Below are 72,089 nucleotides of genomic sequence, written 5' to 3'. Positions count from 1 at the left end.
ATTTTCGAATCGGACGAAAAACTGATAGTAAATTGGAACGTTCAGGGCCTCCTAATGACAATGGAACACTCAAATTGCGTCCCGATTCAATACATCGTCCTCCAGCGGACTTGTCTCCATTGGTCTATTGCTGTCTCGGGCACCTCATGGCCGTTCTGCTGTGAGTCTAGATTATCGAATGGGACGAAAAACTGATGGTGAATTGTAACGTTCAGGGCCACCTAATGACGATGGATCACTCAAATTGCGTCCCGATTCAATACATCGTCCTCCAGCAGACTTGTCTCCATGGGTCTATTGCTGCCTCGGGCACCTTATGGCCGTTCTGCTGTGAGTCAAAGATTTGCGAATCGGGCGAAAAACTGATAGTGAATTGTAACTTTCAGGGCCACCTAATGACGATGGATCACTCAAATTGCGTCCCGATTCAATACATCGTCCACCAGCCGACTTGTCTCCATGGGTCTATTGCTGCCTCGGGCACCTTATGGCCGTTCTGCTGTGAGTCAAAGATTTTCGAATCGGACGAAAAACTGATAGTGAATTGTAACGTTCAGGGCCTCCTAACGACGATGGAACACTCAAATTGCGTCCCGATTCAATCCATCGTCCTCCAGCAGACTTGTCTCCATGCGTCTATTGCTGCCTCGGGCACCTTATGGCCGTTCTGCTGTGAGTCAAAGATTTTCGAATCGGACGAAAAACTGATAGTGAATTGTAACATTCAGGGCCTCCTAATGACGATGGAAGCCTCAAATGGCGTCCCGATTCAATACATCGTCCTCCAGCAGACTTGTCTCCATGGGTCTCTTGCTGCCTCGGGCACCTGATGGCCGTTCTGCTGTGAGTCAAAGATTTTCGAATCGGACGAAAAACTGATAGTGAATTGTAACGTTCAGGGCCACCTAATGACGATGGATCACTCAAATTGCGTCCCGATTCAATACATTGTCCTCCAGCAGACTGTCCCCATGGGTCTATTGCAGCGTCGGGCACCTTATGGCCGTTCAGCTGTGACTCAAAGATTTTCGAATCGGACGAAAAACTGATAGTGAATTGTAACGTTCAGGGCCACCTAATGACGATGGTTCACTCAAATTGCGTCCCGATTAAATACATCGTCCTCCAGCCGACTTGTCTCCATGGGTCTATTGCTGCCTCGGGCACCTTATGGCCGTTCTGCTGTCAGTCAAAGATTTTCGAATCGGACGTAAAACTGATAGTGAATTGTAACGTTCAGGGCCACCTAATGACGATGGATCACTCAAATTGCGTCCCGATTCAATACATCGTCCTCCAGCCGACTTGACTCCATGGGTCTATGGCTGCCTCGGGCACCTTATGGCCGTTCTGCTGTGAGTCTAGATTATCGAATGGGACGAAAAATGATAGTGAATTGTAACGTTCAGGGCCTCCTAATGACGATGGATCACTCAAATTGCGTCCCGATTCAATACATCGTCCTCCAGCAGACTTGTCTCCATGGGTCGATTGCTGCCTCGGGCACCTAATGGCCGTTCTGCTGTGAGTCAAAGATTTTCGAATCGGACGAAAAACTGAAACATTCAGGGCCACCTAATGACTACGGACCACGCAAATTGCGTCCCGATTCAATACATCGTCCTCCAGCCGAGTTGACTCCATGGGTCTATTGCTGCCTCGGGCACCTTATGGCCGTTCTGCTGTGAATCTACATTATCGAATGGGACGAAAAACTGATAGTGAATTGTAACGTTCAGGGCCACCTAATGACGATGGATCACTCAAATTGCGTCCCGATTCAATACATCGTCCCCAGCCGACTTGTCTCCATGGGTCTATTGCTGCCTCGGGCACCTTATGGCCGTTCTGCTGTGAGTCTAGATTATCGAATGGGACGAAAAACTGATAGTGAATTGTAACGTTCAGGGCCACCTAATGACGATGGATCACTCAAATTGCGTCCTGATTCAATACATCGTCCTCCAGCCGATTTGACTTCATGGGTCTATTGCTGCCTCGGGCACCTTATGGCCGTTCTGCTGTGAGTCTAGATTATAGAATGGGATGAAAAACTGATAGTGAATTGTAACGTTCAGGGCCACCTAATGACGATGGATCACTCAAATTGCGTCCCGATTCAATACATCGTCCTCCAGCAGACTTGTCTCCATGGGTCTATTGCTGCCTCGGGCACCTTATGGCAGGCCTGCTGTGACTCATAGATTTTCGAATCGGACGAAAAACTGATAGTGAATTGTAACGTTCTGGGCCTCCTAATGACGATGGAACACTCAAATTGCGTCCCGATTCAATACATCGTCCTCCAGCAGACTTGTCTCCATGCGGATATTGCTGCCTCGGGCATTTTATGGCCGTTCTGCTGTGAGTCAAAGATTTTCGAATCGGACGAAAAACTGATAGTGAATTGTAACGTTCAGGGCCACCTAATGACGATGGATCACTCAAATTGCGTCCCGATTCAATACATCGTCCTCCAGGCGACTTGACTCCATGGGTCTATTGTTGCCTCGGGCACCTTATGGCCGTTCTGCTGTGAGTCTACATTATCGAATGGGACGAAAAACTGATAGTGAATTGTAACGTTCAGGGCCTCCTAATGACGATGGATCACTCAAATTGCGTCCCGATTCAATACGTCGTCCTCCAGCAGATTTGTCTCCATGGGTCTATTGCTGCCTCGGGCACCTTATGGCCGTTCTGCTGTGAGTCTAGATTATCGAATGGGACGAAAAACTGATAGTGAATTGTAACGTTCAGAGCCACCTAATGACGATGGATCACTCAAATTGCGTCCCGATTCAATACATCGTCCTCCAGCCGACTTGACTCCATGGGTCTATTGCTGCCTCGGGCACCTTATGGCCGTTCTGCTGTGAGTCTAGATTATAGAATGGGACGAAAAACTGATAGTGAATTGTAACGTTCAGGGCCTCTTAATGACGATGGATCACTCAAATTGCGTCCCGATTCAATACATCGTCCTCCAGCAGACTTGTCTCCATGGGTCTATTGCTGCATCGGACACATTATGGCCGTTCTGCTGTGAGTCAACGATTTTCGAATCCGACGAAAAACTGATAGTGAATTGTAACGTTCAGAGCCTCCTAATGACGATGGATCACTCAAATTGCGTCCCGATTCAATACATCGTCCTCCAGCCGACTTGTCTCCATGGGTCTATTGCTGCCTCGGGCACCTTATGGCCGTTCTGCTGTGAGTCTAGATTATCGAATGGGACGAAAAACTGATAGTGAATTGTAACGTTCAGGGCCACCTAATGACGATGGATCACTCAAATTGCGTCCTGATTTAATACATCGTCCTCCAGCCGACTTGACTTCATGGGTCTATTGCTGCCTCGGGCACCTTATGGCCGTTCTGCTGTGAGTCAAAGATTTTCGAATCGGACGAAAAACTGATAGTGAATTGTAACTTTCAGGGCCACCTAATGCCGATGGATCACTCAAATTGCGTCCCGATTCAATACATCGTCCTCCAGCAGACTTATCTCCATGGGTCGATTGCTGCCTCGGGCACCTTATGGCCGTTCTGCTGTGAGTCAAAGATTTTCGAATCGGACGAAAAACTGATAGTGATTTGTAACATTTAGGGCCACCTAATGACGATGGACCACACAAATTGCGTCCCGATTCAGAACATCGTCCACTAGCCGACTTGTCTCCATGGGTCTATTGCTGCCTCGGGCACCTTATGGCAGGCCTGCTGTGAGTCAAAGATTTTCGAATCGGACGAAAAACTGATAGTGAATTGTAACGTTCAGGGCCTCCTAATGACGATGGAACACTCAAATTGCGTATCGATTCAATACATCGTCCTCCAGCAAACTTGTCTCCATGCGTCTATTGCTGCCTCGGGCACCTGATAGCCGTTCTGCTGTGAGTCAAAGATTTTCGAATCGGACGAAAAACTGATAGTGAATTGTAACATTCAGGGCCACCTAATGACGATGGACCACGCAAATTGCGTCCCGATTCAATACATCGTCCTCCAGCCGAGTAGACTCCATGGGTCTATTGCTGCCTCGGGCACCTTATGGCCGTTCTGCTGTGAGTCTAGATTATCGAATGGGACAAAAAACTGATAGTGAATTGTAACGTTCAGGGCCTCCTAATGACGATGGATCACTCAAATTGCGTCCCGATTTAATACATCGTCCTCCATCCGACTTGTCTCCATGGGTCTATTGCTGCGTCGGGCACCTTATGGCAGGCCTGCTGTAACTCAAAGATTTTCGAATCGGACGAAAAACTGATAGTGAATTGTAACGTTCAGGGCCTCCTAATGACGATGGATCACTCAAATTGAATCCCGATTCAATACATCGTCCTCCACCCGACTTGACTCAATGGGTCTATTGCTGCCTCGGGCACCTTATGGCCGTTCTGCTGTGAGTCTAGATTATCGAATGGGACGAAAAACTGATAGTGAATTGTAACGTTCAGGGCCTCCTAATGACGATGGATCACTCAAATTGCGTCCTGATTCAATACATCGTCCTGCAGCAGACTTGACTTCATGGGTCTATTGCTGCCTCGGGCACCTTATGGCCGTTCTGCTGTGAGTCAAAGATTTTCGAATCGGACGAAAACCTGATAGTGATTTGTAACATTCAGGGCCACCTAATGACGATGGACCACACAAATTGCGTCCCGATTCAGTACATCGTCCACTAGCCGACTTGACTCCATGGGACTATTGCTGCCTCGGGCACCTTATGGCCGTTCTGCTGTGAGTCAAGATTATAGAATGGGATGAAAAACTGATAGTGAATTGTAACGTTCAGGGCCACCTAATGACGATGGATCACTCAAATTGCGTCCCGATTCAATACATCGTCCTCCAGCAGACTTGTCTCCATGCGTCTATTGCTGCCTCGGGCACCTTATGGCCGTTCTGCTGTGAGTCAAAGATTTTCGAATCGGACGAAAAACTGATAGTGAATTGTAACGTTCAGGGCCACCTAATGACAATGGATCACTCAAACTGCGTCCCGATTCAATACATCGTCCTCCAGCCGACTTGACTCCATGGGTCTATTGCTGCCTCGGGCACCTTATGGCCGTTCTGCTGTGAGTCAACGATTTTCGAATCCGACGAAAAACTGATAGTGAATTGTAACGTTCAGAGCCTCCTAATGACGATGGATCACTCAAATTGCGTCCCGATTCAATACATCGTCCTCCAGCCGACTTGTCTCCATGGGTCTATTGCTGCCTCGGGCACCTTTTGGCCGTTCTGCTGTGAGTCTAGATTATCGAATGGGACGAAAAACTGATAGTGAATTGTAACGTTCAGGGCCACCTAATGACGATGGATCACTCAAATTGCGTCCTGATTTAATACATCGTCCTCCAGCCGACTTGACTTCATGGGTCTATTGCTGCCTCGGGCACCTTGTGGCCGTTCTGCTGTGAGTCAAAGATTTTCGAATCGGACGAAAAACTGATAGTGAATTGTAACTTTCAGGGCCACCTAATGCCGATGGATCACTCAAATTGCGTCCCGATTCAATACATCGTCCTCCAGCAGACTTATCTCCATGGGTCGATTGCTGCCTCGGGCACCTTATGGCCGTTCTGCTGTGAGTCTAGATTATCGAATGGGACGAAAAACTGATAGTGAATTGTAACGATCAAGGCCACCTAATGACGATGGATCTCTCAAATTGCGTCCCGATTCAATACATCGTCCTCCAGCCGACTTGACTCCATGGGTCTATTGCTGCCTCGGGCACCTTATGGCCGTTCTGCTGTGAGTCTAGATTATCGAATGGGACGAAAAACTGATAGTGAATTGTAACGTTCAGGGCCACGTAATGAGGATGGATCACTCAAATTGCGTCCCGATTCAATACATCGTCCTCCAGCAGACTTGTCTCCATGGTTCTATTGCTGCCTCGGGCACCTTTTGGCCGTTCTGCTGTGAGTCAACGATTTTCGAATCGGACGAAAAACTGATAGTGAATTGTAACGTTCAGGGCCACCTAATGACGATGGATCACTCAAATTGCGTCCCGATTCAATACATCGTCCTCCAGCCGACTTGACTCCATGAGTCTATTGCTGCCTCGGGCACCTTATGGCCGTTCTGCTGTGAGTCTAGATTATCGAATGGGACGAAAAACTGATAGTGAATTGTAACGTTCAGGGCCTCCTAATGACGATGGATCACTCAAATTGCGTCCTGATTCAATACATCGTCCTGCAGCAGACTTGACTTCATGGGTCTATTGCTGCCTCGGGCACCTTATGGCCGTTCTGCTGTGAGTCAAAGATTTTCGAATCGGACGAAAACCTGATAGTGATTTGTAACATTCAGGGCCACCTAATGACGATGGACCACACAAATTGCGTCCCGATTCAGTACATCGTCCACTAGCCGACTTGACTCCATGGGACTATTGCTGCCTCGGGCACCTTATGGCCGTTCTGCTGTGAGTCAAGATTATAGAATGGGATGAAAAACTGATAGTGAATTGTAACGTTCAGGGCCACCTAATGACGATGGATCACTCAAATTGCGTCCCGATTCAATACATCGTCCTCCAGCAGACTTGTCTCCATGGGTCGATTGCTGCCTCGGGCACCTAATGGCCGTTCTGCTGTGAGTCAAAGATTTTAGAATCGGACGAAAAACTGAAACATTCAGGGCCACCTAATGACTACGGACCACGCAAATTGCGTCCCGATTCAATACATCGTCCTCCAGCCGAGTTGACTCCATGGGTCTATTGCTGCCTCGGGCACCTTATGGCCGTTCTGCTGTGAATCTACATTATCGAATGGGACGAAAAACTGATAGTGAATTGTAACGTTCAGGGCCACCTAATGACGATGGATCACTCAAATTGCGTCCCGATTCAATACATCGTCCCCAGCCGACTTGTCTCCATGGGTCTATTGCTGCCTCGGGCACCTTATGGCCGTTCTGCTGTGAGTCTAGATTATCGAATGGGACGAAAAACTGATAGTGAATTGTAACGTTCAGGGCCACCTAATGACGATGGATCACTCAAATTGCGTCCTGATTCAATACATCGTCCTCCAGCCGATTTGACTTCATGGGTCTATTGCTGCCTCGGGCACCTTATGGCCGTTCTGCTGTGAGTCTAGATTATAGAATGGGATGAAAAACTGATAGTGAATTGTAACGTTCAGGGCCACCTAATGACGATGGATCACTCAAATTGCGTCCCGATTCAATACATCGTCCTCCAGCAGACTTGTCTCCATGGGTCTATTGCTGCCTCGGGCACCTTATGGCAGGCCTGCTGTGACTCATAGATTTTCGAATCGGACGAAAAACTGATAGTGAATTGTAACGTTCTGGGCCTCCTAATGACGATGGAACACTCAAATTGCGTCCCGATTCAATACATCGTCCTCCAGCAGACTTGTCCTCATGCGGATATTGCTGCCTCGGGCACTTTATGGCCGTTCTACTGTGAGTCAAAGATTTTCGAATCGGACGAAAAACTGATAATGAATTGTAACGTTCAGGGCCACCTAATGACGATGGATCACTCAAATTGCGTCCCGATTCAATACATCGTCCTCCAGGCGACTTGACTCCATGGGTCTATTGTTGCCTCGGGCACCTTATGGCCGTTCTGCTGTGAGTCTACATTATCGAATGGGACGAAAAACTGATAGTGAATTGTAACGTTCAGGGCCTCCTAATGACGATGGATCACTCAAATTGCGTCCCGATTCAATACGTCGTCCTCCAGCAGATTTGTCTCCATGGGTCTATTGCTGCCTCGGGCACCTTATGGCCGTTCTGCTGTGAGTCTAGATTATCGAATGGGACGAAAAACTGATAGTGAATTGTAACGTTCAGAGCCACCTAATGACGATGGATCACTCAAATTGCGTCCCGATTCAATACATCGTCCTCCAGCCGACTTGACTCCATGGGTCTATTGCTGCCTCGGGCACCTTATGGCCGTTCTGCTGTGAGTCTAGATTATAGAATGGGACGAAAAACTGATAGTGAATTGTAACGTTCAGGGCCTCCTAATGACGATGGATCACTCAAATTGCGTCCCGATTCAATACATCGTCCTCCAGCAGACTTGTCTCCATGGGTTTATTGCTGCATCGGACACCTTATGGCCGTTCTGCTGTGAGTCAACGATTTTCGAATCCGACGAAAAACTGATAGTGAATTGTAACGTTCAGAGCCTCCTAATGACGATGGATCACTCAAATTGCGTCCCGATTCAATACATCGTCCTCCAGCCGACTTGTCTCCATGGGTCTATTGCTGCCTCGGGCACCTTATGGCCGTTCTGCTGTGAGTCTAGATTATCGAATGGGACGAAAAACTGATAGTGAATTGTAACGTTCAGGGCCACCTAATGACGATGGATCACTCAAATTGCGTCCTGATTTAATACATCGTCCTCCAGCCGACTTGACTTCATGGGTCTATTGCTGCCTCGGGCACCTTATGGCCGTTCTGCTGTGAGTTAAAGATTTTCGAATCGGACGAAAAACTGATAGTGAATTGTAACTTTCAGGGCCACCTAATGCCGATGGATCACTCAAATTGCGTCCCGATTCAATACATCGTCCTCCAGCAGACTTATCTCCATGGGTCGATTGCTGCCTCGGGCACCTTATGGCCGTTCTGCTGTGAGTCAAAGATTTTCGAATCGGACGAAAAACTGATAGTGATTTGTAACATTTAGGGCCACCTAATGACGATGGACCACACAAATTGCGTCCCGATTCAGAACATCGTCCACTAGCCGACTTGTCTCCATGGGTCTATTGCTGCCTCGGGCACCTTATGGCAGGCCTGCTGTGAGTCAAAGATTTTCGAATCGGACGAAAAACTGATAGTGAATTGTAACGTTCAGGGCCTCCTAATGACGATGGAACACTCAAATTGCGTATCGATTCAATACATCGTCCTCCAGCAAACTTGTCTCCATGCGTCTATTGCTGCCTCGGGCACCTGATGGCCGTTCTGCTGTGAGTCAAAGATTTTCGAATCGGACGAAAAACTGATAGTGAATTGTAACATTCAGGGCCACCTAATGACGATGGACCACGCAAATTGCGTCCCGATTCAATACATCGTCCTCCAGCCGAGTAGACTCCATGGGTCTATTGCTGCCTCGGGCACCTTATGGCCGTTCTGCTGTGAGTCTAGATTATCGAATGGGACAAAAAACTGATAGTGAATTGTAACGTTCAGGGCCTCCTAATGACGATGGATCACTCAAATTGCGTCCCGATTTAATACATCGTCCTCCATCCGACTTGTCTCCATGGGTCTATTGCTGCGTCGGGCACCTTATGGCAGGCCTGCTGTAACTCAAAGATTTTCGAATCGGACGAAAAACTGATAGTGAATTGTAACGTTCATGGCCTCCTAATGACGATGGATCACTCAAATTGAATCCCGATTCAATACATCGTCCTCCAGCCGACTTGACTCCATGGGTCTATTGCTGCCTCGGGCACCTTATGGCCGTTCTGCTGTGAGTCTAGATTATCGAATGGGACGAAAAACTGATAGTGAATTGTAACGTTCAGAGCCTCCTAATGACGATGGATCACTCAAATTGCGTCCTGATTCAATACATCGTCCTGCAGCAGACTTGACTTCATGGGTCTATTGCTGCCTCGGGCACCTTATGGCCGTTCTGCTGTGAGTCAAAGATTTTCGAATCGGACGAAAACCTGATAGTGATTTGTAACATTCAGGGCCACCTAATGACGATGGACCACACAAATTGCGTCCCGATTCAGTACATCGTCCACTAGCCGACTTGACTCCATGGGACTATTGCTGCCTCGGGCACCTTATGGCCGTTCTGCTGTGAGTCAAGATTATAGAATGGGATGAAAAACTGATAGTGAATTGTAACGTTCAGGGCCACCTAATGACGATGGATCACTCAAATTGCGTCCCGATTCAATACATCGTCCTCCAGCAGACTTGTCTCCATGCGTCTATTGCTGCCTCGGGCACCTTATGGCCGTTCTGCTGTGAGTCAAAGATTTTCGAATCGGACGAAAAACTGATAGTGAATTGTAACGTTCAGGGCCACCTAATGACAATGGATCACTCAAACTGCGTCCCGATTCAATACATCGTCCTCCAGCCGACTTGACTCCATGGGTCTATTGCTGCCTCGGGCACCTTATGGCCGTTCTGCTGTGAGTCTAGATTATCGAATGGGACAAAAAACTGATAGTGAATTGTAACGTTAGGGCCTCCTAATGACGATGGAACACTCAAATTGCGTCCCGATTCAATACATCGTCCTCCAGCAGACTTGTCTCCATGCGTCTATTGCTGCCTCGGGCACCTTATGGCCGTTCTGCTGTGAGTCAAAGATTTTCGAATCGGACGAAAAACTGATAGTGAATTGTAACGTTCAGGGCCACCTAATGACGATGGATCACTCAAATTGCGTCCCGATTCAATACATCGTCCTCCAGCCGACTTTACTCCATGGGTCTTTTGATGCCTCGGGCACCTTATGGCCGTTCTGCTGTGAGTCTAGATTATCGAAAGGGACAAAAAACTGATAGTGAATTGTAACGTTCAGGGCCTCCTAATGACGATGGATCACTCAAATTGCGTCCCGATTCAATACATCGTCCTCCAGCAGACTTGTCTCCATGGGTCTATTGTTGCCTCGGGCACCTTACGGCCGTTCTGCTGTGAGTCTAGATTATCGAATGGGACGAAAAACTGATAGTGAATTGTAACGTTCAGGGCCACGTAATGAGGATGGATCACTCAAATTGCGTCCCGATTCAATACATCGTCCTCCAGCAGACTTGTCTCCATGGTTCTATTGCTGCCTCGGGCACCTTTTGGCCGTTCTGCTGTGAGTCAACGATTTTCGAATCGGACGAAAAACTGATAGTGAATTGTAACGTTCAGGGCCACCTAATGACGATGGATCACTCAAATTGCGTCCCGATTCAATACATCGTCCTCCAGCCGACTTGACTCCATGGGTCTATTGCTGCCTCGGGCACCTTATGGCCGTTCTGCTGTGAGTCTAGATTATCGAATGGGACGAAAAACTGATAGTGAATTGTAACGTTCAGGGCCTCCTAATGACGATGGATCACTCAAATTGCGTCCTGATTCAATACATCGTCCTGCAGCAGACTTGACTTCATGGGTCTATTGCTGCCTCGGGCACCTTATGGCCGTTCTGCTGTGAGTCAAAGATTTTCGAATCGGACGAAAACCTGATGGTGATTTGTAACATTCAGGGCCACCTAATGACGATGGACCACACAAATTGCGTCCTGATTCAGTACATCGTCCACTAGCCGACTTGACTCCATGGGACTATTGCTGCCTCGGGCACCTTATGGCCGTTCTGCTGTGAGTCAAAGATTTTCGAATCGGACGAAAAACTGATAGTGAATTGTAACGTTCAGGGCCACCTAATGACAATGGATCACTCAAACTGCGTCCCGATTCAATACATCGTCCTCCAGCCGACTTGACTCCATGGGTCTATTGCTGCCTCGGGCACCTTATGGCCGTTCTGCTGTGAGTCTAGATTATCGAATGGGACAAAAAACTGATAGTGAATTGTAACGTTCAGGGCCTCCTAATGACGATGGAACACTCAAATTGCGTCCCGATTCAATACATCGTCCTCCAGCAGACTTGTCTCCATGCGTCTATTGCTGCCTCGGGCACCTTATGGCCGTTCTGCTGTGAGTCAAAGATTTTCGAATCGGACGAAAAACTGATAGTGAATTGTAACGTTCAGGGCCACCTAATGACGATGGATCACTCAAATTGCGTCCCGATTCAATACATCGTCCTCCAGCCGACTTTACTCCATGGGTCTATTGATGCCTCGGGCACCTTATGGCCGTTCTGCTGTGAGTCTAGATTATCGAATGGGACCAAAAACTGATAGTGAATTGTAACGTTCAGGGCCTCCTAATGACGATGGATCACTCAAATTGCGTCCCGATTCAATACATCGTCCTCCAGCAGACTTGTCTCCATGGGTCTATTGTTGCCTCGGGCACCTTATGGCCGTTCTGCTGTGAGTCTAGATTATCGAATGGGACGAAAAACTGATAGTGAATTGTAACGATCAAGGCCACCTAATGACGATGGATCTCTCAAATTGCGTCCCGATTCAATACATCGTCCTAAAGCCGACTTGACTCCATGGGTCTATTGCTGCCTCGGGCACCTTATGGCCGTTCTGCTGTGAGTCTAGATTATCGAATGGGACGAAAAACTGATAGTGAATTGTAACGTTCAGGGCCTCCTAATGACGATGGATCACTCAAATTGCGTCCCGATTCAATACATCGTCCCCAGCCGACTTGTCTCCATAGGTCTATAGCTGCCTCGGGCACATTATGGCCGTTCTGCTGTGAGTCTAGATTATCGAATGGGACGAAAAACTGATAGTGAATTGTAACGTTCAGGGCCACCTAATGACGATGGATCTCTCAAATTGCGTCCTGATTCAATACATCGTCCTCCAGCGGACTTGTCTCCATTGGTCTATTGCTGCCTCGGGCACCTTATGGCCGTTCTGCTGCGAGTCAAAGATTTTCGAATCGGACGAAAAACTGATAGTGAATTGTAACATTCAGGGCCACCTAATGACGATGGACCACGCAAATTGCGTGCCGATTCAATACATCGTCCTCCAGCAGACTTGTCTCCATGGGTCGATTGCTGCCTCGGGCACCTTATGGCCGTTCTGCTGTGAGTCAAAGATTTTCGAATCGGACGAAAAACTGATAGTGATTTGTAACATTCAGGGCCACCTAATGACGATGGACCACACAAATTGCGTCCCGATTCAATATATCGTCCTCCAGCAGACTTGTTTCCATGGGTCTATTGTTGCCTCGGGCACCTTATGGCCGTTCTGCTGTGAGTCAAAGATTTTCGAATCGGACGAAAAACTGATAGTAAATTGGAACGTTCAGGGCCTCCTAATGACAATGGAACACTCAAGTTGCGTCCCGATTCAATACATCGTCCTCCAGCGGACTTGTCTCCATTGGTCTATTGCTGCCTCGGGCACCTTATGGCCGTTCTGCTGTGAGTCAAAGATTTTCGAATCGGACGAAAAACTGATAGTGAATTGTAACATTCAGGGCCACCTAATGACGATGGACCACACAAATTGCGTCCCGATTCAGTACATCGTCCTCTAGCCGACCTGACTCCATGGGTCTATTGCTGCCTCGGGCACCTTATGGCCGTTCTGCTGTGAGTCTAGATTTTCGAATGGGACGAAAAACTGATGGTGAATTGTAACGTTCAGGGCCACCTAATGACGATAGATCACTCAAATTGCGTCCCGATTCAATACATCGTCCTCCAGCAGACTTGACTTCATGGGTCTATTGCTGCCTCGGGCACCTTATGGCCGTTCTGCTGTGAGTCTAGATTATACGTAGAATGGGATGAAAAACTGATAGTGAATTGTAACGTTCAGGGCGACCTAATGACGATGGATCACTCAAATTGCGTCCCGATTCAATACATTGTCCTCCAGCAGACTTGTCTCCATGGGTCTATTGCTGCTTCGGGCACCATATGGCCGTTCTGCTGTGAGTCAAAGATTTTCGAATCGGACGAAAAAGTGATAGTGAATTGTAACGTTCAGGGCCACCTAATGACGATGGATCACTCAAATTGCGTCCCGATTCAATATATCGTCCTCCAGCAGACTTGTTTCATTGGGTCTATTGTTGCCTCGGGCACCTTATGGCCGTTCTGCTGTGAGTCAAAGATTTTCGAATCGGACGAAAAACTGATAGTAAATTGGAACGTTCAGGGCCTCCTAATGACAATGGAACACTCAAATTGCGTCCCGATTCAATACATCGTCCTCCAGCGGACTTGTCTCCATTGGTCTATTGCTGCCTCGGGCACCTTATGGCCGTTCTGCTGTGAGTGAAAGATTTTCGAATCGGACGAAAAACTGATAGTGAATTGTAACATTCAGGGCCACCTAATGACGATGGACCACACAAATTGCGTCCCGATTCAGTACATCGTCCTCTAGCCGACCTGACTCCATGGGTCTATTGCTGCCTCGGGCACCTTATGGCCGTTCTGCTGTGAGTCTAGATTATCGAATGGGACGAAAAACTGATGGTGAATTGTAACGTTCAGGGCCACCTAATGACGATGGATCACTCAAATTGCGTCCCGATTCAATACATCGTCCTCCAGCAGACTTGTCTCCATGGGTCTATTGCTGCCTCGGGCACCTTATGGCCGTTCTGCTGTGAGTCAAAGATTTGCGAATCGGGCGAAAAACTGATAGTGAATTGTAACTTTCAGGGCAACCTAATGACGATGGATCACTCAAATTGCGTCCCGATTCAATACATCGTCCACCAGCCGACTTGTCTCCATGGGTCTATTGCTGCCTCGGCACCTTATGGCCGTTCTGCTGTGAGTCAAAGATTTTCGAATCGGACGAAAAACTGATAGTGAATTGTAACGTTCAGGGCCTCCTAACGACGATGGAACACTCAAATTTCGTCCCGATTCAATCCATCGTCCTCCAGCAGACTTGTCTCCATGCGTCTATTGCTGCCTCGGGCACCTTATGGCCGTTCTGCTGTGAGTCAAAGATTTTCGAATCGGACGAAAAACTGATAGTGAATTGTAACATTCAGGGCCTCCTAATGACGATGGAAGCCTCAAATTGCGTCCCGATTCAATACATCGTCCTCCAGCAGACTTGTCTCCATGGGTCTCTTGCTGCCTCGGGCACCTTATGGCCGTTCTGCTGTGAGTCAAAGATTTTCGTATCGGACGAAAAACTGATAGTGAATTGTAACGTTCAGGGCCACCTAATGACGATGGATCACTCAAATTGCGTCCCGATTCAATACATCGTCCTCCAGCCGACATGTCTCCACGGGTCTATTGCAGCCTTGGCACCTTATGGCCGTTCTGCTGTGAGTCAAAGATTTTCGAATCGGACGAAAAACTGATAGTGAATTGTAACGTTCAGGGCCACCTAATGACGATGGATCACTCAAATTGCGTCCCGATTCAATACATTGTCCTCCAGCAGACTGTCCCCATGGGTCTATTGCAGCGTCGGGCACCTTATGGCCGTTCAGCTGTGACTCAAAGATTTTCGAATCGGACGAAAAACTGATAGTGAATTGTAACGTTCAGGGCCACCTAATGACGATGGTTCACTCAAATTGCGTCCCGATTAAATACATCGTCCTCCAGCCGACTTGTCTCCATGGGTCTATTGCTGCCTCGGGCACCTTATGGCCGTTCTGCTGTGAGTCAAAGATTTTCGAATCGGACGAAAAACTGATAGTGAATTGTAACGTTCAGGGCCACCTAATGACGATGGATCACTCAAATTGCGTCCCGATTCAATACATCGTCCTCCAGCCGCCTTGACTCCATGGGTCTATGGCTGCCTCGGGCACCTTATGGCCGTTCTGCTGTGAGTCTAGATTATCGAATGGGACGAAAAACTGATAGTGAATTGTAACGTTCAGGGCCTCCTAATGACGATGGATCACTCAAATTGCGTCCCGATTCAATACATCGTCCTCCAGCAGACTTGTCTCCATTGGTCTATTGCTGCCTCGGGCACCTTATGGCCGTTCTGCTGTGAGTCAAAGATTTTCGAATCGGACGAAAAACTGATAGTGAATTGTAACATTCAGGGCCACCTAATGACGATGGACCACACAAATTGCGTCCCGATTCAGTACATCGTCCTCTAGCCGACCTGACTCCATGGGTCTATTGCTGCCTCGGGCACCTTATGGCCGTTCTGCTGTGAGTCTAGATTATCGAATGGGACGAAAAACTGATAGTGAATTGTAACGTTCAGGGCCACCTAATGACGATGGACCACGCAAATTGCGTCCCGATTCAATACATCGTCCTCCAGCCGAGTTGACTCCATGGGTCTACTGCTGCCTCGGGCACCTTATGGCCGTTCGGCTGTGAATCTAGATTATCGAATGGGACGAAAAACTGGTAATGAATTGTAACGTTCAGGGCCACCTAATGACGATGGATCACTCAAATTGCGTCCCGATTCAATACATCGTCCCCAGCCGACTTGTCTCCATGGGTCTATTGCTGCCTCGGGCACCTTATGGCCGTTCTGCTGTGAGTCTAGATTATCGAATGGGACGAAAAACTGATAGTGAATTGTAACGTTCAGGGCCACCTAATGACGATGGATCACTCATATTGCGTCCTGATTCAATACATCGTCCTCCTGCAGAGTTGACTTCATGGGTCTATTGCTGCCTCGGGCACCTTATGGCCGTTCTGCTGTGAGTCGAGGATTTTCGAATCGGACGAAAAACTGATAGTGAATTGTAACTTTCAGGGCCACCTAATGACGATGGATCACTCAAATTGCGTCCCGATTCAATACATCGTCCTCCAGCAGACTTGTCTCCATGGGTCGATTGCTGCCTCGGGCACCTTATGGCCGTTCTGCTGTGAGTCAAAGATTTTCGAATCGGACGAAAAACTGATACTGATTTGTAACATTCAGGGCCACCTAATGACGATGGACCACACAAATTGCGTCCCGATTCAGTACATCGTCCACTAGCCGACTTGACTCCATGGGACCATTGCTGCCTCGGGCACCTTATGGCCGTTCTGCTGTGAGTCAAAGATTTTCGAATCGGACGAAAAACTGATAGTGAATTGTAACATTCAGGGCCACCTAATGACGATGGACCACACAAATTGCGTCCCGATTCAGTACATCGTCCTCTAGCCGACCTGACTCCATGGGTCTATTGCTGCCTCGGGCACCTTATGGCACTGTGAGTCTAGATTATAGAATGGGACAAAAAACTGATAGTGAATTGTAACGTTCAGGGCCACCTAATGACGATGGATCACTCAAATTGCGTCCCGATTCAATACATCGTCCTCCAGCAGACTTGTCTCCATGGGTCTAATGCTGCCTCGGGCACCTTATGGCAGGCCTGCTGTGACTCAAAGATTTTCGAATCGGACGAAAAACTGATAGTGAATTGTAACGTTCAGGGCCTCCTAATGACGATGGAACACTCAAATTGCGTCCCGATTCAATACATCGTCCTCCAGCAGACTTGTCTCCATGCGTCTATTGCTGCCTCGGGCACTTTATGGCCGTTCTGCTGTGAGTCAAAGATTTTCGAATCGGACGAAAAACTGATAGTGAATTGTAACGTTCAGGGCCTTCTAATGACGATGGATCACTCAAATTGCGTCCCGATTCAATACATCGTCCTCCAGCCGACTTGACTCCATGGGTCTATTGCTGCCTCGGGCGCCTTATGGCCGTTCTGCTGTGAGTCTAGATTATCGAATGGGACGAAAAACTGATAGTGAATTGTAACGTTCAGGGTCTCCTAATGACGATGGATCACTCAAATTGCGTCCCGATTCAATACTTCGTCCTCCAGCAGACTTGTCTCCATGGGTCGATTGCTGCCTCGGGCACCTTATGGCCGTTCTGCTGTGAGTCAAAGATTTTCGAATCGGACGAAAAACTGATAGTGATTTGTAACATTTATGGCCACCTAATGACGATGGAACACACAAATTGCGTCCCGATTCAGTACATCGTCCACTAGCCAACTTGTCTCCATGGGTCTATTGCTGCCTCGGGCACCTTATGGCAGGCCTGCTGTGACTCAAAGATTTTCGAATCGGACGAAAAACTGATAGTGAATTGTAACGTTCAGGGCCTCCTAATGACGATGGAACACTCAAATTGCGTCCCGATTCAATACATCGTCCTCCAGCAGACTTGTCTCCATGGTTCGATTGCTGCCTCGGGCACCTAATGGCCGTTCTGCTGTGAGTCTAGATTATCGAATGGGACGAAAAACTGATAGTGAATTGTAACGTTCAGGGCCTCCTAATGACGATGGATCACTCAAATTGCGTCCCGATGCAATACATCGTCCTCCAGCAGACTTGTCTCCATGGGTCGATTGCTGCCTCGGGCACCTAATGGCCGTTCTGCTGTGAGTCAAAGATTTTCGAATCGGACGAAAAACTGATAGTGAATTGTAACATTCAGGGCCACCTAATGACGATGGACCACGCAAATTGCGTCCCGATTCAATACATCGTCCTCCAGCCGAGTTGACTCCATGGGTCTATTGCTGCCTCGGGCACCTTATGGCCGTTCTGCTGTGAATCTAGATTATCGAATGGGACGAAAAACTGACAGTGAATTGTAACGTTCAGGGCCACCTAATGACGATGGATCACTCAAATTGCGTCCCGATTCAATACATCGTCCCCAGCCGACTTGTCTCCATGGGTCTATTGCTGCCTCGGGCACCTTATGGCCGTTCTGCTGTGAGTCTAGATTATCGAATGGGACGAAAAACTGATAGTGAATTGTAACGTTCAGGGCCACCTAATGACGATGGATCACTCAAATTGCGTCATGATTCAATACATCGTCCTCCAGCAGAGTTGACTTCATGGGTCTATTGCTGCCTCGGGCACCTTATGGCCGTTCTGCTGTGAGTCGAGGATTTTCGAATCGGACGAAAAACTGATAGTGAATTGTAACTTTCAGGGCCACCTAATGACGATGGATCACTCAAATTGCGTCCCGATTCAATACATCGTCCTCCAGCAGACTTGTCTCCATGGGTCGATTGCTGCCTCGGGCACCTTATGGCCGTTCTGCTGTGAGTCAAAGATTTTCGAATCGGACGAAAAACTGATACTGATTTGTAACATTCAGGGCCACCTAATGACGATGGACCACACAAATTGCGTCCCGATTCAGTACATCGTCCACTAGCCGACTTGACTCCATGGGACCATTGCTGCCTCGGGCACCTTATGGCCGTTCTGCTGTGAGTCTAGATTATAGAATGGGACAAAAAACTGATAGTGAATTGTAACGTTCAGGGCCACCTAATGACGATGGATCACTCAAATTGCGTCCCGATTCAATACATCGTCCTCCAGCAGACTTGTCTCCATGGGTCTAATGCTGCCTCGGGCACCTTATGGCAGGCCTGCTGTGACTCAAAGATTTTCGAATCGGACGAAAAACTGATAGTGAATTGTAACGTTCAGGGCCTCCTAATGACGATGGAACACTCAAATTGCGTCCCGATTCAATACATCGTCCTCCAGCAGACTTGTCTCCATGCGTCTATTGCTGCCTCGGGCACTTTATGGCCGTTCTGCTGTGAGTCAAAGATTTTCGAATCGGACGAAAAACTGATAGTGAATTGTAACGTTCAGGGCCTTCTAATGACGATGGATCACTCAAATTGCGTCCCGATTCAATACATCGTCCTCCAGCCGACTTGACTCCATGGGTCTATTGCTGCCTCGGGCGCCTTATGGCCGTTCTGCTGTGAGTCTAGATTATCGAATGGGACGAAAAACTGATAGTGAATTGTAACGTTCAGGGTCTCCTTATGACGATGGATCACTCAAATTGCGTCCCGATTCAATACTTCGTCCTCCAGCAGACTTGTCTCCATGGGTCGATTGCTGCCTCGGGCACCTTATGGCCGTTCTGCTGTGAGTCAAAGATTTTCGAATCGGACGAAAAACTGATAGTGATTTGTAACATTTAGGGCCACCTAATGACGATGGAACACACAAATTGCGTCCCGATTCAGTACATCGTCCACTAGCCGACTTGTCTCCATGGGTCTATTGCTGCCTCGGGCACCTTATGGCAGGCCTGCTGTGACTCAAAGATTTTCGAATCGGACGAAAAACTGATAGTGAATTGTAACGTTCAGGGCCTCCTAATGACGATGGAACACTCAAATTGCGTCCCGATTCAATACATCGTCCTCCAGCAGACTTGTCTCCATGGTTCGATTGCTGCCTCGGGCACCTAATGGCCATTCTGCTGTGAGTCTAGATTTTCGAATCGGACGAAAAACTGATAGTGAATTGTAACGTTCAGGGCCTCCTAATGACGATGGAACACTCAAATTGCGTCCCGATTCAATACATCGTCCTCCAGCAGACTTGTCTCCATGGTTCGATTGCTGCCTCGGGCACCTAATGGCCGTTCTGCTGTGAGTCTAGATTATCGAATGGGACGAAAAACTGATAGTGAATTGTAACGTTCAGAGCCTCCTAATGACGATGGATCACTCAAATTGCGTCCCGATTCAATACATCGTCCTCCAGACGACTTGTCTCCATGGGTCTATTGCTGCCTCGGGCACCTTATGGCCGTTCTGCTGTGAGTCTAGATTATCGAATGGGACGAAAAACTGATAGTGAATTGTAACGTTCAGGGCCACCTAATGACGATGGATCACTCAAATTGCGTCCTGATTCAATACATCGTCCTCCTGCAGAGTTGACTTCATGGGTCTATTGCTGCCTCGGGCACCTTATGGCCGTTCTGCTGTGAGTCGAGGATTTTCGAATCGGACGAAAAACTGATAGTGAATTGTAACTTTCAGGGCCACCTAATGACGATGGATCACTCAAATTGCGTCCCGATTCAATACATCGTCCTCCAGCAGACTTGTCTCCATGGGTCGATTGCTGCCTCGGGCACCTTATGGCCGTTCTGCTGTGAGTCAAAGATTTTCGAATCGGACGAAAAACTGATACTGATTTGTAACATTCAGGGCCACCTAATGACGATGGACCACACAAATTGCGTCCCGATTCAGTACATCGTCCACTAGCCGACTTGACTCCATGGGACCATTGCTGCCTCGGGCACCTTATGGCCGTTCTGCTGTGAGTCTAGATTATAGAATGGGACAAAAAACTGATAGTGAATTGTAACGTTCAGGGCCACCTAATGACGATGGATCACTTAAATTGCGTCCCGGTTCAATACATCGTCCTCCAGCAGACTTGTCTCCATGGGTCTAATGCTGCCTCGGGCACCTTATGGCAGGCCTGCTGTGACTCAAAGATTTTCGAATCGGACGAAAAACTGATAGTGAATTGTAACGTTCAGGGCCTCCTAATGACGATGGAACACTCAAATTGCGTCCCGATTCAATACATCGTCATCCAGCAGACTTGTCTCCATGCGTCTATTGCTGCCTCGGGCACTTTATGGCCGTTCTGCTGTGAGTCAAAGATTTTCGAATCGGACGAAAAACTGATAGTGAATTGTAACGTTCAGGGCCTTCTAATGACGATGGATCACTCAAATTGCGTCCCGATTCAATACATCGTCCTCCAGCCGACTTGACTCCATGGGTCTATTGCTGCCTCGGGCGCCTTATGGCCGTTCTGCTGTGAGTCTAGATTATCGAATGGGACGAAAAACTGATAGTGAATTGTATTGTTCAGGGTCTCCTAATGACGATGGATCACTCAAATTGCGTCCCGATTCAATACATCGTCCTCCAGCCGAGTTGACTCCATGGGTCTATTGCTGCCTCGGGCAGCTTATGGCCTTTCTGCTGTGAATCTAGATTATCGAATGGGACGAAAAACTGATAGTGAATTGTAACGTTCAGGGCCACCTAATGACGATGGATCACTCAAATTGCGTCCCGATTCAATACATCGTCCCCAGCCGACTTGTCTCCATGGGTCTATTGCTGCCTCGGGCACCTTATGGCCGTTCTGCTGTGAGTCTAGATTATCGAATGGGACGAAAAACTGATAGTGAATTGTAACGTTCAGGGCCACCTAATGACGATGGATCACTCAAATTGCGTCCTGATTCAATACATCGTCCTCCAGCAGAGTTGACTTCATGGGTCTATTGCTGCCTCGGGCACCTTATGGCCGTTCTGCTGTGATTCAAAGATTTTCGAATCGACGAAAAACTGATAGTGAATTGTAACTTTCAGGGGCACCTAATGACGATGGATCACTCAAATTGCGTCCCGATTCAATACATCGTCCTCCAGCAGACTTGTCTCCATGTGTCGATTGCTGCCTCGGGCACCTTATGGCCGTTCTGCTGTGAGCAAAGATTTTCGAATCGGACGAAAAACTGATAGTGATTTGTAACATTCAGGGCCACCTAATGACGATGGACCACACAAATTGCGTCCCGATTCAGTACATCGTCCACTAGCCGACTTGACTCCATGGTACTATTGCTGCCTCGGGCACCTTATGGCCGTTCTGCTGTGAGTCTAGATTATCGAATGGGACAAAAAACTGATAGTGAATTGTAACGTTCAGGGCCACCTAAAGACGATGGATCACTCAAATTGCGTCCCGATTCAATACATCGTCCCCTGCCGACTTGTCTCCATGGGTCTATTGCTGCCTCGGGCACCTTATGGCCGTTCTGCTGTGAGTCTAGATTATCGAATGGGACAAAAAACTGATAGTGAATTGTAACGTTCAGGGCCTCCTAATGACGATGGATCACTCAAATTGCGTCCCGATTCAATACATCGTCCTCCAGCAGACTTGTCTCCATGGGTCTATTGCTGCCTCGGGCACCTTATGGCCGTTCTGCTGTGAGTCTAGATTATCGAATGGGACGAAAAACTGATAGTGAATTGTAACGTTCAGGGCCACCTAATGACGATGGATCACTCATATTGCGTCCCGATTCAATACATCGTCCTCCAGCCGACTTGACTCCATGGGTCTATTGCTGCCTCGGGCACCTTATGGCCGTTCTGCTGTGAGTCTAGATTATAGATTGGGACGAAAAACTGATAGTGAATTGTAACGTTCAGGGCCTCCTAATGACGATGGATCACTCAAATTGCGTACCGATTCAATACATCGTCCTCCAGCCGACTTGACTCCATGGGTCTATTGCTGCCTCGGGCACCTTATGGCCGTTCTGCTGTGAGTCTGAATTATCGAATGGGACGAAAAACTGATAGTGAATTGTAACGTTCAGGGCCTCCTAATGACGATGGATCACTCATATTGCCTCCCAATTCAATACATCGTCCTCCAGCAGACTTGTCTCCATGGGTCGATTGCTGCCTCGGGCACCTAATGGCCGTTCTGATGTGAGTCAAAGATTTTCGAATCGGACGAAAAACGGATAGTGAATTGTAACATTCAGGGCCACCTAATGACGATGGACCACGCAAATTGCGTCCCGATTCAATACATCGTCCTCCAGCCGAGTTGACTCCATGGGTCTACTGCTGCCTCGGGCACCTTATGGCCGTTCGGCTGTGAATCTAGATTATCGAATGGGACGAAAAACTGGTAGTGAATTGTAACGTTCAGGGCCACCTAATGACGATGGATCACTCAAATTGCGTCCCGATTCAATACATCGTCCCCAGCCGACTTGTCTCCATGGGTCTATTGCTGCCTCGGGCACCTTATGGCCGTTCTGCTGTGAGTCTAGATTATCGAATGGGACGAAAAACTGATAGTGAATTGTAACGTTCAGGGCCACCTAATGACGATGGATCACTCAAATTGCGTCCTGATTCAATACATCGTCCTCCTGCAGAGTTGACTTCATGGGTCTATTGCTGCCTCAAGCACCTTATGGCCGTTCTGCTGTGAGTCGAGGATTTTCGAATCGGACGAAAAACTGATAGTGAATTGTAACTTTCAGGGCCACCTAATGACGATGGATCACTCAAATTGCGTCCCGATTCAATACATCGTCCTCCAGCAGACTTGTCTCCATGGGTCGATTGCTGCCTCGGGCACCTTATGGCCGTTCTGCTGTGAGTCAAAGATTTTCGAATCGGACGAAAAACTGATACTGATTTGTAACATTCAGGGCCACCTAAAGACGATGGACCACACAAATTGCGTCCCGATTCAGTACATCGTCCACTAGCCGACTTGACTCCATGGGACCATTGCTGCCTCGGGCACCTTATGGCCGTTCTGCTGTGAGTCTAGATTATAGAATGGGACAAAAAACTGATAGTGAATTGTAACGTTCAGGGCCACCTAATGACGATGGATCACTCAAATTGCGTCCCGATTCAATACATCGTCCTCCAGCAGACTTGTCTCCATGGGTCTAATGCTGCCTCGGGCACCTTATGGCAGGCCTGCTGTGACTCAAAGATTTTCGAATCGGACGAAAAACTGATAGTGAATTGTAACGTTCAGGGCCTCCTAATGACGATGGAACACTCAAATTGCGTCCCGATTCAATACATCGTCCTCCAGCAGACTTGTCTCCATGCGTCTATTGCTGCCTCGGGCACTTTATGGCCGTTCTGCTGTGAGTCAAAGATTTTCGAATCGGACGAAAAACTGATAGTGAATTGTAACGTTCAGGGCCTTCTAATGACGATGGATCACTCAAATTGCGTCCCGATTCAATACATCGTCCTCCAGCCGACTTGACTCCATGGGTCTATTGCTGCCTCGGGCGCCTTATGGCCGTTCTGCTGTGAGTCTAGATTATCGAATGGGACGAAAAACTGATAGTGAATTCTAACGTTCAGGGTCTCCTAATGACGATGGATCACTCAAATTGCGTCCCGATTCAATACTTCGTCCTCCAGCAGACTTGTCTCCATGGGTCGATTGCTGCCTCGGGCACCTTATGGCCGTTCTGCTGTGAGTCAAAGATTTTCGAATCGGACGAAAAACTGATAGTGATTTGCAACATTTATGGCCACCTAATGACGATCGAACACACAAATTGCGTCCCGATTCAGTACATCGTCCACTAGCCAACCTGTCTCCATGGGTCTATTGCTGCCTCGGGCACCTTATGGCAGGCCTGCTGTGACTCAAAGATTTTCGAATCGGACGAAAAACTGATAGTGAATTGTAACGTTCAGGGCCTCCTAATGACGATGGAACACTCAAATTGCGTCCCGATTCAATACATCGTCCTCCAGCAGACTTGTCTCCATGGTTCGATTGCTGCCTCGTGCACCTAATGGCCGTTCTGCTGTGAGTCTAGATTATCGAATGGGACGAAAAACTGATAGTGAATTGTAACGTTCAGGGCCTCCTAATGACGATGGATCACTCAAATTGCGTCCCGATTCAATACATCGTCCTCCAGCAGACTTGTCTCCATGGGTCGATTGCTGCCTCGGGCACCTAATGGCCGTTCTGCTGTGAGTCAAAGATTTTCGAATCGGACGAAAAACTGATAGTGAATTGTAACATTCAGGGCCACCTAATGACGATGGACCACGCAAATTGCGTCCCGATTCAATACATCGTCCTCCAGCCGAGTTGACTCCATGGGTCTATTGCTGCCTCGGGCACCTTATGGCCGTTCTGCTGTGAATCTAGATTATCGAATGGGACGAAAAACTGATAGTGAATTGTAACGTTCAGGGCCACCTAATGACGATGGATCACTCAAATTGCGTCATGATTCAATACATCGTCCTCCAGCAGAGTTGACTTCATGGGTCTATTGCTGCCTCGGGCACCTTATGGCCGTTCTGCTGTGATTCAAAGATTTTCGAATCGACGAAAAACTGATAGTGAATTGTAACTTTCAGGGGCACCTAATGACGATGGATCACTCAAATTGCGTCCCGATTCAATACATCGTCCTCCAGCAGACTTGTCTCCATGGGTCGATTGCTGCCTCGGGCACCTGATGGCCGTTCTGCTGTGAGCAAAGATTTTCGAATCGGACGAAAAACTGATAGTGATTTGTAACATTCAGGGCCACCTAATGACGATGGACCACACAAATTGCGTCCCGATTCAGTACATCGTCCACTAGCCGACTTGACTCCATGGGACTATTGCTGCCTCGGGCACCTTATGGCCGTTCTGCTGTGAGTCTAGATTATCGAATGGGACAATTAACTGATAGTGAATTGTAACGTTCAGGGCCACCTAAAGACGATGGATCACTCAAATTTCGTCCCGATTCAATACATCGTCCCCTGCCGACTTGTCTCCATGGGTCTATTGCTGCCTCGGGCACCTTATGGCCGTTCTGCTGTGAGTCTAGATTATCGAATGGGACAAAAAACTGATAGTGAATTGTAACGTTCAGGGCCTCCTAATGACGATGGATCACTCAAATTGCGTCCCGATTCTATACATCGTCCTCCAGCAGACTTGTCTCCATGGGTCTATTGCTGCCTCGGGCACCTTATGGCCGTTCTGCTGTGAGTCTAGATTATCGAATGGGACGAAAAACTGATAGTGAATTGTAACGTTCAGGGCCACCTAATGACGATGGATCACTCATATTGCGTCCCGATTCAATACATCGTCCTCCAGCCGACTTGACTCCATGGGTCTATTGCTGCCTCGGGCACCTTATGTCCGTTCTGCTGTGAGTCTAGATTATAGAATGGGACGAAAAACTGATAGTGAATTGTAACGTTCAGGGCCTCCTAATGACGATGGATCACTCAAATTGCGTACCGATTCAATACATCGTCCTCCAGCCGACTTGACTCCATGGGTCTATTGCTGCCTCGGGCACCTTATGGCCGTTCTGCTGTGAGTCTAGATTATCGAATGGGACGAAAAACTGATAGTGAATTGTAAAGTTCAGGGCCTCCTAATGACGATGGATCACTCAAATTGCCTCCCGATTCAATACATCGTCCTCCAGCAGACTTGTCTCCATGGGTCGATTGCTGCCTCGGGCACCTAATGGCCGTTCTGCTGTGAGTCAAAGATTATCGAATGGGACGAAAAACTGATAGTGAATTGTAACATTCAGGGCCACCTAATGACGATGGACCACGCAAATTGCGTCCCGATTCAATACATCGTCCTCCAGCCGAGTTGACTCCATGGATCTACTGCTGCCTCGGGCACCTTATGGCCGTTCGGCTGTGAATCTAGATTATCGAATGGGACGAAAAACTGGTAGTGAATTGTAACGTTCAGGGCCACCTAATGACGATGGATCACTCAAATTGCGTCCCGATTCAATACATCGTCCCCAGCCGACTTGTCTCCATGGGTCTATTGCTGCCTCGGGCACCTTATGGCCGTTCTGCTGTGAGTCTAGATTATCGAATGGGACGAAAAACTGATAGTGAATTGTAACGTTCAGGGCCACCTAATGACGATGGATCACTCAAATTGCGTCCTGATTCAATACATCGTCCTCCTGCAGAGTTGACTTCATGGGTCTATTGCTGCCTCGGGCACCTTATGGCCGTTCTGCTGTGAGTCGAGGATTTTCGAATCGGACGAAAAACTGATAGTGAATTGTAACTTTCAGGGCCACCTAATGACGATGGATCACTCAAATTGCGTCCCGATTCAATACATCGTCCTCCAGCAGACTTGTCTCCATGGGTCGATTGCTGCCTCGGGCACCTTATGGCCGTTCTGCTGTGAGTCAAAGATTTTCGAATCGGACGAAAAACTGATACTGATTTGTAACATTCAGGGCCACCTAATGACGATGGACCACACAAATTGCGTCCCGATTCAGTACATCGTCCCTTAGCCGACTTGACTCCATGGGACCATTGCTGCCTCGGGCACCTTATGGCCGTTCTGCTGTGAGTCTAAATTATAGAATGGGACAAAAAACTGATAGTGAATTGTAACGTTCAGGGCCACCTAATGACGATGGATCACTCAAATTGCGTCCCGATTCAATACATCGTCCTCCAGCAGACTTGTCTCCATGGGTCTAATGCTGCCTCGGGCACCTTATGGCAGGCCTGCTGTGACTCAAAGATTTTCGAATCGGACGAAAAACTGATAGTGAATTGTAACGTTCAGGGCCTCCTAATGACGATGGAACACTCAAATTGCGTCCCGATTCAATACATCGTCCTCCAGCAGACTTGTCTCCATGCGTCTATTGCTGCCTCGGGCACTTTATGGCCGTTCTGCTGTGAGTCAAAGATTTTCGAATCGGACGAAAAACTGATAGTGAATTGTAACGTTCAGGGCCTTCTAATGACGATGGATCACTCAAATTGCGTCCCGATTCAATATATCGTCCTCCAGCCGACTTGACTCCATGGGTCTATTGCTGCCTCGGGCACCTTATGGCCGTTCTGCTGTGAGTCTAGATTATTGAATGGGACGAAAAACTGATAGTGAATTGTAACGTTCAGGGCCACCTAAAGACGATGGATCACTCAAATTGCGTCCCGATTCAATACATCGTCCCCTGCCGACTTGTCTCCATGGGTCTATTGCTGCCTCGGGCACCTTATGGCCGTTCTGCTGTGAGTCTAGATTATCGAATGGGACGAAAAACTGATAGTGAATTGTAACGTTCAGGGCCACCTAATGACGATGGATCACTCAAATTGCGTCCTGATTCAATACATCGTCCTCCTGCAGAGTTGACTTCATGGGTCTATTGCTGCCTCGGGCACCTTATGGCCGTTCTGCTGTGAGTCAAAGATTTTCGAATCGGACGAAAAACTGATAGTGAATTGTTACTTTCAGGGCCACCTAATGACGATGGATCACTCAAATTGCGTCCCGATTCAATACATCGTCCTCCAGCAGACTTGTCTCCATGGGTCGATTGCTGCCTCGGGCACCTTATGGCCGTTCTGCTGTGAGTCAAAGATTTTCGAATCAGACGAATAACTGATAGTGATTTGTAACATTCAGGGCCACCTAATGACGATGGACCACACAAATTGCGTCCCGATTCAGTACATCGTCCCCTAGCCGACTTGACTCCATGGGACTATTGCTGCCTCGGGCACCTTATGGCCGTTCTGCTGTGAGTCTAGATTATAGAATGGGACAAAACACTGATAGTGAATTGTAACGTTCAGGGCCACCTAATGACGATGGATCACTCAAATTGCGTCCCGATTCAATACATCGTCCTCCAGCAGACTTGTCTCCATGCGTCTATTGCTGCCTCGGGCACTTTATGGCCGTTATGCTGTGAGTCAAAGATTTTCGAATCGGACGAAAAACTGATAGTGAATTGTAACGTTCAGTGCCACCTAATGACGATGGATCACTCAAATTGCGTCCCGATCCAATACATCGTCCTCCAGCCGACTTGACTCCATTGGTCTATTGTTGCCTCGGGCACCTTATGGCCGTTCTGCTGTGAGTCTAGATTATCAAATGGGACAAAAAACTGATAGTGAATTGTAACGTTCAGGGCCTCCTAATGACGATGGATCACTCAAAATGCGTCCCGATTCAATACATCGTCCTCCAGCAGGCTTGTCTCCATGGGTCTATTGCTGCCTCGGGCACCTTATGGCCGTTCTGCTGTGAGTCTAGATTATCGAATGGGACGAAAAACTGATAGTGAATTGTAACGTTCAGGGCCACCTAATGACGATGGATCACTCAAATTGCGTCCTGATTCAATACATCGTCCTCCTGCAGAGTTGACTTCATGGGTCTATTGCTGCCTCGGGCACCTTATGGCCGTTCTGCTGTGAGTCAAAGATTTTCGAATCGGACGAAAAACTGATAGTGAATTGTAACTTTCAGGGCCACCTAATGACGATGGATCACTCAAATTGCGTCCCGATTCAATACATCGTCCTCCAGCAGACTTGTCTCCATGGGTCGATTGCTGCCTCGGGCACCTTATGGCCCTTCTGCTGTGAGTCAAAGATTTTCGAATCGGACGAAAAACTGATAGTGATTTGTAACATTCAGGGCCACCTAATGACGATGGACCACACAAATTGCGTCCCGATTCAGTACATCGTCCACTAGCCAACTTGACTCCATGGGACTATTGCTGCCTCGGGCACCTTATGGCCGTTCTGCTGTGAGTCTAGATTATAGAATGGGACAAAAAACTGATAGTGAATTGTAACGTTCAGGGCCACCTAATGACGATGGATCACTCAAAATGCGTCCCGATTCAATACATCGTCCTCCAGCAGACTTGTCTCCATGGGTCTATTGCTGCCTCGGGCACCTTATGGCCGTTCTGCTGTGAGTCTAGATTATCGAATGGGACGAAAAACTGATAGTGAATTGTAACGTTCAGCGCCTCCTAATGACGATGGATCACTCAAATTGCGTCCCGATTCAATACATCGTCCTCCAGCCGGCTTGACTCCATGGGTCTATTGCTGCCTCGGGCACCTTATGGCCGTTCTGCTGTGAGTCTAGATTATCGAATGGGACGAAAAACTGATAGTGATTTGTAACATTTAGGGCCACCTAATGACGATGGAACACACAAATTGCGTCCCGATTCAGTACATCGTCCACTAGCCGATTTGTCTCCATGGGTCTATTGCTGCCTCGGGCACCTTATGGCAGGCCTGCTGTGACTCAAAGATTTTCGAATCGGACGAAAAACTGATGGTGAATTGTAACGTTCAGGGCCTCCTAATGACGATGGAACACTCAAATTGCGTCCCGACTCAATACATCGTCCTCCAGCAGACTTGTCTCCATGGGTCGATTGCTGCCTCGGGCACCTAATGGCCGTTCTGCTGTGAGTCAAAGATTTTCGAATCGGACGAAAAACTGATAGTGAATTGTAACATTCAGGGCCACCTAATGACGATGGACCACGCAAATTGCGTCCCGATTCAATACATCGTCCTCCAGCCGAGTTGACTCCATGGGTCTATTGCTGCCTCGGGCACCTTATGGCCGTTCTGCTGTGAATCTAGATTATCGAATGGGACGAAAAACTGATAGTGAATTGTAACGTTCAGGGCCACCTAATGACGATGGATCACTCAAATTACGTCCCGATTCAATACATCGTCCCCAGCCGACTTGACTCCATGGGACTATTGCTGCCTCGGGCACCTTATGGCCGTTCTGCTGTGAGTCTAGATTATAGAATGGGATGAAAAACTGATAGTGAATTGTAACGTTCAGGGACACCTAATGACGATGGATCACTCAAATTGCGTCCCGATTCAATACATCGTCCTCAGGCAGACTTGTCTCCATGGGTCTATTGCTGCCTCGGGCACCTTATGGCCGTTCTGCTGTGAGTCTAGATTATCGAATGGGACTGAAAGCTGATAGTGAATTGTAACGTTCAGGGTCACCTAATGACGATAGATCTCTCAAATTGCGTCCCGATTCAATACATCGTCCTCCAGCCGACTTGACTCCATGGGTCTATTGCTGCCTCGGGCACCTTATGGCCGTTCTGCTGTGAGTCTAGATTATCGAATGGGACGAAAAACTGATAGTGAATTGTAACATTCAGGGCCACCTAATGACGATGGATCACTCAAATTGCGTCCCGATTCAATACATCGTCCTCCAGCAGACTTGTCTCCATGGGTCGATTGCTGCCTCGGGCACCTTACGGCCGTTCTGCTGTGAGTCAAAGATTTTCGAATCGGACGAAAAACTGATAGTGATTTGTAACATTCAGGGCCACCTAATGACGATGGACCACACAAATTGCGTCCCGATTCAGTACATCGTCCACTAGCCGACTTGACTCCATGGGACTATTGCTGCCTCAGGCACCTTATGGCCGTTCTGCTGTGAGTCTAGATTATAGAATGGGATGAAAAACTGATAGTGAATTGTAACGTTCAAGGCCTCCTAATGACGATGGAACACTCAAATTGCGTCTCGATTCAATACATCGTCCGCCAGCAGACTTGTCTCCATGGGTCTATTGCAGCCTCGGGCACCTTATGGCCGTTCTGCTGTGAGTCAAAGATTTTCGAATCGGACGAAAAACTGATAGTGAATTGTAACATTCAGGGCCACCTAATGACGATGGACCACACAAATTGCGTCCCGATTCAGTACATCGTCCTCCAGCCGACTTGACTCCATGGGTCTATTGCTGCCTCAGGCACCTTATGGCCGTTCTGCTGTGGGTCTAGATTATCGAATGGGACAAAAACCTGATAGTGAATTGTAACGTTCAGGGCCACCTAATGACGATGGAACACTCAAATTGCGTCCCGATTCAATATATCGTCCTGCAGCAGACTTGTTTCCATGGGTCTATTGTTGCCTCGGGCACCTTATGGCCGTTCTGCTGTGAGTCAAAGATTTTCGAATCGGACGAAAAACTGATAGTGAATTGTAACTTTCAGGGCAACCTAATGACGATGGATCACTCAAATTGCGTCCCGATTCAATACATCGTCCTCCAGCAGACTTGTCTCCATGGGTCTATTGCTGCCTCGGGCACCTTATGGCAGGCCTGCTGTGACTCAAAGATTTTCGAATCGGACGAAAAACTAATAATGAATTGTAACGTTCAGGGCCTCCTAATGACGATGGAACACTCAAATTGCGTCCCGATTCAATACATCGTCCTCCAGCAGACTTGTCTCCATGGGTCTATTGCAGCCTCGGGCACCTTATGGCCGTTCTGCTGTGAGTCAAAGATTTTCGAATCGGACGAAAAACTGATAGTGAATTGTAACATTCAGGGCCACCTAATGACGATGGACCACACAAATTGCGTCCCGATTCAGTACATCGTCCTCCAGCCGACCTGACTCCATGGGTCTATTGCTGCCTCAGGCACCTTATGGCCGTTCTGCTGTGAGTCTAGATTATCGAATGGGACGAAAAACTGATAGCGAATTGTAACGTTCTGGGCCACCTAATGACGATGGATCACTCAAATTGCGTCCCGATTCAATATATCGTCCTGCAGCAGACTTGTTTCCATGGGTCTATTGTTGCCTCGGGCACCTTATGGCCGTTCTGCTGTCAGTCAAAGATTTTCGAATCGGACGAAAAACTGATGGTGTATTGTAACTTTCAGGGCAACCTAATGACGATGGATCACTCAAATTGCGTCCCGATTCAATATATCGTCCTCCAGCCGACTTGTCTCCATGGGTCTATTGCTGCCTCGGGCACTTTATGGCCGTTCTGCTGTGAGTCAAAGAGTTTCGAATCGGACGAAAAACTGATAGTGAATTGTAACGTTCAGGGCCACCTAATGACGATGGATCACTCAAATTGCGTCCCGATTCAATACATCGTCCCCAGCCGACTTGTCTCCATGGGTCTATTGCTGCCTCGGGCACCTTATGGCCGTTCTGCTGTGAGTCTAGATTATCGAATGGGACGAAAAACTGATTGTGAATTCTAACGTTCAGGGCCACCTAATGACGATGGATCACTCAAATTGCTTCCCGATTCAATACATCGTCCTCCAGCAGACTTGTCTCCATGGGTCTATTGCTGCCTCGGGCACCTTATGGCAGGCCTGCTGTGACTCAAAGATTTTCGAATCGGACGAAAAACTGGTAGTGAATTGTAACGTTCAGGGCCTCCTAATGACGATGGAACACTCAAATTGCGTCCCGATTCAATACATCGTCCTCCAGCAGACTTGTCTCCATGCGTCTATTGCTGCCTCGGGCACTTTATGGCCGTTCTGCTGTGAGTCAAAGATTTTCGAATCGGACGAAAAACTGATAGTGAATTGTAACGTTCAGGGCCACCTAATGACGATGGATCACTCAAATTGCGTCCCGATTCAATACATCGTCCTCCAGCCGACTTGACTCCATGGGTCTATTGCTGCCTCGGGCACCTTATGGCCGTTCTGCTGTGAGTCTAGTTTATCGAATGGGACAAAAAACTGATTGTGAATTGTAACGTTCAGGGCCTCCTAATGACGATGGATCACTCAAATTGCGTCCCGATTCAATACATCGTCCTCCAGCAGACTTGTCTCCATGGGTCTATTGCTGCCTCGGGCACCTTATGGCCGTTCTGCTGTGAGTCTAGATTATCGAATGGGACGAAAAACTGATAGTGAATTGTAACGTTCAGGGCCTCCTAATGACGATGGATCACTCAAATTGCGTCCCGATTCAATACATCGTCCTCCAGCCGACTTGACTCCATGGGTCTATTGCTGCCTTGGGCACCTTATGGCCGTTCTGCTGTGAGTCTTGATTATCAAATGGGACGAAAAACTGATAGTGAATTGTAACGTTCAGGGTCTCCTAATGACGATGGATCACTCAAATTGCGTCCCGATTCAATACATCGTCCTCCAGCAGACTTGTCTCCATGGGTCGATTGCTGCCTCGGGCACCTAATGGCCGTTCTGCTGTGAGTCAAAGATTTTCGAATCGGACGAAAAACTGATAGTGAATTGTAACATTCAGGACCACCTAATGACGATGGACCACGCAAATTGCGTCCCGATTCAATACATCGTCCTCCAGCCGAGTTGACTCCATGGGTCTATTGCTGCCTCGGGCACCTTATGGCCGTTCTGCTGTGAATCTAGATTATCGAATGGGACGAAAAACTGATAGTGAATTGTAACGTTCAGGGCCACCTAATGACGATGGATCACTCAAATTACGTCCCGATTCAATACATCGTCCCCAGCCGACTTGACTCCATGGGACTATTGCTGCCTCGGGCCCCTTATGGCCGTTCTGCTGTGAGTCTAGATTATAGAATGGGATGAAAAACTGATAGTGAATTGTAACGTTCAGGGACACCTAATGACGATGGATCACTCAAATTGCGTCCCGATTCAATACATCGTCCTCAGGCAGACTTGTCTCCATGGGTCTATTGCTGCCTCGGGCACCTTATGGCCGTTCTGCTGTGAGTCTAGATTATCGAATGGGACGAAAAACTGATAGTGAATTGTAACGGTCAGGGTCACCTAATGACGATAGATCTCTCAAATTGCGTCCCGATTCAATACATCGTCCTCCAGCCGACTTGACTCCATGGGTCTATTGCTGCCTCGGGCACCTTATGGCCGTTCTGCTGTGAGTCTAGATTATCGAATGGGACGAAATACTGATAGTGAATTGTAACATTCAGGGCCACCTAATGACGATGGATCACTCAAATTGCGTCCCGATTCAATACATCGTCCTCCAGCAGACTTGTCTCCATGGGTCGATTGCTGCCTCGGGCACCTTACGGCCGTTCTGCTATGAGTCAAAGATTTTCGAATCGGACGAAAAACTGATAGTGATTTGTAACATTCGGGGCCACCTAATGACGATGGACCACACAAATTGCGTCCCGATTCAGTACATCGTCCACTAGCCGACTTGACTCCATGGGACTATTGCTGCCTCGGGCACCTTATGGCCGTTCTGCTGTGAGTCTAGATTATAGAATGGGATGAAAAACTGATAGTGAATTGTAACGTTCAGGGCCTCCTAATGACGATGGAACACTCAAATTGCGTCCCGATTCAATATATCGTCCTGCAGCAGACTTGTTTCCATGGGTCTATTGTTGCCTCGGGCACCTTATGGCCGTTCTGCTGTGAGTCAAAGATTTTTGAATCGGACGAAAAACTGATAGTGAATTGTAACTTTCAGGGCAACCTAATGACGATGGATCACTCAAATTGCGTCCCGATTCAATACATCGTCCTCCAGCAGACTTGTCTCCATGGGTCTATTGCTGCCTCGGGCGCCTTATGGCAGGCCTGCTGTGACTCAAAGATTTTCGAATCGGACGAAAAACTAATAATGAATTGTAACGTTCAGGGCCTCCTAATGACGATGGAACACTCAAATTGCGTCCCGATTCAATACATCGTCCTCCAGCAGACTTGTCTCCATGGGTCTATTGCAGCCTCGGGCACCTTATGGCCGTTCTGCTGTGAGTCAAAGATTTTCGAATCGGACGAAAAACTGATAGTGAATTGTAACATTCAGGGCCACCTAATGACGATGGACCACACAAATTGCGTCCCGATTCAGTACATCGTCCTCCAGCCGACCTGACTCCATGGGTCTATTGCTGCCCCAGGCACCTTATGGCCGTTCTGCTGTGAGTCTAGATTATCGAATGGGACGAAAAACTGATAGTGAATTGTAACGTTCTGGGCCACCTAATGACGATGGATCACTCAAATTGCGTCCCGATTCACTATATCGTCCTGCAGCAGACTTGTTTCCATGGGTCTATTGTTGCCTCGGGCACCTTATGGCCGTTCTGCTGTGAGTCAAAGATTTTCGAATCGGACGAAAAACTGATAGTGTATTGTAACTTTCAGGGCAACCTAATGACGATGGATCACTCAAATTGCGTCCCGATTCAATATATCGTCCTCCAGCCGACTTGTCTCCATGGGTCTATTGCTGCCTCGGGCACCTTTTGGCCGTTCTGCTGTGAGTCAAAGAGTTTCGAATCGGACGAAAAACTGATGGTAAATTGGAACTTTCAGGGCCTCCTAATGACGATGGAACACTCAAATTGCGTCCCGATTCAATACATCGTCCTCCAGCCGAGTTGACTCCATGGGTCTATTGCTGCCACGGGCACCTTAAGGCCTATCTGCTGTGAATCTAGATTATCGAATGGGACGAAAAACTGATAGTGAATTGTAACGTTCAGGGCCACCTAATGACGATGGATCACTCAAATTGCGTCCCGATTCAATACATCGACCTCCAGCAGACTTATCTCCATGGGTCTATTGCTGCCTCGGGCACCTTATGGCCGTTCTGCTGTGAGTCTAGATTATCGAATGGGACGAAAAACTGATAGTGAATTGTAACGTTCAGGGCCACCTAATGACGATGGATCACTCAAATTGCGTCCCGATTCAATACATCGTCCTCCAGCCGACTTGACTCCATGGGTCTGTTGCTGCCTCGGGCACCTTATGGCCGTTCTGCTGTGAGTCTAGATTATAGAATGGGACGAAAAACTGATAGTGAATTGTAACGTTCAGGGCCTCCTAATGACGATGGATCACTCAAATTGCGTCCCGATCCGCTACATCGTCCTCCAGCCGACTTGACTCCATGGGTCTATTGCTGCCTAGGGCACCTTATGGCCGTTCTGCTGTGAGTCTAGATTATCGAATGGGACGAAAAACTGATAGTGAATTGTAACGTTCAGGGCCTCCTAATGACGATGGATCACTCAAATTGCGTCCCGATTCAATACATCGTCCTCCAGCAGACTTGTCTCCATGGGTCGATTGCTGCCTCGGGCACCTAATGGCCGTTCTGCTGTGATTCAAAGATTTTCGAATCGGACGAAAAACTGATAGTGAATTGTAACGTTCAGGGCCACCTAATGACGATGGATCACTCAAATTGCGTCCCGATTCAATACATCGTCCCCAGCCGACTTGTCTCCATGGGTCTATTGCTGCCTCGGGCACCTTATGGCCGTTCTGCTGTGAGTCTAGATTATCGAATGGGACGAAAAACTGATTGTGAATTGTAACGTTCAGGGCCACCTAATGACGATGGATCACTCAAATTGCTTCCCGATTCAATACATCGTCCTCCAGCAGACTTGTCTCCATGGGTCTATTGCTCCCTCGGGCACCTTATGGCAGGCCTGCTGTGACTCAAAGATTTTCGAATCGGACGAAAAACTGATAGTGAATTGTAACGTTCAGGGCCTCCTAATGACGATGGAACACTCAAATTGCGTCCCGATTCAATACATCGTCCTCCAGCAGACTTGTCTCCATGCGTCTATTGCTGCCTCGGGCACTTTATGGCATTCTGCTGTGAGTCAAAGATTTTCGATTCGGACGAAAAACTGATAGTGAATTGTAACGTTCAGGGCCACCTAATGACGATGGATCACTCAAATTGCGTCCCGATTCAATACATCGTCCCCAGCCGACTTGTCTCCATGGGTCTATTGCTGCCTCGGGCACCTTATGGCCGTTCTGCTGTGAGTCTAGATTATCGAATGGGACGAAAAACTGATTGTGAATTGTAACGTTCAGGGCCACCTAATGACGATGGATCACTCAAATTGCTTCCCGATTCAATACATCGTCCTCCAGCAGACTTGTCTCCATGGGTCTATTGCTCCCTCGGGCACCTTATGGCAGGCCTGCTGTGACTCAAAGATTTTCGAATCGGACGAAAAACTGATAGTGAATTGTAACGTTCAGGGCCTCCTAATGACGATGGAACACTCAAATTGCGTCCCGATTCAATACATCGTCCTCCAGCAGACTTGTCTCCATGCGTCTATTGCTGCCTCGGGCACTTTATGGCATTCTGCTGTGAGTCAAAGATTTTCGATTCGGACGAAAAACTGATAGTGAATTGTAACGTTCAGGGCCACCTAATGACGATGGATCACTCAAATTGCGTCCCGATTCAATACATCGTCCTCCAGCCGACTTGACTCCATGGGTCTATTGCTGCCTCGGGCACCTTATGGCCGTTCTGCTGTGAGTCTAGATTATCGAATGGGACAAAATACTGATAGTGAATTGTAACGTTCAGGGCCTCTTAATGACGATGGATCACTCAAATTGCGTCCCGATTCAATACATCGTCCTCCAGCAGACTTGTCTCCATGGGTCTATTGCTGCCTCGGGCACCTTATGGCCGTTCTGCTGTGAGTCTAGATTATCGAATGGGACGAAAAACTGATAGTGAATTGTAACGTTCAGGGCCTCCTAATGACGATGGATCACTCAAATTGCGTCCCGATTCAATACATCGTCCTCCAGCCGACTTGACTCCATGGGTCTATTGCTGCGTCGGGCACCATATGGCCGTTCTGCTGTGAGTCTAGATTATCGAATGGGACGAAAAACTGATAGTGAATTGTAACGTTCAGGGTCTCCTAATGACGATGGATCACTCAAATTGCGTCCCGATTCAATACATCGTCCTCCAGCAGACTTGTCTCCATGGGTCGATTGCTGACTCGGGCACCTAATAGCCGTTCTGCTGTGAGTCAAAGATTTTCGAATCGGACGAAAAACTGATAGTGAATTGTAACATTCAGGGCCACCTAATGACGATGGACCACGCAAATTGCGTCCCGATTCAATACATCGTCCTCCAGCCGAGTTGACTCCATGGGTCTATTGCTGCCTCGGGCACCTTATGGCCGTTCTGCTGTGAATCTAGATTATCGAATGGGACGAAAAACTGATAGTGAATTGTAACGTTCGGGGCCACCTAATGACGATGGATCACTCAAATTACGTCCCGATTCAATACATCGTCCCCAGCCGACTTGACTCCATGGGACTATTGCTGCCTCGGGCACCTTATGGCCGTTCTGCTGTGAGTCTAGATTATAGAATGGAATGAAAAACGTATAGTGAATTGTAACGTTCGGGGCCACCTAATGACGATGGATCACTCAAATTACGTCCCGATTCAATACATCGTCCCCAGCCGACTTGACTCCATGGGACTATTGCTGCCTCGGGCACCTTATGGCCGTTCTGCTGTGAGTCTAGATTATAGAATGGGATGAAAAACGTATAGTGAATTGTAACGTTCAGGGCCACCTAATGACGATGGATCACTCAAATTGCGTCCCGATTCAATACATCGTCCTCCAGCAGACTTGTCTCCATGGGTCTATTGCTGCCTCGGGCACCTTATGGCAGGCCTGCTGTGACTCAAAGATTTTCGAATCGGACGAAAAACTGAAAGTGAATTGTAACGTTCAGGGCCTCCTAATGACGATGGAACACTCAAATTGCGTCCCGATTCAATACATCGTCCTCCAGCAGACTTGTCTCCATGCGTCTATTGCTGCCTCGGGCACCTAATGGCCGTTCTGCTGTGAGTCAAAGATTTTCGAATCGGACGAAAAACTGATAGTGAATTGTAACGTTCAGGGCCACCTAATGACGATGGATCACTCAAATTGCGTCCCGATTCAATACATCGTCTTCCAGCCGACTAGAGTCCATGGGTCTATTGCTGCCTCGGGCACCTTATGGCCGTTCTGCTGAGATTCTAGATTATCGAATGGGACAAAAAACTGATAGTGAATTGTAACGTTCAGGGCCTCCTAATGACGATGGATCACTCAAATTGCGTCCCGATTCAATACATCGTCCTTCAGCAGACTTGTCTCCATGGGTCTATTGCTGCCTCGGGCACCTTATGGCCGTTCTGCTGTGAGTCTAGATTATCGAATGGGACGAAAAACTGATAGTGAATTGTAACGTTCAGGGCCACCTAATGACGATAGATCTCTCAAATTGCGTCCCGATTCAATACATCGTCCTCCAGCCGACTTGACTCCATGGGTCTATTGCTGCCTCGGGCACCTTATGACCGTTCTGCTGTGAGTCTAGATTATCGAATGGGACGAAAAACTGATAGTGAATTGTAACGTTCAGGTCCTCCTAATGACGATGGATCACTCCAATTGCGTCCCGATTCAATACATGGTCCTCCAGCCGACTTGACTCCATGGGTCTATTGCTGCCTCGGGCACCTTATGGCCGTTCTGCTGTGAGTCTAGATTATAGAATGGGACGAAAAACTGATAGTGAATTGTAACGTTCATGGCCACCTAATGACGATGGATCACTCAAATTGCGTCCCGATTCAATACATCGTCCTCCAGCAGACTTGTCTCCATGGGTCTATTGCTGCCTCGGGCACCTTATGGCAGGCCTGCTGTGAGTCAAAGATTTTCGAATCGGACGAAAAACGGATAGTGAATTGTAACATTCAGGGCGTCCTAATGACGATGGACCACACAAATTGCGTCCCGATTCAGTACATCGTCCTCCAGCCGACCTGACTCCATGGGTCTATTGCTGCTTCAGGGACCTTATGGCCGTTCTGCTGTGAGTCCAGATGGGACGAAAAACTGATAGTGAAATGTAACGTTCAGGGCCACCTAATGACGATGGATCACTCAAATTGCGTCCCGATTCAATATATCGTCCTCCAGCAGACTTGTTTCCATGGGTCTATTGTTGCCTCGGGCACCTTATAGCCGTTCTGCTGTGAGTCAAAGATTTTCGAATCGGACGAAAAACTGATAGTGAATTGTAACTTTCAGGGCAACCTAATGACGATGGATCACTCAAATTGCGTCCCGATTCAATATATCGTCCTCCGGCCGACTTGTCTCCATGGGTCTATTGCTGCCTCGGGCACCTTATGGCCGTTCTGCTGTGAGTCAAAGAGTTTCGAATCGGACGAAAAACTGATGGTAAATTGGAACGTTCAGGGCCTCCTAATGACGATGGAACACTCAAATTGCGTCCCGATTCAATACATCGTCCTCCAGCGGACTTGTCTCCATTGGTCTATTGCTGCCTCGGGCACCTAATGGCCGTTCTGCTGTGTCAAAGACTTTCGAATCGGACGAAAAACTGATAGTGAATTGTAACTTTCAGGGCAACCTAATGACGATGGATCACTCAAATTGCGTCCCGATTCAATACATCGTCCTCCAGCAGACTTGTCTCCATGGGTCTATTGCTGCCTCGGGCGCCTTATGGCAGGCCTGCTGTGACTCAAAGATTTTCGAATCGGACGAAAAACTAATAATGAATTGTAACGTTCAGGGCCTCCTAATGACGATGGAACACTCAAATTGCGTCCCGATTCAATACATCGTCCTCCAGCAGACTTGTCTCCATGGGTCTATTGCAGCCTCGGGCACCTTATGGCCGTTCTGCTGTGAGTCAAAGATTTTCGAATCGGACGAAAAACTGATAGTGAATTGTAACATTCAGGGCCACCTAATGACGATGGACCACACAAATTGCGTCCCGATTCAGTACATCGTCCTCCAGCCGACCTGACTCCATGGGTCTATTGCTGCCCCAGGCACCTTATGGCCGTTCTGCTGTGAGTCTAGATTATCGAATGGGACGAAAAACTGATAGTGAATTGTAACGTTCTGGGCCACCTAATGACGATGGATCACTCAAATTGCGTCCCGATTCACTATATCGTCCTGCAGCAGACTTGTTTCCATGGGTCTATTGTTGCCTCGGGCACCTTATGGCCGTTCTGCTGTGAGTCAAAGATTTTCGAATCGGACGAAAAACTGATAGTGTATTGTAACTTTCAGGGCAACCTAATGACGATGGATCACTCAAATTGCGTCCCGATTCAATATATCGTCCTCCAGCCGACTTGTCTCCATGGGTCTATTGCTGCCTCGGGCACCTTTTGGCCGTTCTGCTGTGAGTCAAAGAGTTTCGAATCGGACGAAAAACTGATGGTAAATTGGAACTTTCAGGGCCTCCTAATGACGATGGAACACTCAAATTGCGTCCCGATTCAATACATCGTCCTCCAGCCGAGTTGACTCCATGGGTCTATTGCTGCCACGGGCACCTTAAGGCCTATCTGCTGTGAATCTAGATTATCGAATGGGACGAAAAACTGATAGTGAATTGTAACGTTCAGGGCCACCTAATGACGATGGATCACTCAAATTGCGTCCCGATTCAATACATCGACCTCCAGCAGACTTATCTCCATGGGTCTATTGCTGCCTCGGGCACCTTATGGCCGTTCTGCTGTGAGTCTAGATTATCGAATGGGACGAAAAACTGATAGTGAATTGTAACGTTCAGGGCCACCTAATGACGATGGATCACTCAAATTGCGTCCCGATTCAATACATCGTCCTCCAGCCGACTTGACTCCATGGGTCTGTTGCTGCCTCGGGCACCTTATGGCCGTTCTGCTGTGAGTCTAGATTATAGAATGGGACGAAAAACTGATAGTGAATTGTAACGTTCAGGGCCTCCTAATGACGATGGATCACTCAAATTGCGTCCCGATCCGCTACATCGTCCTCCAGCCGACTTGACTCCATGGGTCTATTGCTGCCTAGGGCACCTTATGGCCGTTCTGCTGTGAGTCTAGATTATCGAATGGGACGAAAAACTGATAGTGAATTGTAACGTTCAGGGCCTCCTAATGACGATGGATCACTCAAATTGCGTCCCGATTCAATACATCGTCCTCCAGCAGACTTGTCTCCATGGGTCGATTGCTGCCTCGGGCACCTAATGGCCGTTCTGCTGTGATTCAAAGATTTTCGAATCGGACGAAAAACTGATAGTGAATTGTAACGTTCAGGGCCACCTAATGACGATGGATCACTCAAATTGCGTCCCGATTCAATACATCGTCCCCAGCCGACTTGTCTCCATGGGTCTATTGCTGCCTCGGGCACCTTATGGCCGTTCTGCTGTGAGTCTAGATTATCGAATGGGACGAAAAACTGATTGTGAATTGTAACGTTCAGGGCCACCTAATGACGATGGATCACTCAAATTGCTTCCCGATTCAATACATCGTCCTCCAGCAGACTTGTCTCCATGGGTCTATTGCTCCCTCGGGCACCTTATGGCAGGCCTGCTGTGACTCAAAGATTTTCGAATCGGACGAAAAACTGATAGTGAATTGTAACGTTCAGGGCCTCCTAATGACGATGGAACACTCAAATTGCGTCCCGATTCAATACATCGTCCTCCAGCAGACATGTCTCCATGCGTCTATTGCTGCCTCGGGCACTTTATGGCATTCTGCTGTGAGTCAAAGATTTTCGATTCGGACGAAAAACTGATAGTGAATTGTAACGTTCAGGGCCACCTAATGACGATGGATCACTCAAATTGCGTCCCGATTCAATACATCGTCCCCAGCCGACTTGTCTCCATGGGTCTATTGCTGCCTCGGGCACCTTATGGCCGTTCTGCTGTGAGTCTAGATTATCGAATGGGACGAAAAACTGATTGTGAATTGTAACGTTCAGGGCCACCTAATGACGATGGATCACTCAAATTGCTTCCCGATTCAATACATCGTCCTCCAGCAGACTTGTCTCCATGGGTCTATTGCTCCCTCGGGCACCTTATGGCAGGCCTGCTGTGACTCAAAGATTTTCGAATCGGACGAAAAACTGATAGTGAATTGTAACGTTCAGGGCCTCCTAATGACGATGGAACACTCAAATTGCGTCCCGATTCAATACATCGTCCTCCAGCAGACTTGTCTCCATGCGTCTATTGCTGCCTCGGGCACTTTATGGCATTCTGCTGTGAGTCAAAGATTTTCGATTCGGACGAAAAACTGATAGTGAATTGTAACGTTCAGGGCCACCTAATGACGATGGATCACTCAAATTGCGTCCCGATTCAATACATCGTCCTCCAGCCGACTTGACTCCATGGGTCTATTGCTGCCTCGGGCACCTTATGGCCGTTCTGCTGTGAGTCTAGATTATCGAATGGGACAAAATACTGATAGTGAATTGTAACGTTCAGGGCCTCTTAATGACGATGGATCACTCAAATTGCGTCCCGATTCAATACATCGTCCTCCAGCAGACTTGTCTCCATGGGTCTATTGCTGCCTCGGGCACCTTATGGCCGTTCTGCTGTGAGTCTAGATTATCGAATGGGACGAAAAACTGATAGTGAATTGTAACGTTCAGGGCCTCCTAATGACGATGGATCACTCAAATTGCGTCCCGATTCAATACATCGTCCTCCAGCCGACTTGACTCCATGGGTCTATTGCTGCGTCGGGCACCATATGGCCGTTCTGCTGTGAGTCTAGATTATCGAATGGGACGAAAAACTGATAGTGAATTGTAACGTTCAGGGTCTCCTAATGACGATGGATCACTCAAATTGCGTCCCGATTCAATACATCGTCCTCCAGCAGACTTGTCTCCATGGGTCGATTGCTGACTCGGGCACCTAATAGCCGTTCTGCTGTGAGTCAAAGATTTTCGAATCGGACGAAAAACTGATAGTGAATTGTAACATTCAGGGCCACCTAATGACGATGGACCACGCAAATTGCGTCCCGATTCAATACATCGTCCTCCAGCCGAGTTGACTCCATGGGTCTATTGCTGCCTCGGGCACCTTATGGCCGTTCTGCTGTGAATCTAGATTATCGAATGGGACGAAAAACTGATAGTGAATTGTAACGTTCGGGGCCACCTAATGACGATGGATCACTCAAATTACGTCCCGATTCAATACATCGTCCCCAGCCGACTTGACTCCATGGGACTATTGCTGCCTCGGGCACCTTATGGCCGTTCTGCTGTGAGTCTAGATTATAGAATGGAATGAAAAACGTATAGTGAATTGTAACGTTCGGGGCCACCTAATGACGATGGATCACTCAAATTACGTCCCGATTCAATACATCGTCCCCAGCCGACTTGACTCCATGGGACTATTGCTGCCTCGGGCACCTTATGGCCGTTCTGCTGTGAGTCTAGATTATAGAATGGGATGAAAAACGTATAGTGAATTGTAACGTTCAGGGCCACCTAATGACGATGGATCACTCAAATTGCGTCCCGATTCAATACATCGTCCTCCAGCAGACTTGTCTCCATGGGTCTATTGCTGCCTCGGGCACCTTATGGCAGGCCTGCTGTGACTCAAAGATTTTCGAATCGGACGAAAAACTGAAAGTGAATTGTAACGTTCAGGGCCTCCTAATGACGATGGAACACTCAAATTGCGTCCCGATTCAATACATCGTCCTCCAGCAGACTTGTCTCCATGCGTCTATTGCTGCCTCGGGCACCTAATGGCCGTTCTGCTGTGAGTCAAAGATTTTCGAATCGGACGAAAAACTGATAGTGAATTGTAACGTTCAGGGCCACCTAATGACGATGGATCACTCAAATTGCGTCCCGATTCAATACATCGTCTTCCAGCCGACTAGAGTCCATGGGTCTATTGCTGCCTCGGGCACCTTATGGCCGTTCTGCTGAGATTCTAGATTATCGAATGGGACAAAAAACTGATAGTGAATTGTAACGTTCAGGGCCTCCTAATGACGATGGATCACTCAAATTGCGTCCCGATTCAATACATCGTCCTTCAGCAGACTTGTCTCCATGGGTCTATTGCTGCCTCGGGCACCTTATGGCCGTTCTGCTGTGAGTCTAGATTATCGAATGGGACGAAAAACTGATAGTGAATTGTAACGTTCAGGGCCACCTAATGACGATAGATCTCTCAAATTGCGTCCCGATTCAATACATCGTCCTCCAGCCGACTTGACTCCATGGGTCTATTGCTGCCTCGGGCACCTTATGACCGTTCTGCTGTGAGTCTAGATTATCGAATGGGACGAAAAACTGATAGTGAATTGTAACGTTCAGGTCCTCCTAATGACGATGGATCACTCCAATTGCGTCCCGATTCAATACATGGTCCTCCAGCCGACTTGACTCCATGGGTCTATTGCTGCCTCGGGCACCTTATGGCCGTTCTGCTGTGAGTCTAGATTATAGAATGGGACGAAAAACTGATAGTGAATTGTAACGTTCATGGCCACCTAATGACGATGGATCACTCAAATTGCGTCCCGATTCAATACATCGTCCTCCAGCAGACTTGTCTCCATGGGTCTATTGCTGCCTCGGGCACCTTATGGCAGGCCTGCTGTGAGTCAAAGATTTTCGAATCGGACGAAAAACGGATAGTGAATTGTAACATTCAGGGCGTCCTAATGACGATGGACCACACAAATTGCGTCCCGATTCAGTACATCGTCCTCCAGCCGACCTGACTCCATGGGTCTATTGCTGCTTCAGGGACCTTATGGCCGTTCTGCTGTGAGTCCAGATGGGACGAAAAACTGATAGTGAAATGTAACGTTCAGGGCCACCTAATGACGATGGATCACTCAAATTGCGTCCCGATTCAATATATCGTCCTCCAGCAGACTTGTTTCCATGGGTCTATTGTTGCCTCGGGCACCTTATAGCCGTTCTGCTGTGAGTCAAAGATTTTCGAATCGGACGAAAAACTGATAGTGAATTGTAACTTTCAGGGCAACCTAATGACGATGGATCACTCAAATTGCGTCCCGATTCAATATATCGTCCTCCGGCCGACTTGTCTCCATGGGTCTATTGCTGCCTCGGGCACCTTATGGCCGTTCTGCTGTGAGTCAAAGAGTTTCGAATCGGACGAAAAACTGATGGTAAATTGGAACGTTCAGGGCCTCCTAATGACGATGGAACACTCAAATTGCGTCCCGATTCAATACATCGTCCTCCAGCGGACTTGTCTCCATTGGTCTATTGCTGCCTCGGGCACCTAATGGCCGTTCTGCTGTGTCAAAGACTTTCGAATCGGACGAAAAGCTGATAGTGAATTGTAACATTCAGGGCCACCTAATGACGATGGACCACGCAAATTGGGTCCCGATTCAATACATCGTCCTCCAGCCGAGTTGACTCCATGGGTCTATTGCTGCCACGGGCACCTTATGGCCGTTCTGCTGTGAATCTAGATTATCGAATGGGACGAAAAACTGATAGTGAATTGTAACGTTCTGGGCCACCTAATGACGATGGATCACTCAAATTGCGTCCTGATTCAATACATCGTCCTCCAGCCGACTTGTCTCCATGGGTCTATTGCTGCCTCGGTCACCTTATGGCCCTTCTGCTGTGAGTCTAGATTATCGAATGGGACGAAAAACTGTTAGTGAATTGTAACGTTCAGGGCCTGCTAATGACGATGGATCACTCAAATTGCGTCCCGATTCAATACATCGTCCTCCAGCAGACTTGTCTCCATGGGTCGATTGCTGCCTCGGGCACCTAATGGCCGTTCTGCTGTGAGTCAAAGATTTTCGAATCGGACGAAAAACTGATAGTGAATTGTAACGTTCAGGGCCACCTAATGACGATGGATCACTCAAATTGCGTCCCGATTCAATACATCGTCCCCAGCCGACTTGTCTCCATGGGTCTATTGCTGCCTCGGGCACCTTATGGCCGTTCTGCTGTGAGTCTAGATTATCGAATGGGACGAAAAACTGATTGTGAATTGTAACGTTCAGGGCCACCTAATGACGATGGATCACTCAAATTGCTTCCAGATTCAATACATCGTCCTCCAGCAGACTTGTCTCCATGGGTCTATTGCTGCCTCGGGCACCTTATGGCAGGCCTGCTGTGACTCAAAGATTTTCGAATCGGACGAAAAACTGATAGTGAATTGTAACGTTCAGGGCCTCCTAATGACGATGGAACACTCAAATTGCGTCCCGATTCAATACATCGTCCTCCAGCTGACTTGTCTCCATGCGTCTATTGCTGCCTCGGGCACTTTATGGCATTCTGCTGTGAGTCAAAGATTTTCGAATCGGACGAAAAACTGATAGTGAATTGTAACGTTCAGGGCCACCTAATGACGATGGATCACTCAAATTGCGTCCCGATTCAATACATCGTCCTCCAGCCGACTTGACTCCATGGGTCTATTGCTGCCTCGGGCACCTTATGGCCGTTCTGCTGTGAGTCTAGATTATCGAATGGGACAAAATACTGATAGTGAATTGTAACGTTCAGGGCCTCTTAATGACGATGGATCACTCAAATTGCGTCCCGATTCAATACATCGTCCTCCAGCAGACTTGTCTCCATGGGTCTACTGCTGCCTCGGGCACCTTATGGCCGTTCTGCTGTGAGTCTAGATTATCGAATGGGACGAAAAACTGATAGTGAATTGTAACGTTCAGGGCCTCCTAATGACGATGGATCACTCAAATTGCGTCCCGATTCAATACATCGTCCTCCAGCCGACTTGACTCCATGGGTCTATTGCTGCGTCGGGCACCATATGGCCGTTCTGCTGTGAGTCTAGATTATCGAATGGGACGAAAAACTGATAGTGAATTGTAACGTTCAGGGTCTCCAAATGACGATGGATCACTCAAATTGCGTCCCGATTCAATACATCGTCCCCAGCCGACTTGACTCCATGGGACTATTGCTGCCTCGGGCACCTTATGGCCGTTCTGCTGTGAGTCTAGATTATAGAATGGGATGAAAAACGTATAGTGAATTGTAACGTTCGGGGCCACCTAATGACGATGGATCACTCAAATTACGTCCCGATTCAATACATCGTCCCCAGCCGACTTGACCCCATGGGACTATTGCTGCCTCGGGGACATTATGGCCGTTCTGCTGTGAGTCTAGATTATAGAATGGGATGAAAAACGTATAGTGAATTGTAACGTTCAGGGCCACCTAATGACGATGGATCACTCAAATTGCGTCCCGATTCAATACATCGTCCTCCAGCAGACTTGTCTCCATGGGTCTATTGCTGCCTCGGGCACCTTATGGCAGGCCTGCTGTGACTCAAAGATTTTCGAATCGGACGAAAAACTGAAAGTGAATTGTAACGTTCAGGGCCTCCTAATGACGATGGAACACTCAAATTGCGTCCCGATTCAATACATCGTCCTCCAGCAGACTTGTCTCCATGCGTCTATTGCTGCCTCGGGCACCTAATGGCCGTTCTGCTGTGAGTCAAAGATTTTCGAATCGGACGAAAAACTGATAGTGAATTGTAACGTTCAGGGCCACCTAATGACGATGGATCACTCAAATTGCGTCCCGATTCAATACATCGTCTTCCAGCCGACTAGAGTCCATGGGTCTATTGCTGCCTCGGGCACCTTATGGCCGTTCTGCTGAGATTCTAGATTATCGAATGGGACAAAAAACTGATAGTGAATTGTAACGTTCAGGGCCTCCTAATGACGATGGATCACTCAAATTGCGTCCCGATTCAATACATCGTCCTCCAGCAGACTTGTCTCCATGGGTCTATTGCTGCCTCGGGCACCTTATGGCCGTTCTGCTGTGAGTCTAGATTATCGAATGGGACGAAAAACTGATAGTGAATTCTAACGTTCAGGGCCACCTAATGACGATAGATCTCTCAAATTGCGTCCCGATTCAATACATCGTCCTCCAGCCGACTTGACTCCATGGGTCTATTGCTGCCTCGGGCACCTTATGGCCGTTCTGCTGTGAGTCTAGATTATCGAATGGGACGAAAAACTGATAGTGAATTGTAACGTTCAGGTCCTCCTAATGACGATGGATCACTCCAATTGCGTCCCGATTCAATACATGGTCCTCCAGCCGACTTGACTCCATGGGTCTATTGCTGCCTCGGGCACCTTATGGCCGTTCTGCTGTGAGTCTAGATTATAGAATGGGACGAAAAACTGATTGTGAATTGTAACGTTCAGGGCCACCTAATGACGATGGATCACTCAAATTGCGTCCCGATTCAATACATCGTCCTCCAGCAGACTTGTCTCCATGGGTCTATTGCTGCCTCGGGCACCTTATGGCAGGCCTGCTGTGACTCAAAGATTTTCGAATCGGACGAAAAACTAATAGTGAATTGTAACGTTCAGGGCCTCCTAATGACGATGGAACACTCAAATTGCGTCCCGATTCAATACATCGTCCTCCAGCAGACTTGTCTCCATGGGTCTATTGCAGCCTCGGGCACCATATGGCCGTTCTGCTGTGAGTCAAAGATTTTCGAATCGGACGAAAAACGGATAGTGAATTGTAACATTCAGGGCCACCTAATGACGATGGATCACTCAAATTGCGTCCCGATTCAGTACATCGTCCACTAGCCGACTTGACTCCATGGGACTATTGCTGCCTCGGGCACCTTATGGCCGTTCTGCTGTGAGTCTAGATTATAGAATGGGATGAAAAACTGATAGTGAATTGTAACGTTCAGGGCCACCTAATGACGATGGATCACTCAAATTGCGTCCCGATTCAATACATCGTCCTCCAGCAGACTTGTCTCCATGGGTCTATTGCTGCCTCGGGCACCCTATGGCAGGCCTGCTGTGACTCAAAGATTATCGAATCGGACGAAAAACTAATAGTGAATTGTAACGTTCAGGGCCTCCTAATGACGATGGAACACTCAAATTGCGTCCCGATTCAATACATCGTCCTCCAGCAGACTTGTCTCCATGGGTCTATTGCAGCCTCGGGCACCATATGGCCGTTCTGCTGTGAGTCAAAGATTTTCGAATCGGACGAAAAACGGATAGTGAATTGTAACATTCAGGGCCTCCTAATGACGATGGACCACACAAATTGCGTCCCGATTCAGTACATCGTCCTCCAGCCGACCTGACTCCATGGGTCTATTGCTGCCTCAGGCACCTTATGGCCGTTCTGCTGTGAGTCCAGATGGGACGAAAAACTGATAGTGAATTGTAACGTTCAGGGCCACCTAATGACGATGGATCACTCAAATTGCGTCCCGATTCAATATATCGTCCTCCAGCAGACTTGTTTCCATGGGTCTATTGTTGCCTCGGGCACCTTATAGCCGTTCTGCTGTGAGTCAAAGATTTTCGAATCGGACGAAAAACTGATAGTGAATTGTAACATTCAGGGCAACCTAATGACGATGGATCACTCAAATTGCGTCCCGATTCAATATATCGTCCTCCGGCCGACTTGTCTCCATGGGTCTATTGCTGCCTCGGGCACCTTATGGCCGTTCTGCTGTGAGTCAAAGAGTTTCGAATCGGACGAAAAACTGATGGTAAATTGGAACGTTCAGGGCCTCCTAATGACGATGGAACATTCAAATTGCGTCCCGATTCAATACATCGTCCTCCAGCGGACTTGTCTCCATTGGTCTATTGCTGCCTCGGGCACCTAATGGCCGTTCTGCTGTGTCAAAGACTTTCGAATCGGACGAAAAACTGATAGTGAATTGTAACATTCAGGGCCACCTAATGACGATGGACCACGCAAATTGGGTCCCGATTCAATACATCGTCCTCCAGCCGAGTTGACTCCATGGGACTATTGCTGCCACGGGCACCTTATGGCCGTTCTGCTGTGAATCTAGATTATCGAATGGGACGAAAAACTGATAGTGAATTGTTACGTTCTGGGCCACCTAATGACGATGGATCACTCAAATTGCGTCCTGATTCAATACATCGTCCTCCAGCCGACTTGTCTCCATGGGTCTATTGCTGCCTCGGTCACCTTATGGCCGTTCTGCTGTGAGTCTAGATTATCGAATGGGACGAAAAACTGATAGTGAATTGTAACGTTCGGGGCCACCTAATGACGATGGATCACTCAAATTACGTCCCGATTCAATACATCGTCCCCAGCCGACTTGACTCCATGGGACTATTGCTGCCTCGGGCACCTTATGGCCGTTCTGCTGTGAGTCTAGATTTTAGAATGGGATGAAAAACGTATAGTGAATTGTAACGTTCAGGGCCACCTAATGACGATGGATCACTCAAATTGCGTCCCGATTCAATACATCGTCCTCCAGCAGACTTGTCTCCATGGGTCTATTGCTGCCTCGGGCACCTTATGGCAGGCCTGCTGTGACTCAAAGATTTTCGAATCGGACGAAAAACTGAAAGTGAATTGTAACGTTCAGGGCCTCCTAATGACGATGGAACACTCAAAATGCGTCCCGATTCAATACATCGTCCTCCAGCAGACTTGTCTCCATGCGTCTATTGCCGCCTCGGGCACCTAATGGCCGTTCTGCTGTGAGTCAAAGATTTTCGAATCGGACGAAAAACTGATAGTGAATTGTAACGTTCAGGGCCACCTAATGACGATGGATCACTCAAATTGCGTCCCGATTCAATACATAGTCTCCCAGCCGACTAGAGTCCATGGGTCTATTGCTGCCTCGGGCACCTTATGGCCGTTCTGCTGAGATTCTAGATTATCGAATGGGACAAAAAACTGATAGTGAATTGTAACGTTCAGGGCCTCCTAATGACGATGGATCACTCAAATTGCGTCCCGATTCAATACATCGTCCTCCAGCAGACTTGTCTCCATGGGTCTATTGCTGCCTCGGGCACCTTATGGCCGTTCTGCTGTGAGTCTAGATTATCGAATGGGACGAAAAACTGATAGTGAATTGTAACGTTCAGGGCCACCTAATGACGATAGATCTCTCAAATTGCGTCCCGATTCAATACATCGTCCTCCAGCCGACTTGACTCCATGGGTCTATTGCTGCCTCGGGCACCTTATGGCCGTTCTGCTGTGAGTCTAGATTATCGAATGGGACGAAAAACTGATAGTGAATTGTAACGTTCAGGTCCTCCTAATGACGATGGATCACTTCAATTGCGTCCCGATTCAATACATGGTCCTCCAGCCGACTTGACTCCATGGGTCTATTGCTGCCTCGGGCACCTTATGGCCGTTCTGCTGTGAGTCTAGATTATAGAATGGGACGAAAAACTGATAGTGAATTGTAACGTTCAGGTCCACCTAATGACGATGGATCACTCAAATTGCGTCCCGATTCAATACATCGTCCTCCAGCAGACTTGTCTCCATGGGTCTATTGCAGCCTCGGGCACCATATGGCCGTTCTGCTGTGAGTCAAAGATTTTCGAATCGGACGAAAAACGGATAGTGAATTGTAACATTCAGGGCCACCTAATGCCGGTGGACCACGCAAATTTTGTCCCGATTCAATACATCGTCCTCCAGCCGAGTTGACTCCATTGGTCTATTGCTGCCTCGGGCACCTTATGGCCGTTCTGCTGTGAGTCAAAGATTTTCGAATCGGACGAAAAACTGATAGTGAATTGTAACTTTCAGGGCCACCTAATGACGATGGATCACTCAAATTGCGTCCCGATTCAGTACATCGTCCACTAGCCGACTTGACTCCATGGGACTATTGCTGCCTCGGGCACCTTATGGCCGTTCTGCTGTGAGTCTAGATTATAGAATGGGATGAAAACCTGATAGTGAATTGTAACGTTCAGGGCCTCCTAATGACGATGGAACACTCAAATTGCGTCCCGATTCAATACATCGTCCTCCAGCAGACTTGTCTCCATGTGTCTATTGCAGCCTCGGGCACCATATGGCCGTTCTGCTGTGAGTCAAAGATTTTCGAATCGGACGAAAAACGGATAGTGAATTGTAACATTCAGGGCCTCCTAATGACGATGGACCACACAAATTGCGTCCCGATTCAGTACATCGTCCTCCAGCCGACCTGACTCCATGGGTCTATTGCTGCCTCAGGCACCTTATGGCCGTTCTGCTGTGAGTCCAGATGGGACGAAAAACTGATAGTGAATTGTAACGTTCAGGGCCACCTAATGACGATGGATCACTCAAATTGCGTCCCGATTCAATATATCGTCCTCCAGCAGACTTGTTTCCATGGGTCTATTGTTGCCTCGGGCACCTTATAGCCGTTCTGCTGTGAGTCAAAGATTTTCGAATCGGACGAAAAACTGATAGTGAATTGTAACGTTCAGGGCCACCTAATGACGATGGATCACTCAAATTGCGTCCCGATTCAATACATCGTCTTCCAGCCGACTAGAGTCCATGGGTCTATTGCTGCCTCGGGCACCTTATGGCCGTTCTGCTGAGATTCTAGATTATCGAATGGGACAAAAAACTGATAGTGAATTGTAACGTTCAGGGCCTCCTAATGACGATGGATCACTCAAATTGCGTCCCGATTCAATACATCGTCCTCCAGCAGACTTGTCTCCATGGGTCTATTGCTGCCCCGGGCACCTAATGGCCGTTCTGCTGTGAGTCTAGATTATCGAATGGGACGAAAAACTGATAGTGAATTGTAACGTTCAGGGCCACCTAATGACGATAGATCTCTCAAATTGCGTCCCGATTCAATACATCGTCCTCCAGCCGACTTGACTCCATGGGTCTATTGCTGCCTCGGGCACCTTATGGCCGTTCTGCTGTGAGTCTAGATTATCGAATGGGACGAAAAACTGATAGTGAATTGTAACGTTCAGGTCCTCCTAATGACGATGGATCACTCCAATTGCGTCCCGATTCAATACATGGTCCTCCAGCCGACTTGACTCCATGGGTCTATTGCTGCCTCGGGCACCTTATGGCCGTTCTGCTGTGAGTCTAGATTATAGAATGGGATGAAAAACGTATAGTGAATTGTAACGTTCAGGGCCACCTAATGACGATGGATCACTCAAATTGCGTCCCGATTCAATACATCGTCCTCCAGCAGACTTGTCTCCATGGGTCTATTGCTGCCTCGGGCACCTTATGGCAGGCCTGCTGTGACTCAAAGATTTTCGAATCGGACGAAAAACTGATAGTGAATTGTAACGTTCAGGGCCTCCTAATGACGATGGAACACTCAAATTGCGTCCCGATTCAATACATCGTCCTCCAGCAGACTTGTCTCCATGCGTCTATTGCTGCCTCGGGCACTTTATGGCATTCTGCTGTGAGTCAAAGATTTTCGAATCGGACGAAAGACTGATAGTGAATTGTAACGTTCAGGGCCACCTAATGACGATGGATCACTCAAATTGCGTCCCGATTCAATACATCGTCCTCCAGCAGACTTGTCTCCATGGGTCTACTGCTGCCTCGGGCACCTTATGGCCGTTCTGCTGTGAGTCTAGATTATCGAATGGGACGAAAAACTGATAGTGAATTGTAACGTTCAGGGCCTCCTAATGACGATGGATCACTAAAATTGCGTCCCGATTCAATACATCGTCCTCCAGCCGACTTGACTCCATGGGTCTATTGCTGCGTCGGGCACCATATGGCCGTTCTGCTGTGAGTCTAGATTATCGAATGGGACGAAAAACTGATAGTGAATTGTAACGTTCAGGGTCTCCTAATGACGATGGATCACTCAAATTGCGTCCCGATTCAATACATCGTCCTCCAGCAGACTTGTCTCCATGGGTCGATTGCTGACTCGGGCACCTAATAGCCGTTCTGCTGTGAGTCAAAGATTTTCGAATCGGACGAAAAACTGATAGTGAATTGTAACATTCAGGGCCACCTAATGACGATGGACCACGCAAATTGCGTCCCGATTCAATACATCGTCCTCCAGCCGAGTTGACTCCATGGGTCTATTGCTGCCTCGGGCACCTTATGGCCGTTCTGCTGTGAATCTAGATTATCGAATGGGACGAAAAACTGATAGTGAATTGTAACGTTCGGGGCCACCTAATGACGATGGATCACTCAAATTACGTCCCGATTCAATACATCGTCCCCAGCCGACTTGACTCCATGGGACTATTGCTGCCTCGGGCACCTTATGGCCGTTCTGCTGTGAGTCTAGATTATAGAATGGGATGAAAAACGTATAGTGAATTGTAACGTTCGGGGCCACCTAATGACGATGGATCACTCAAATTACGTCCCGATTCAATACATCGTCCCCAGCCGACTTGACCCCATGGGACTATTGCTGCCTCGGGCACCTTATGGCCGTTCTGCTGTGAGTCTAGATTATAGAATGGGATGAAAAACGTATAGTGAATTGTAACGTTCAGTGCCACCTAATGACGATGGATCACTCAAATTGCGTCCCGATTCAATACATCGTCCTCCAGCAGACTTGTCTCCATGGGTCTATTGCTGCCTCGGGCACCTTATGGCAGGCCTGCTGTGACTCAAAGATTTTCGAATCGGACGAAAAACTGAAAGTGAATTGTAACGTTCAGGGCCTCCTAATGACGATGGATCACTCAAATTGCGTCCCGATTCAATACATCGTCTTCCAGCCGACTAGAGTCCATGGGTCTATTGCTGCCTCGGGCACCTTATGGCCGTTCTGCTGAGATTCTAGATTATCGAATGGGACAAAAAACTGATAGTGAATTGTAACGTTCAGGGCCTCCTAATGACGATGGATCACTCAAATTGCGTCCCGAATCAATACATCGTCCTCCAGCAGACTTGTCTCCATGGGTCTATTGCTGCCTCGGGCACCTTATGGCCGTTCTGCTGTGAGTCTAGATTATCGAATGGGACGAAAAACTGATAGTGAATTGTAACGTTCACTGCCACCTAATGACGATAGATCTCTCAAATTGCGTCCCGATTCAATACATCGTCCTCCAGCCGACTTGACTCCATGGGTCTACTGCTGCCTCGGGCACCTTATGGCCGTTCTGCTGTGAGTCTAGATTATCGAATGGGACGAAAAACTGATAGTGAATTGTAACGTTCAGGTCCTCCTAATGACGATGGATCACTCCAATTGCGTCCCGATTCAATACATGGTCCTCCAGCCGACTTGACTCCATGGGTCTATTGCTGCCTCGGGCACCTTATGGCCGTTCTGCTGTGAGTCTAGATTATAGAATGGGACGAAAAACTGATAGTGAATTGTAACGTTCAGGGCCACCTAATGACGATGGATCACTCAAATTGCGTCCCGATTCAATACATCGTCCTCCAGCAGACTTGTCTCCATGGGTCTATTGCTGCCTCGGGCACCTTATGGCAGGCCTGCTGTGACTCAAAGATTTTCGAATCGGACGAAAAACTAATAGTGAATTGTAACGTTCAGGGCCTCCTAATGACGATGGAACACTCAAATTGCGTCCCGATTCAATACATCGTCCTCCAGCAGACTTGTCTCCATGGGTCTATTGCAGCCTCGGGCACCATATGGCCGTTCTGCTGTGAGTCAAAGATTTTCGAATCGGACGAAAAACGGATAGTGAATTGTAACATTCAGGGCCACCTAATGACGATGGATCACTCAAATTGCGTCCCGATTCAGTACATCGTCCACTAGCCGACTTGACTCCATGGGACTATTGCTGCCTCGGGCACCTTATGGCCGTTCTGCTGTGAGTCTAGATTATAGAATGGGATGAAAAACTGATAGTGAATTGTAACGTTCAGGGCCACCTAATGACGATGGATCACTCAAATTGCGTCCCGATTCAATACATCGTCCTCCAGCAGACTTGTCTCCATGGGTCTATTGCTGCCTCGGGCACCTTATGGCAGGCCTGCTGTGACTCAAAGATTATCGAATCGGACGAAAAACTAATAGTGAATTGTAACGTTCAGGGCCTCCTAATGACGATGGAACACTCAAATTGCGTCCCGATTCAATACATTGTCCTCCAGCAGACTTGTCTCCATGGGTCTATTGCAGCCTCGGGCACCATATGGCCGTTCTGCTGTGAGTCAAAGATTTTCGAATCGGACGAAAAACGGATAGTGAATTGTAACATTCAGGGCCTCCTAATGACGATGGAACACTCAAATTGCGTCCCGATTCAATATATCGTCCTCCAGCAGACTTGTTTCCATGGGTCTATTGTTGCCTCGGGCACCTTATAGCCGTTCTGCTGTGAGTCAAAGATTTTCGAATCGGACGAAAAACTGATACTGAATTGTAACATTCAGGGCAACCTAATGACGATGGATCACTCAAATTGCGTCCCGATTCAATATATCGTCCTCCGGCCGACTTGTCTCCATGGGTCTATTGCTGCCTCGGGCACCTTATGGCCGTTCTGCTGTGAGTCAAAGAGTTTCGAATCGGACGAAAAACTGATGGTAAATTGGAACGTTCAGGGCCTCCTAATGACGATGGAACACTCAAATTGCGTCCCGATTCAATACATCGTCCTCCAGCGGACTTGTCTCCATTGGTCTATTGCTGCCTCGGGCACCTAATGGCCGTTCTGCTGTGTCAAAGACTTTCGAATCGGACGAAAAACTGATAGTGAATTGTAACATTCAGGGCCACCTAATGACGATGGACCACGCAAATTGGGTCCCGATTCAATACATCGTCCTCCAGCCGAGTTGACTCCATGGGACTATTGCTGCCACGCGCACCTTATGGCCGTTCTGCTGTGAATCTAGATTATCGAATGGGACGAAAAACTGATAGTGAATTGTTACGTTCTGGGCCACCTAATGACGATGGATCACTCAAATTGCGTCCTGATTCAATACATCGTCCTCCAGCCGACTTGTCTCCATGGGTCTATTGCTGCCTCGGTCACCTTATGGCCGTTCTGCTGTGAGTCTAGATTATCGAATGGGACGAAAAACTGATAGTGAATTGTAACGTTCGGGGCCACCTAATGACGATGGATCACTCAAATTACGTCCCGATTCAATACATCGTCCCCAGCCGACTTGACTCCATGGGACTATTGCTGCCTCGGGCACCTTATGGCCGTTCTGCTGTGAGTCTAGATTTTAGAATGGGATGAAAAACGTATAGTGAATTGTAACGTTCGGGGCCACCTAATGACGATGGATCACTCAAATTACGTCCCGATTCAATACATCGTCCCCAGCCGACTTGACTCCATGGGACTATTGCTGCCTCGGGCACCTTATGGCCGTTCTGCTGTGAGTCTAGATTATAGAATGGGATGAAAAACGTATAGTGAATTGTAACGTTCAGGGCCACCTAATGACGATGGATCACTCAAATTGCGTCCCGATTCAATACATCGTCCTCCAGCAGACTTGTCTCCATGCGTCTATTGCTGCCTCGGGCACCTAATGGCCGTTCTGCTGTGAGTCAAAGATTTTCGAATCGGACGAAAAACTGATAGTGAATTGTAACGTTCAGGGCCACCTAATGACGATGGATCACTCAAATTGCGTCCCGATTCAATACATCGTCTTCCAGCCGACTAGAGTCCATGGGTCTATTGCTGCCTCGGGCACCTTATGGCCGTTCTGCTGAGATTCTAGATTATCGAATGGGACAAAAAACTGATAGTGAATTGTAACGTTCAGGGCCTCCTAATGACGATGGATCACTCAAATTGCGTCCCGATTCAATACATCGTCCTCCAGCAGACTTGTCTCCATGGGTCTATTGCTGCCTCGGGCACCTTATGGCCGTTCTGCTGTGAGTCTAGATTATCGAATGGGACGAAAAACTGATAGTGAATTGTAACGTTCAGGGCCACCTAATGACGATAGATCTCTCAAATTGCGTCCCGATTCAATACATCGTCCTCCAGCCGACTTGACTCCATGGGTCTATTGCTGCCTCGGGCACCTTATGGCCGTTCTGCTGTGAGTCTAGATTATCGAATGGGACGAAAAACTGATAGTGAATTGTAACGTTCAGGTCCTCCTAATGACGATGGATCACTCCAATTGCGTCCCGATTCTATACATGGTCCTCCAGCCGACTTGACTCCATGGGTCTATTGCTGCCTCGGGCACCTTATGGCCGTTCTGCTGTGAGTCTAGATTATAGAATGGGACGAAAAACTGATAGTGAATTGTAACGTTCAGGTCCACCTAATGACGATGGATCACTCAAATTGCGTCCCGATTCAATACATCGTCCTCCAGCAGACTTGTCTCCATGGGTCTATTGCTGCCTCGGGCACCTTATGGCAGGCCTGCTGTAACTCAAAGATTTTCGAATCGGACGAAAAACTAATAGTGAATTGTAACGTTCAGGGCCTCCTAATGACGATGGATCACTCAAATTGCGTCCCGATTCAGTACATCGTCCACTAGCCGACTTGACTCCATGGGACTATTGCTGCCTCGGGCACCTTATGGCCGTTCTGCTGTGAGTCTAGATTATAGAATGGGATGAAAAACTGATAGTGAATTGTAACGTTCAGGGCCTCCTAATGACGATGGAACACTCAAATTGCGTCCCGATTCAATACATCGTCCTCCAGCAGACTTGTCTCCATGTGTCTATTGCAGCCTCGGGCACCATATGGCCGTTCTGCTGTGAGTCAAAGATTTTCGAATCGGACGAAAAACGGATAGTGAATTGTAACATTCAGGGCCTCCTAATGACGATGGACCACACAAATTGCGTCCCGATTCAGTACATCGTCCTCCAGCCGACCTGACTCCATGGGTCTATTGCTGCCTCAGGCACCTTATGGCCGTTCTGCTGTGAGTCCAGATGGGACGTAAAACTGATAGTGAATTGTAACGTTCAGGGCCACCTAATGACGATGGATCACTCAAATTGCGTCCCGATTCAATATATCGTCCTCCAGCAGACTTGTTTCCATGGGTCTATTGTTGCCTCGGGCACCTTATAGCCGTTCTGCTGTGAGTCAAAGATTTTCGAATCGGAGGAAAAACTGATAGTGAATTGTAACTTTCAGGGCAACCTAATGACGATGGATCACTCAAATTGCGTCCCGATTCAATATATCGTCCTCCGGCCGACTTGTCTCCATGGGTCTATTGCTGCCTCGGGCACCTTATGGCCGTTCTGCTGTGAGTCAAAGAGTTTCGAATCGGACGAAAAACTGATGGTAAATTGGAACGTTCAGGGCCTCCTAATGACGATGGAACACTCAAATTGCGTCCCGATTCAATACATCGTCCTCCAGCGGACTTGTCTCCATTGGTCTATTGCTGCCTCGGGCACCTAATGGCCGTTCTGCTGTGTCAAAGACTTTCGAATCGGACGAAAAACTGATAGTGAATTGTAACATTCAGGGCCACCTAATGACGATGGACCACACAAATTGCGTCCCGATTCAGTACATCGTCCTCCAGCCGACCTGACTCCATGGGTCTATTGCTGCCTCAGGCACCTTATGGCCGTTCTGCTGTGAGTCCAGATGGGACGAAAAACTGATAGTGAATTGTAACGTTCTGGGCCACCTAATGACGATGGATCACTCAAATTGCGTCCTGATTCAATACATCGTCCTCCAGCCGACTTGTCTCCATGGGTCTATTGCTGCCTCGGTCACCTTATGGCCGTTCTGCTGTGAGTCTAGATTATCGAATGGGACGAAAAACTGTTAGTGAATTGTAACGTTCAGGGCCTCCTAATGACGATGGATCACTCAAATTGCGTCCCGATTCAATACATCGTCCTCCAGCAGACTTGTCTCCATGGGTCGATTGCTGCCTCGGGCACCTAATGGCCGTTCTGCTGTGAGTCAAAGATTTTCGAATCGGACGAAAAACTGATAGTGAATTGCAACGTTCAGGGCCACCTAATGACGATGGATCACTCAAATTGCGTCCCGATTCAATACATCGTCCTCCAGCAGACTTGTCTCTTTGCGTCTATTGCTGCCTCGGGCACTTATGGCATTCTGCTGTGAGTCAAAGATTTTCGAATCGGACGAAAAACTGATAGTGAATTGTAACGTTCAGGGCCACCTAATGACGATGGATCACTCAAATTGCGTCCCGATTCAATACATCGTCCTCCAGCCGACTTGACTCCATGGGTCTATTGCTGCCTCGGGCACCTTATGGCCGTTCTGCTGTGAGTCTAGATTATCGAATGGGACAAAATACAGATAGTGAATTGTAACGTTCAGGGCCTCTTAATGACGATGGATCACTCAAATTGCGTCCCGATTCAATACATCGTCCTCCAGCAGACTTCTCTCCATGGGTCTACTGCTGCCTCGGTCACCTTATGGCCGTTCTGCTGTGAGTCTAGATTATCGAATGGGACGAAAAACTGATAGTGAATTGTAACGTTCAAGGCCTCCTAATGACGATGGATCACTCAAATTGCGTCCCGATTCAATACATCGTCCTCCAGCCGACTTGACTCCATGGGTCTATTGCTGCCTCGGGCACCATATGGCCGTTCTGCTGTGAGTCTAGATTATCGAATTGGACGAAAAACTGATAGTGAATTGTAACGTTCAGGGTCTCCTAATGACGATGGATCACTCAAATTGCGTCCCGATTCAATACATCGTCCTCCAGCAGACTTGTCTCCATGGGTCGATTGCTGACTCGGGCACCTAATGGCCGTTCTGCTGTGAGTCAAAGATTTTCGAATCGGACGAAAAACTGATAGTGAATTGTAACATTCAGGGCCACCTAATGACGATGGACCACGCAAATTTCGTCCCGATTCAATACATCGTCCTCCAGCCGAGTTGACTCCATGGGTCTATTGCTGCCTCGGGCACCTTATGGCCGTTCTGCTGTGAATCTAGATTATCGAATGGGACGAAAAACTGATAGTGAATTGTAACGTTCGGGGCCACCTAATGACGATGGATCACTCAAATTACGTCCCGATTCAATACATCGTCCCCAGCCGACTTGACTCCATGGGACTATTGCTGCCTCGGGCACCTTATGGCCGTTCTGCTGTGAGTCTAGATTATAGAATGGGATGAAAAACGTATAGTGAATTGTAACGTTCAGGGCCACCTAATGACGATGGATCACTCAAATTGCGTCCCGATTCAATACATCGTCCTCCAGCAGACTTGTCTCCATGGGTCTATTGCTGCCTCGGGCACCTTATGGCAGGCCTGCTGTGACTCAAAGATTTTCGAATCGGACGAAAAACTGATAGTGAATTGTGACGTTCAGGGCCTCCTAATGACGATGGAACACCCAAATTGCGTCCCGATTCAATACATCGTCCTCCAGCAGACTTGTCTCCATGCGTCTATTGCTGCCTCGGGCACCTAATGGCCGTTCTGCTGTGAGTCAAAGATTTTCGAATCGGACGAAAAACTGATAGTGAATTGTAACGTTCAGGGCCACCTAATGACGATGGATCACTCAAATTGCGTCCCGATTCAATACATCGTCTTCCAGCCGACTAGACTCCATGGGTCTATTGCTGCCTCGGGCACCTTATGGCCGTTCTGCTGAGATTCTAGATTATCGAATGGGACAAAAAACTGATAGTGAATTGTAACGTTCAGGGCCTCCTAATGACGATGGATCACTCAAATTGCGTCCCGATTCAATACATGGTCCTCCAGCCGACTTGACTCCATGGGTCTATTGCTGCCTCGGGCACCTTATGGCCGTTCTGCTGTGAGTCTAGATTATCGAATGGGACGAAAAACTAATAGTGAATTGTAACGTTCAGGGCCTCTTAATGACGATGGATCACTCAAATTGCGTCCCGATTCAATACATCGTCCTCCAGCAGACTTGTCTCCATGGGTCTATTGCTGCCTCGGGCACCTTATGGCCGTTCTGCTGTGAGTCTAGATTATCGAATGGGACGAAAAACTGATAGTCAATTGTAACGTTCAGGGCCACCTAATGACGATAGATCTCTCAAATTGCGTCCCGATTCAATACATCGTCCTCCAGCCGACTTGACTCCATGGGTCTATTGCTGCCTCGGGCACCTTATGGCCGTTCTGCTGTGAGTCTAGATTATCGAATGGGACGAAAAACTGATAGTGAATTGTAACGTTCAGGTCCTCCTAATGACGATGGATCACTCAAATTGCGTCCCGATTCAATACATGGTCCTCCAGCCGACTTGACTCCATGGGTCTATTGCTGCCTCGGGCACCTTATGGCCGTTCTGCTGTGAGTCTAGATTATCGAATGGGACGAAAAACTAATAGTGAATTGTAACGTTCAGGGCCTCTTAATGACGATGGATCACTCAAATTGCGTCCCGATTCAATACATCGTCCTCCAGCAGACTTGTCTCCATGGGTCGATTGCTGCCTCGGGCACCTAATGGCCGTTCTGCTGTAGGTCAAAGATTTTCGAATCGGACGAAAAACTGATAGTGAATTGTAACTTTCAGGGCCACCTAATGACGATGGATCACTCAAATTGCGTCCCGATTCAATACATCGTCCTCCAGCAGACTTGTCTCCATGGGTCGATTGCTGCCTCGGGCACCTTATGGCCGTTCTGCTGTGAGTCAAAGATTTTCGAATCGGACGAAAAACTGATAGTGATTAGTAACATTCAGGGCCACCTAATGACGATGGACCACACAAATTGCGTCCCGATTCAGTACATCGTCCACTAGCCGACTTGACTCCATGGGACTATTGCTGCCTCGGGCACCTTATGGCCGTTCTGCTGTGAGTCTAGATTATAGGATGGGATGAAAAACTGATAGTGAATTGTAACGTTCAGGGCCACCTAATGACGATGGATCACTCAAATTGCGTCCCGATTCAATACATCGTCCTCCAGCAGACTTGTCTCCATGGGTCTATTGCTGCCTCGGGCACCTTATGGCAGGCCTGCTGTGACTCAAAGATTTTCGAATCGGACGAAAAACTAATAGTGAATTGTAACGTTCAGGGCCTCCTAATGACGATGGAACACTCAAATTGCGTCCCGATTCAATACATCGTCCTCCAGCAGACTTGTCTCCATGGGTCTATTGCAGCATCGGGCACCATATGGCCGTTCTGCTGTGAGTCAAAGATTTTCGAATCGGACGAAAAACGGATAGTGAATTGTAACATTCAGGGCCTCCTAATGACGATGGACCACACAAATTGCGTCCCGATTCAGTACATCGTCCTCCAGCCGACCTGACTCCATGGGTCTATTGCTGCCTCAGGCACCTTATGGCCGTTCTGCTTTGAGTCCAGATTATCGAATGGGACGAAAAACTGATAGTGAATTGTAACGTTCAGGGCCACCTAATGACGATGGATCACTCAAATTGCGTCCCGATTCAATATATCGTCCTCCAGCAGACTTGTTTCCATGGGTCTATTGTTGCCTCGGGCACCTTATAGCCGTTCTGCTGTGAGTCAAAGATTTTCGAATCGGACGAAAAACTGATAGTGAATTGTAACTTTCAGGGCAACCTAATGACGATGGATCACTCAAATTGCGTCCCGATTCAATATATCGTCCTCCGGCCGACTTGTCTCCATGGGTCTATTGCTGCCTCGGGCACCTTATGGCCGTTCTGCTGTGAGTCAAAGAGTTTCGAATCGGACGAAAAACTGATGGTAAATTGGAACGTTCAGGGCCTCCTAATGACGATGGAACACTCAAATTGCGTCCCGATTCAATACATCGTCCTCCAGCGGACTTGTCTCCATTGGTCTATTGCTGCCTCGGGCACCTAATGGCCGTTCTGCTGTGTCAAAGACTTTCGAATCGGACGAAAAACTGATAGTGAATTGTAACATTCAGGGCCACCTAATGACGATGGACCACGCAAATTGGGTCCCGATTCAATACATCGTCCTCCAGCCGAGTTGACTCCATGGGTCTATTGCTGCCACGGGCACCTTATGGCCGTTCTGCTGTGAATCTAGATTATCGAATGGGACGAAAAACTGATAGTGAATTGTAACGTTCAGGGCCACCTAATGACGATGGACCACACAAATTGCGTCCCGATTCAGTACATCGTCCATTAGCCGACTTGACACCATGGGACTATTGCTGCCTCGGGCACCTTATGGCCGTTCTGCTGTGAGTCTAAATTATCGAATGGGATGAAAAACTGATAGTGAATTGTAACGTTCAGGGCCACCTAATGACGATGGATCACTCAAATTGCGTCCCGATTCAATACATCGTCGTCCAGCAGACTTGTCTCCATGGGTCTATTGCTGCCTCGGGCACCTTATGGCAGGCCTGCTGTGACTCAAAGATTTTCGAATCGGACGAAAAACTGATAGTGAATTGTAACGTTCAGGGCCTCCCTAATGACGATGGAACACTCAAATTGCGTCCCGATTCAATACATCGTCCTCCAGCAGACTTGTCTCCATGCGTCTATTGCTGCCTCGGGCACTTTATGGCCGTTCTGCTGTGAGTCAAATATTTTCGAATCGGACGAAAAACTAATAGTGAATTGTAACGTTCAGGGCCACCTAATCACGATGGATCACTCAAATTGCGTCCCGATTCAATACATCGTCCTCCAGCCGACTTGACTCCATGGGTCTATTGCTGCCTCGGGCACCTTATGGCCGTTCTGCTGTGAGTCTAGATTATCGAATGGGACAAAATACTGATAGTGAATTGTAACGTTCAGGGCCTCCTAATACGATGGATCACTCAAATTGCGTCCCGATTCAATACATCGTCCTCCAGCCGACTTGACTCCATGGGTCTATTGCTGCCTCGGGCACCTTATGGCCGTTCTGCTGTGAGTCTAGATTATCGAATGGGACGAAAAACTGATAGTGAATTGTAACGTTCAGGGTCTCCTAATGACGATGGATCACTCAAATTGCGTCCCGATTCAATACATCGTCCTCCAGAAGACTTGTCTCCATGGGTCGATTGCTGACTCGGGCACCTAATGGCCGTTCTGCTGTGAGTCAAAGATTTTCGAATCGGACGAAAAACTGATAGTGAATTGTAACATTCAGGGCCACCTAATGACGATGGACCACGCAAATTGCGTCCCGATTCAATACATCGTCCTCCAGCCGAGTTGACTCCATGGGTCTATTGCTGCCTCGGGCACCTTATGGCCGTTCTGCTGTGAATCTAGATTATACGTAGAATGGGATGAAAAACTGATAGTGAATTGTAACGTTCGGGGCCACCTAATGACGATGGATCACTCAAATTACGTCCCGATTCAATACATCGTCCCCAGCCGACTTGACTCCATGGGACTATTACTGCCTCGGGCACCTAATGGCCGTTCTGCTGTGAGTCTAGATTATAGAATGGGATGAAAAACTGATAGTGAATTGTAACGTTCAGGGCCACCTAATGACGATGGATCATTCAAATTGCGTCCCGATTCAATACATCGTCCTCCAGCAGACTTGTCTCCATGGGTCGATTGCTGCCTCGGGCACCTTATGGCCGTTCTGCTGTGAGTCAATGATTTTCGAATCGGACGAAAAACTGATAGTGATTTGTAACATTCAGGGCCACCTAATGACGATGGACCACACAAAATGCGTCCCGATTCAGTACATCGTCCACTAGCCGACTTGACTCCATGGGACTATTGCTGCCTCGGGCACCTTATGGCCGTTCTGCTGTGATTCTAGATTATAGAATGGGATGAAAAACTGATAGTGAATTGTAACGTTCAGGGCCACCTAATGACGATGGATCACTCAAATTGCGTCCCGATTCAATACATCGTCCTCCAGCAGACTTGTCTCCATGGGTCTATTGCTGCCTCGGGCACCTTATGGCAGGCCTGCTGTGACTCAAAGATTTTCGAATCGGACGAAAAACTAATAGTGAATTGTAACGTTCAGGGCCTCCTAATGACGATGGAACACTCAAATTGCGTCCCGATTCAATACATCGTCCTCCAGCAGACTTGTCTCCATGGGTCTATTGCTGCCACGGGCACCTTATGGCCGTTCTGCTGTGAATCTAGATTATCGAATGGGACGAAAAACTGATAGCGAATTGTAACGTTCAGGGCCACCTAATGACGATGGATCACTCAAATTGCGTCCCGATTCAATATATCGTCCTCCAGCAGACTTGTTTCCATGGGTCTATTGTTGCCTCGGGCACCTTATAGCCGTTCTGCTGTGAGTCAAAGATTTTCGAATCGGACGAAAAACTGATAGTGAATTGTAACTTTCAGGGCAACCTAATGACGATGGATCACTCAAATTGCGTCCCGATTCAATATATCGTCCTCCGGCCGACTTGTCTCCATGGGTCTATTGCTGCCTCGGGCACCTTATGGCCGGTCTGCTGTGAGTCAAAGAGTTTCGAATCGGACGAAAAACTGATGGTAAATTGGAACGTTCAGGGCCTCCTAATGACGATGGAACACTCAAATTGCGTCCCGATTCAATACATCGTCCTCCAGCGGACTTGTCTCCATTGGTCTATTGCTGCCTCGGGCACCTAATGGCCGTTCTGCTGTGTCAAAGACTTTCGAATCGGACGAAAAACTGATAGTGAATTGTAACATTCAGGGCCACCTAATGACGATGGACCACGCAAATTGGGTCCCGATTCAATACATCGTCCTCCAGCCGAATTGACTCCTTGGGTCTATTGCTGCCACGGGCACCTTATGGCCGTTCTGCTGTGAATCTAGATTATCGAATGGGACGAAAAGCTGATAGTGAATTGTAACGTTCAGGGCCACCTAATGACGATGGACCACACAAATTGCGTCCCGATTCAGTACATCGTCCATTAGCCGACTTGACACCATGGGACTATTGCTGCCTCGGGCACCTTATGGCCGTTCTGCTGTGAGTCTAAATTATCGAATGGGATGAAAAACTGATAGTGAATTGTAACGTTCAGGGCCACCTAATGACGATGGATCACTCAAATTGCGTCCCGATTCAATACATCGTCGTCCAGCAGACTTGTCTCCATGGGTCTATTGCTGCCTCGGGCACCTTATGGCAGGCCTGCTGTGACTCAAAGATTTTCGAATCGGACGAAAAACTGATAGTGAATTGTAACGTTCAGGTTCTCCTAATGACGATGGAACACTCAAATTGCGTCCCGATTCAATACATCGTCCTCCAGCAGACTTGTCTCCATGCGTCTATTGCTGCCTCCGGCACTTTATGGCCGTTCTGCTGTGAGTCAAATATTTTCGAATCGGACGAAAAACTAATAGTGAATTGTAACGTTCAGGGCCACCTAATGACGATGGATCACTCAAATTGCGTCCCGATTCAATACATCGTCCTCCAGCCGACTTGACTCCATGGGTCTATTGCTGCCTCGGGCACCTTATGGCCGTTCTGCTGTGAGTCTAGATTATCGAATGGGACAAAATACTGATAGTGAATTGTAACTTTCAGGGCCTCCTAATGACGATGGATCACTCAAATTGCGTCCCGATTCAATACATCGTCCTCCAGCCGACTTGACTCCATGGGTCTATTGCTGCCTCGGGCACCTTATGGCCGTTCTGCTGTGAGTCTAGATTATCGAATGGGACGAAAAACTGATAGTGAATTGTAACGTTCAGGGTCTCCTAATGACGATGGATCACTCAAATTGCGTCCCGATTCAATACATCGTCCTCCAGAAGACTTGTCTCCATGGGTCGATTGCTGACTCGGGCACCTAATGGCCGTTCTGCTGTGAGTCAAAGATTTTCGAATCGGACGAAAAACTGATAGTGAATTGTAACATTCAGGGCCACCTAATGACGATGGACCACGCAAATTGCGTCCCGATTCAATACATCGTCCTCCAGCCGAGTTGACTCCATGGGTCTATTGCTGCCTCGGGCACCTTATGGCCGTTCTGCTGTGAATCTAGATTATACGTAGAGTGGGATGAAAAACTGATAGTGAATTGTAACGTTCAGGGCCACCTAATGACGATGGATCACTCAAATTACGTCCCGATTCAATACATCGTCCCCAGCCGACTTGACTCCATGGGACTATTGCTGCCTCGGGCACCTTATGGCCGTTCTGCTGTGAGTCTAGATTATAGAATGGGATGAAAAACTGATAGTGAATTGTAACGTTCAGGGCCACCTAATGACGATGGATCATTCAAATTGCGTCCCGATTCAATACATCGTCCTCCAGCAGACTTGTCTCCATGGGTCGATTGCTGCCTCGGGCACCTTATGGCCGTTCTGCTGTGAGTCAATGATTTTCGAATCGGACGAAAAACTGATAGTGATTTGTAACATTCAGGGCCACCTAATGACGATGGACCACACAAAATGCGTCCCGATTCAGTACATCGTCCACTAGCCGACTTGACTCCATGGGACTATTGCTGCCTCGGGTACCTTATGGCCGTTCTGCTGTGAGTCTAGATTATAGAATGGGATGAAAAACTGATAGTGAATTGTAACGTTCAGGGCCACCTAATGACGATGGATCACTCAAATTGCGTCCCGATTCAATACATCGTCCTCCAGCAGACTTGTCTCCATGGGTCTATTGCTGCCTCGGGCACCTTATGGCAGGCCTGCTGTGACTCAAAGATTTTCGAATCGGACGAAAAACTAATAGTGAATTGTAACGTTCAGGGCCTCCTAATGACGATGGAACACTCAAATTGCGTCCCGATTCAATACATCGTCCTCCAGCAGACTTGTCTCCATGGGTCTATTGCAGCCTCGGGCACCATATGGCCGTTCTGCTGTGAGTCAAAGATTTTCGAATCGGACGAAAAACTGATAGTGAATTGTAACATTCAGGGCCACCTAATGACGATGGACCACACAAATTGCGTCCCGATTCAGTACATCGTCCTCCAGCCGACCTGACTCCATGGGTCTATTGCTGCCTCAGGCACCTTATGGCCGTTCTGCTGTGAGTCTAGATTATCGAATGGGACGAAAAACTGATAGTGAATTGTAACGTTCAGGGCCACCTAATGACGATGGGTCACTCAAATTGCGTCCCGATTCAATATATCGTTCTCCAGCAGACTTGTTTCCATGGGTCTATTGTTGCCTCGGGCACCTTATAGCCGTTCTGCGGTGAGTCAAAGATTTTCGAATCGGACGAAAAACTGATAGTGAATTGTAACTTTCAGGGCAACCTAAAGACGATGGATCGCTCAAATTGCGTCCCGATTCAATATATCGTCCTCCAGCCGACTTGTCTCCATGGGTCTATTGCTGCCTCGGGCACCTTATGGCCGTTCTGCTGTGAGTCAAAGAGCTTCGAATCGGACGAAAAACTGATGGTAAATTGGAACGTTCAGGGCCTCCTAATGACGATGGAACACTCAAATTGCGTCCCGATTCAATACATCGTCCTCCAGCGGACTTGTCTCCATTGGTCTATTGCTGCCTCGGGCACCTAATGGCCGTTCTGCTGTGTCAAAGACTTTCGAATCGGACGAAAAACTGATAGTGAATTGTAACATTCAGGGCCACCTAATGACGATGGACCACGCAAATTGGGTCCCGATTCAATACATCGTCCTCCAGCCGAGTTGACTCCATGGGTCTATTGCTGCCACGGGCACCTTATGGCCGTTCTGCTGTGAATCTAGATTATCGAATGGGACGAAAAACTGATAGTGAATTGTAACGTTCAGGGCCACCTAATGACGATGGATCACTCAAATTGCGTCCCGATTCAATACAACGTCCTCCAGCAGACTTGTCTCCATGGGTCGATTGCTGCCTCGGGCACCTTATGGCAGTCCTGCTGTGACTCAAAGATTTTCGAATCGGACGAAAAACTGATAGTGAATTGTAACGTTCAGGGCCTCCTAATGACGATGGAACACTCAAATTGCGTCCCGATTCAATACATCGTCCTCCAGCAGACTTGTCTCCATGGGTCTATTGCTGCCTCGGGCACCTTATGGCCGTTCTGCTGTGAGTCAAAGATTTTCGAATCGGACGAAAAACTGATAGTGAATTGTAACGTTCAGGGCCACCTAATGACGATGGATCACTCAAATTGCGTCCCGATTCAATACATCGTCCTCCAGCCGACATGTCTCCATGGATCTATTGCTGCCTTGGCACCTTATGGCCGTTCTGCTGTGAGTCAAAGATTTTCGAATCGGACGAAAAACTGATAGTGAATTGTAACGTTCAGGGCCACCTAATGACGATGGATCACTCAAATTGCGTCCCGATTCAATACATTGTCCTCCAGCAGACTATCTCCATGGGTCTATTGCAGCCTCGGGCACCTTATGACCGTTCAGCTGTGACTCAAAGATTTTCGAATCGGACGAAAAACTGATAGTGAATTGTAACGGTCAGGGCCTCCTAATGATGGAACACTAAAATTGCGTCCCGATTCAATACATCGTCCTCCAGCAGACTTGACTTCATGGGTCTATTGCTGCCTCGGGTCCCTTATGGCCGTTCCGCTGTGAGTCAAAGATTTTCGAATCGGACGAAAAACTGATAGTGAATTGTAACGTTCAGGGCCACCTAATGACGATGGATCTCTCAAATTGCGTCCCGATTCAATACATCGTCCTCCAGCCGACTTGACTCCATGGGTCTATTGCTGCCTCGGGCACCTTATGGCCGTTCTGCTGTGAGTCTAGATTATCGAATGGGACAAAAAACTGATAGTGAATTGTAACGTTCAGGGCCTCCTAATGACGATGGATCACTCAAATTGCGTCCCGATTCAATACATCGTCCTCCAGCAGACTTGTCTCCATGGGTCTACTGCTGCCTCGGCACCTTATGGCCGTTCTGCTGTGAGTCTAGATTATCGAATGGGACTAAATCTGATTGTGAATTGTAACGTTCAGGGTCTCCTAATGACGATGGATCACTCAAATTGCGTCCCGATTCAATACATCGTCCTCCAGAAGAC

This window comes from Schistocerca cancellata, unplaced genomic scaffold (genome assembly GCF_023864275.1).
Source record: "Schistocerca cancellata isolate TAMUIC-IGC-003103 unplaced genomic scaffold, iqSchCanc2.1 HiC_scaffold_1114, whole genome shotgun sequence".
NCBI lineage: Eukaryota > Metazoa > Arthropoda > Insecta > Orthoptera > Acrididae > Schistocerca > Schistocerca cancellata.
The sequence above is the reverse complement of the archived record's forward strand: the minus strand, read 5'-3'. Positions refer to the sequence as shown.